The 72089-nt window shown below is 42.7% G+C and overlaps 1 protein-coding gene and 1 long non-coding RNA gene across 8 annotated transcripts; both read right to left on the bottom strand.

Annotated features, from left to right (window-relative positions):
- Positions 1-33771: 33771 nt before the first annotated feature.
- LOC115184123 (carcinoembryonic antigen-related cell adhesion molecule 1) lies at positions 33772-57701 on the bottom strand. 7 transcript variants are annotated; one of them, XM_029745114.1, is made up of 11 exons: positions 57271-57701; positions 57001-57029; positions 56316-56609; positions 44917-44983; positions 40891-41157; positions 40583-40744; positions 35722-36042; positions 35288-35563; positions 34842-35090; positions 34364-34483; positions 33772-34089 (listed from the first exon to the last, which is right to left on the bottom strand). In XM_029745114.1, exons 6-10 carry the CDS (start codon positions 40632-40634, stop codon positions 34407-34409), a joined length of 975 nt encoding a protein of 324 aa, XP_029600974.1. In that variant the 5' UTR covers positions 40635-40744; positions 40891-41157; positions 44917-44983; positions 56316-56609; positions 57001-57029; positions 57271-57701; the 3' UTR covers positions 33772-34089; positions 34364-34406. The 7 variants fall into 7 exon arrangements, with proteins under 7 accessions (XP_029600974.1, XP_029600982.1, XP_029600987.1 ...); XM_029745122.1 differs by having other exon boundaries at positions 56316-56425; XM_029745127.1 differs by having other exon boundaries at positions 56381-56425.
- Positions 57702-57936: 235 nt separating this feature from the next.
- Positions 57937-62819, bottom strand: LOC115184165 (uncharacterized). Its single transcript, XR_003874210.1, has 4 exons — positions 62475-62819; positions 61528-61851; positions 58203-58472; positions 57937-58016 (listed from the first exon to the last, which is right to left on the bottom strand). It is a non-coding gene; the product is annotated as an uncharacterized LOC115184165 (long non-coding RNA).
- Positions 62820-72089: the final 9270 nt, after the last annotated feature.

Genomic DNA, 72089 nt, shown 5'->3' with positions numbered 1-72089 from the left:
ATGTGCAGAAGACGAAAATGCAAGTAGAGATACTGGGGTGCAAAGGAGCAAGATAAATAAATAAATACAGTATGGGGATGAGGTAGTTGGATGGGCTGTTTACAGATGGGCTATGTACAGGTGCAGTGATCTGTGAGCTGCTCTGACTGCTGGTGCTTAAAGCTAGTGAGGGAGATATGAGTCTCTAGCTTCAGTGATTTTTGCAGTTCGTTCCAGTCATTGGCAGCAGAGAACTGGAAGAAAAGGCGGCCAAAGTAGGAATTGGCTTTGGGGGTGACCAGTGAGATATCCCTGCTGGAGCGCGTGCTACGAGTGGGTGCTGCTATGGTGACCAGTGAGCTGAGATAAGGCGGGGCTTTACCTAGCAGAGACTTGTAGATGACCTGGAGCCAGTGGGTTTGGCGACGAGAGTGAAGCAAGGGCCAGCCAACGAGAGCGTACAGGTCAATGTGGTGGGTAGTATATGGGGCTTTGGTGACAAAACAGATGGCACTGTGATACACAGCATCCAATTTGTTGAGTAGAGTGTTGGAGGCTATTTTATAAATGACATTGCCGAAGTCGAGGATCGGTAGGATGGTCAGTTTTACGAGGGTATGTTTGGCAGCATGAGTGAAGGATGCTTTGCTGCGAAATAGGAAGCCGATTCTAGAATTAATTTTGGATTGGAGATGCTTAATGTGAGTCTGGAAGGAGAGTTTACAGTCTAACCAGACACCTAGGTATTTGTAGTTATCCACATATTCTAAGTCAGAGCCGTCCAGAGTAGTGATGCTGGACGGGTGGGCAGGTGCGGGCAGTGATCGGTTGAAGAGCATGCATTTAGTTTTACATTGATGGAAGCCACAATCTATCTGCAATATTAAAGCTGATCTTCCAGACTCACCCAGTACAGTGAGGATGGTTGTTCTCTAAAATGAGCCACTGGGGAAGGCTGTCAGGATACAGATGTATTTCATCTCCACATCTTTTATAGTAATGGAGGAAGCTCCTGTAGAAGCTCCAGCGAACTCCAACCTCTCTTTTAGGGGTGACCCAGGATTGTTTTGCCCTAAGTTAGGGCTAGACAGCTATAGAAAACTTTTTAGTATCAGATTGCCCTGGAGCAACTCACAATGCAGTGTGACATCATTACCCAGGTACCCCGTCACTTGTGGTTCAACACTGACCTGAGCTTCCAACACTACTGGAAATAGAGACCGAATAGAGATGGAGAGAGAGGGATTATGAATCGTTTATTTCTTTTTACACAGAATCATACAGTAGAACTGTTATTGTTTTTTAGCTTCTGTTTTCCCCTCTAGTCTGGGTTGTGTTCATTTGAGCCCAAAATATCTAAATGTTTTGCAACTGAGAACTAAAACTAGTATTTATTTTTGGACAAGTTCAGATAGTAACTCCCTGTTTTCTTCATGTCTACTGAACACAAATCCAGGTTAACAGGACCTTCTCTATTTTCCCTCCAGGTTAACAGGACCTTCTCTATTTTCCCTCCATGTTAACAGGACCTTCTCTATTTTCCCTCCATGTTAACAGGACCTTCTCTATTTTCCCTCCAGGTTAACAGGACCTTCTCTATTTTCCCTCCAGGTTAACAGGACCTTCTCTATTTTCCCTCCAGGTTAATTAACAGGACCTTCTCTATAAGTGAATAAAGTTATAAATAAAAGTTGTCTTACCTGAAGAGAGGCCAATATATGCCAGCAGAAATATGGCAGACAGTCGGCATGTTTCCATAGCACTCCTACACAAAATATTAAAATGTGATCTGTGTGATCTATGGCCTACACACGGTCAAAACACTCTCAACTTGTTGTAAAAATAATTACATTAAATTTAAGCATTCGATCAACCAGGAACTGAGCATGGATGTTGGAAGTGTCTCTTTGGGCTACTTGTCTAATGTGGCTTAACAAGTGAAAATATAGGAAGCATATTTCGTTCTTCCTCCCATGAGTGTAGTAGACTGTGTGAAACTGTTTCTGGTTATCTGGACCTTTGTTTTAGACTATGGTCAGTATGACTGCTGCTGATTTGTCAACAGGTGGCAAGTCAAGAGTATTCTTTGATTGCCTGAAGATTATGATCACTTGCCCATGTTTAAAACACCTGCGAGTGTGTGCACATGTGTGCGTGCGTGCAGGTGTGTAGGAAGGGTTATATTTGCATTGCTTCTCACTTAGAGATGATAATCAGTGTTACAAGCAATGCTAGCACAAACCTAGTAACAGACCTCACTGAAAACGTTACTGATTACACAAAACGTTCTAAAAACAAAATATGGCCTGCTTACACATACAGCCTTGATTTCCCACACAATCTCTTGTTTTTTAGTGCATTTTGCGGGATGGATTACAAGACAGGAACATTACAAATAATGGGCAAGAATGATAAATGCATAATAAATAACATTTGTTTGATAGGATAACTCACATTACCCTTGGGAGTTACTGACACCCAGCACAGTGAGGATGGTTGTTTCTGCCACTGACGGAGCCTGCCCATTTAAAGGTGTATTTCCTAGCATCAGTCATCTTCACATCTTCTATAGTGATGGAGGGTTCGCCTCTGGAAGTATTATACCACTCCACGCTCCCTTTTAGTGGCAACTAAGGAATGTAAGACTCAAAGTCTAAGGAAGCTATGTATAGGATACTTTACGAAGTTGATGTCTTGTCCACTGTTATTCGAAGCTGTTTGTTTGAAGAGCAATTCAGATGTCCTTCATAGAGGTAGATAGACACTTGGACCAAAACCTGTTTTAACAAGTCAGCGTTATTGAGGACTTTCACCATTTTGAAGTAGTCAGCTGGATGGGACTTTCTATGGGTTGAGGAAGGATCACAGCATTCCATCCAGGTCAGCAGGAGGGATCAACCAACGAATGATACTCCTGGGCAAACATTACGTAACTACAGGTGGCAGTTAATCCTTAAGAGTCGATTGACGCAACCGTGGATTCCATATACATGTATGAAACAAGTGATAGAACCATTCTTTGTTCGATAAATAACCGTTTTTTTCTAAGAATGTGTATTAAATCGTTTCTGGTTATCAGGACGTTTTTTTAGACTATGGTCAATATGGCTGCTGCTGACTTGTCAACATAACTCGTTATTGATAATACAGTATGCCTATACCGTAGCTGGTCATGAAAAAAGCCTTTAGTGGACCACTCAGAACCTGGGGTATCAGACAGCCTTATTTAGTCACAGTTGTATTATTTTACACCAAAGTGTCATAAATGTTCTTATTATAGGTTGACTCACATAAATCGTTTCAGACTGATTTTCATTGGCAGATTCCTTCAACCACAAAGATAAGTGAACGTGATTCACTGAACAACCTCAGCCCATCTAGAACATACTGTACCACTCTGTCCTTCCTCCACGGTCTTCCTCCATCTAGAACATACTGTACCACTCTGTCCTGCCTCCACTGTCTTCCTCCATCCAGAACATACTGTACCACTCTGTCCTGCCTCCACTGTCTTCCTCCATCCAGAACGTACTGTACCACTCTGTCCTGCCTCCACTGTCTTCCTCCATCTAGAACATACTGTACCACTCTGTCCTGCCTCCACTGTCTTCCTCCATCTAGAACACACTGTACCACTCTGTCCTGCCTCCACTGTCTTCCTCCATCCAGAACATACTGTACCACTCTGTCCTGCCTCCACTGTCTTCCTCCATCCAGAACATACTGTACCACTCTGTCCTGCCTCCACTGTCTTCCTCCATCCAGAACATACTGTACCACTCTGTCCTGCCTCCACTGAGCCTTCCTCCATCCAGAACATACTGTACCCCTCTGACCTGCCTCCACTGTCTTCCTCTATCCAGAACATACTGTACCACTCTGTCCTGCCTCCACTGTCTTCCTCCATCCAGAACATACTGCACCCCTCTGTCCTGCCTCCACTGTCTTCCTCCATCCAGAACATACTGTACCACTCTGTCCTGCCTCCACTGAGCCTTCATCCATCCAGAACATATTCTACCACTCTGTCCTGCCTCCACTGAGCCTTCCTCCATCCAGAACATACTGTACCCCTCTGTCCTGCCTCCACTGAGCCTTCCTCCATCCAGAACATACTGTACCCCTCTGTCCTGCCTCCACTGTCTTCCTCCATCCAGAACATACTGTACCACTCTGTCCTGCCTCCACTGAGCCTTCCTCCATTCAGAACATACTGTACATCTCTGTCCTGCCTCCACTGAGTCTTCCTCCATCCAGAACATACTGTACATCTCTGTCCTGCCTCCACTGTCTTCCTCCATCCAGAACATACTGTACCACTCTGTCCTGCCTCCACTGAGCCTTCCTCCATCCAGAACATACTGTACCCCTCTGTTCTTCCTCCACTGTCTTCCTCCATCCAGAACATACTGTACCCCTCTGTCCTGCCTCCACTCTGTCGTGCCTCCACTGTCTTCCTCCTTCCTGAACATACTGCACCCATCTCTCCAGCCTCCACTGAGTCTTCCTCCATCCAGAACATACTGTACCCCACTGTCCTACCTCCACTGTCTTCCTCTCTCCAAGACATACTGTACCACTCTGTCCTGCCTCCAATGTCTTCCTCCATCCAGAACATACTGTACATCTCTGTCCTGCCTCCACTGAGTCTTCCTCCATCCAGAACATACTGTACCCCTCTGTCCTTCCTCCACTGAGTCTTCCTCCATCCAGAACATACTGTACATCTCTGTCCTGCCTCCACTGTCTTCCTCCATCCAGAACATACTGTACCACTCTGTCCTGCCTCCACTGAGCCTTCCTCCATCCAGAACATACTGTACCACTCTGTCCTTCCTCCACTGAGCCTTCCTCCATCCAGAACATACTGTACCCCTCTGTCCGGCCTCCACTGTCTTCCTCCATCCAGAACATACTGTACCCCTCTGTCCGGCCTCCACTGTCTTCCTCCATCCAGAACATACTGTACCACTCTGTCCTTCCTCCACTGAGCCTTCCTCCATCCAGAACATACTGTACCCCTCTGTCCTTCCTCCACTGAGCCTTCCTCCATCCAGAACATACTGTACCCCTCTGTCCGGCCTCCACTGTCTTCCTCCATCCCGAACATACTGTACCACTCTGTCCTGCCTCCACTGTTTTCCTCCATCCAGAACATACTGTACCACTCTGTCCTGCCTCCACTGTCTTCCTCCATCCAGAACATATTCTACCACTCTGTCCTGCCCCCACTGTCTTCCTCCATCCAGAACATACTCATATAGGAAGGAGGAAGACAGTGGAGGCACGACAGAGTGGAGGCAGGACAGAGGGGTACAGTATGTTCTGGATGGAGGAAGACAGTGGAGGAAGAACAGAGGGGTACAGTATGTTCTGGATAGAGGAAGGCTCAGTGGAGGAAGGACAGAGTGGTACAGTATGTTCTGTCTTCCTCCATCCAGAACATACTGTACCACTCTGTCCTTCCTCCACTGAGTCTTCCTCCATCCAGAACATACTGTACCCCACTGTCCTACCTCCACTGTCTTCCTCTCTCCAAGACATACTGTACCACTCTGTCCTGCCTCCAATGTCTTCCTCCATCCAGAACATACTGTACATCTCTGTCCTGCCTCCACTGAGTCTTCCTCCATCCAGAACATACTGTACCCCTCTGTCCTTCCTCCACTGAGTCTTCCTCCATCCAGAACATACTGTACATCTCTGTCCTGCCTCCACTGTCTTCCTCCATCCAGAACATACTGTACCACTCTGTCCTGCCTCCACTGAGCCTTCCTCCATCCAGAACATACTGTACCACTCTGTCCTGCCTCCACTGAGCCTTCCTCCATCCAGAACATATTCTACCACTCTGTCCTGCCTCCACTGTCTTCCTCCATCCAGAACATACTGTACCCTTTTGTCCTGCCTCCACTGAGCCTTCCTCCATCCAGAACATACTGTACCACTCTGTCCTGCCTCCATTAAGTCTTCCTCTATCAAGAACACATTCTAACACTCTGTCCTGCCTCCACTGAGCTTTCCTCCATCTAGAACATATTCTACCACGCTGTCCTGCCTCCACTGAGCTTTCCTCCATCCAGAACGCACTGTACCCCTCTGTCCTGCCTCCACTGAGCCTTCCGCCATCCAGAACATACTCTACCACTCTGTCCTGCCTCCACTGAGCCTTCTTCCATCCAGAACATATTCTACCACTCTGTCCTTCCCCCACTGTCTTCCTCCATCCAGAACATACTCATATACTCTGTCCTGCCTCCACTGAGCCTTCCTCCATCCAGAACATACTGTACCACTCTGTCCTGCCTCCACTGAGCCTTCCTCCATCCAGAACATACTGTACCACTCTGTCCTGCCTCCACTGTCTTCCTCCATCCAGAACATACTGTACACCTCTGTCCTGTCTCCACTGTCTTCCTCCATCCAGAACATACTGTACCACTCTGTCCTGCCTCCACTGTCTTCCTCCATCCAGAACATACTGTACCACTCTGTCGTGCCTCCACTGTCTTCCTCCATCCAGAACATACTGTACAACTCTGTCCTGCCTCCACTGTCTTCCTCACTCCAGAACATACTGTACCACTCTGTCCTGCCTCCACTGTTTTCCTCCATCCAGAACATACTGTACCACTCTGTCCTGCCTCCACTGTCTTCCTCCATCCAGAACATACTGTACCACTTCGTCGTGCCTCCACTGTCTTCCTCCATTCAGAACATACTGTACCACTCTGTCCTTCCTCCACTGAGCCTTCCTCCATCCAGAACATAGTGTACCCCTCTGTCCGGCCTCCACTGTCTTCCTCCATCCAGAACATACTGTACCACTCTGTCCTTCCTCCACTGAGCCTTCCTCCATCCAGAACATACTGTACCCCTCTGTTCTTCCTCCACTGTCTTCCTCCATCCAGAACATACTGTACCCCTCTGTCCTTCCTCCACTGAGCCTTCCTCCATCCAGAACATACTGTACCCCTCTGTCCGGCTTCCACTGTCTTCCTCCATCCAGAACATACTGTACCACTCTGTCCTGCCTCCACTGTTTTCCTCCATCCAGAACATACTGTGCCACTCTGTCCTGCCTCCACTGTCTTCCTCCATCCAGAACAGACTCTAACACTCTGTCGTGCCTCCACTGTCTTCCTCCTTCCTGAACATACTGCACCCATCTCTCCAGCCTCCACTGAGTCTTCCTCCATCCAGAACATACTGTACCCCACTGTCCTGCCTCCACTGTCTTCCTCTCTCCAAGACATACTGTACCACTCTGTCCTGCCTCCACTGCCTTCCTCCATCCAGAACATACTGTACATCTCTGTCCTGCCTCCACTGAGTCTTCCTCCATCCAGAACATACTGTACCACTCTGTCCTGCCTCCATTGAGCCTTCCTCCATCCAGAACATATTCTACCACTCTGTCCTGCCTCCACTGAGTCTCCTCCTTCCAGAACATACTGTACCCCTCTGTCCTGCCTCCACTGTCTTCCTCCATCCAGAACATACTGTACCACTCTGTCCTGCCTCCACTGTCTTCCTCCATCCAGAACATACTGTACCACTCTGTCCTGCCTCCACTGAGCCTTCCTCCATCCAGAACATACTGTACCCCTCTGACCTGCCTCCACTGTCTTCCTCCATCCAGAGCATACTGTAGCACTCTCTCCTGCCTCCACTGAGCCTTCCTCCATCCAGAACATATTCTACCACTCTGTCCTGCCTCCACTGAGTCTTCCTCCATCTAGAACATACTGTACCCCTTTTTCCTTCCTCCACTGAGTCTTCCTCCATCCAGGACATACTGTAACACTCTGTCCTGCCTCCACTGTCTTCCTCCATCCAGAGCATACTGTAGCACTCTCTCCTGCCTCCACTGAGCCTTCCTCCATCCAGAACATATTCTACCACTCTGTCCTGCCTCCACTGAGTCTTCCTCCTTCCAGAACATATTGTACCACTCTGCCCTGCCTCCACTGTCTTCCTCCATCCAGAACATACTGTACCCGTCTGTCCTGCCTCCACTGTCTTCCTCCTTCCAGAACATACTGTACCACTCTGTCCTGCCTCCACTGAGTCTTCCTCCATCCAGAACATACTGTACCACTCTGTCCTGCCTCCACTGTCTTCCTCCATCCAGAACATACTGTACATCTCTGTCCTGCGTCCACTGTCTTCCTCCATCCAGAACATACTGTACCACTCTGTCCTGACTCCACTGTCTTCCTTCATCCAGAACATACTGTACCACTCTGTCCTGCCTCCACTGAGTCTTCCTCCATCCAGAACATACTGTACCACTCTGTCCTTCCTCCACTGAGCCTTCCTCCATCCAGAACATGCTGTACCACTCTGTCCTGCCTCCACTGAGTCTTCCTCCATCCAGAACATACTGTACCACTCTGTCCTGCCTCCACTGAGCCTTCCTCCATCCAGAACATACTGTACCACTCTGTCCTGCCTCCACTGAGTCTTCCTCCATCCAGAACATACTGTACCACTCTGTCCTGCCTCCATTAAGTCTTCCTCCATCCAGAACATACTGTACATCTCTGTCTTCCTCCATCCAGAACATACTGTACATCTCTGTCCTGCCTCCACTGTCTTCCTCCATCCAGAACATACTGTACCACTCTGTCCTGCCTCCACTGTCTTCCTCCATCTAGAACATACTGTACCACTCTGTCCTGTCTCCACTGTCTTCCTCCATCTAGAACATACTGTACCACTCTGTCCTGCTTCCACTGTCTTCCTCCATCCAGAACATACTGTACCACTCTGTCCTGCCTCCACTGTCTTCCTCCATCTAGAACATACTGTACCACTCTGTCCTGCCTCCACTGTTTTCCTCCATCCAGAACATACTGTACCACTCTGTCCTGCCTCCACTGTCTTCCTCCATCCAGAACATACTGTACCCCTCTGTCCTGCCTCCACTGAGCCTTCCTCTATCCACAACATATTCTACCACTCTGTCCTGCCTCCACTGAGCCTTCCTCTATCCACAACATATTCTACCACTCTGTCCTGCCTCCACTGAGTCTTCCTCACTGTTGACTGTTAGTGAGTATGAGGGTCAATAATTCTGATGGGGATGGAGTTCATGTTCTTTAAGTGAACACAGGCACAGTAACCTCAGTGCCAATAAGATTATATCACTTACTCTGCATTTATATAATTATCCACAGAATTAAAATAACATATTACATGTTATATATTCACCTATTTAACATTATTTATATGTATCTCTATGCTTATCACTTGTTGGTTATATTGTTCTTATCATAGCTATTGCTGTAGACAGGTATCCAACAGTCCAACAGAGTTGTTTCCCCCCCACTTCCCAACACAAAACACTGACTTGGTGTACAAGGAGAACACTGTAAGAACGGTTCATGTTCGGAATTCTGTCGCTGTACATTTAAAAAGTGTTAAACAAATTGTTATATTAACTACAATCCGTCCTAGCTCGTTCATTAATGTCTTTATCGAAATTACGGATTGCTTCTTATCCGCTTGTCGTCCCCTTATGCCATAGTTTGTACATCTCAATTGTCAGTAGAAGCCACATTTGTTTAAGCCAGTCAGCCATGTCAGCTATGTATTTTTCAAAGGCAGTAAATGAGGCTGAATGAACTGTTTCGCTGCCAGACAAAGCTCCGCTGATAGCCAGGTGTAGCAGTGGTAAGATGTTGGGACTGCTGTTGGGACAGCTTTATGTTGGCCCCAACAGTTTCTGGTCACCGTTTGTCCACTGTTATAGTGCAATTCATGTATTGTTTTGTGTTGTGTAGTGGCTTTGCTGACATGCATACCACTTTTTTTGTGTTTTGCCCCACCAAGATTTATATGCTAAAATCGCCACTGCTGAATAGCACTTGTTTTAGCAAACAGATGACATGGAATCTATACAGTCCTTACTGCTATATTCTGTATCTGTACATTTGTGCCCTGGTGTATTCATTGGGTATGTGTGAATTCATTACCTCTGCATCGGTCCATTACATAACCACTACCATTCCCACTTTTCATCCCCATGTGCATACCCATGTTTATCTTCCTCAGTGTGTTTAAATAAAATGCCTGTGTGTGTTAACTCTTGGGCTGCTTCATTCCCCTCTAACTGGCGGCAGAGTCAAACCAGTAAAATACGTCGAGCCGGGTCACTCTCTTTCATGGTCCTTTGTCTCATCGGATTTGTGACTTTGCTGACATCACTATGGTATGGAGGCCCACAGAGACCACACAGGGTGCTTTCCACACTACCTACCGGTGGTCCAGTGGAATATGGCTCCAGGGTATCAAGTGGACTACTACCATATGGATTATACCCCCTCTCAGGAGCCTATGGGAACCCCACGCCTGCTGACGGTGCAGCATGGACCTTATGTCTCCTGTATGCCACCTGTGGGATACTACTCAGCACCAGGTGGGGCTGCATCCTCAACAACCCAGCATGTGGATTATTCTTCTACGTTGGAGTACCAGGGAGTTGCAGCGCCTTGGACATCGCTGCATAAGTCATATGGAGTACAGGAAGTACTGTATTACCTGTATTGAGCAGAATATACAGCCCAGGAGGCTGCTGAGGGTAGAACAGCTTATAAGAAATGGAATGGCATCAAACACATGGAAACCATGTACAGTATTTGATACCATTCCACTGATTCTGCTCCAGTCATTAACACGAGCCCATTCTTCCCAATTAAGGTGCCACCAACATCCTGTGATATACAGAGTCTTATTGGCATTATGCAACAGAAGACCCGATCCCAGGCTTCCTCCTGTCAGGGGAGCCCTCTCCAACAGGTTGCAGTGGAGAACATGGGACAGCAAGAAGTTGTCTCTTCGGGCCCGGCACCGTTGCCTGGTGTGACTGTGACCCTCAGGTGAGACTATCAGTGGTGGAAAAAGTACCCAACTGTCATACTTGAGTAAAAGTAAAGATACCTTAATAGAAAATGACTCAAGTAAAAGTTAAAGTCACCCAGTAAATACTACTTGAGTAAAAGTCAAAGTATTTGGTTTTAAATATACTTAAGCATCTAAAGTAAATGTATTATTTCTTACACTGTTACCCGGGAAATCTTAAGTCTTATTACATACAGCCAGGAGGAACTATTGGATATAAGAGCAACGTCAACTTACCAACATTATGACCAGGAATATGACTTTCCCGAAGCGGATCCTCTGTTTGGTCCACCACCCAGGACAATGGATCGGATCCCAGCCGGCGACCCAAAACAACGGCGCCGCAGAAAGAGCAGACGGAGCGGTCTTCTGGTTAGGCTCCGTAGACGGGCACATCGCCCACCACTCCCGAGTATACTACTCGCCAATGTCCAGTCTGTTGACAACAAGGTAGATGAAATCCAAGCAAGGGTTGCCTTCCAGAGAGACGTCAGAGATTGCAACACTCTCTGCTTCATGGAAACATGGCTCACTCGGGATACGTTATCAGAGTCGGTACAGCCACCTGGTTTCTTTACGCATCGCGCCGAAAGAAAGAAACATCTCTCTGGTAAGAAGAAGGGCGGGGGTGTATGCCTTATGATTAACGAGTCGTGGTGTGATCATAACAACATACAGGAACTCAAGTCCTTTTGTTCACCTGACCTAGAATTCCTTACAATCAAATGCCGACCGCATTATCTACCTAGAGAATTCTCTTCGATTATAATCACAGTCGTGTATATCCCCCCCAAGCAGACACCTCAATGGCCCTGAAACAACTTTATTGGACTCTATGTAAACTGGAATCCACATATCCTAAGGCTGCATGTATTGTAGCTGGGGATTTTAACAAGGCTAATCCGAAAACAAGGCTCCCTAAATTTTATCAGCATATCAAATGCACGACCCGGGCTGGCAAAATCCTGGATCATTGTTACTCTAACTTCCGCAACGCATACAAAGCCCTCCCTCGCCCTCCTTTCGGCAAATCTGGCCACGACTCCATTTTGTTGCTCCCAGCCTATAGACAGAAACTAAAACAGGAAACGCCCGTGCTCAGGTCTGTTCAACGCTGATCCGACCAATCTGATTCCACGCTTCAAGATTGCTTCGATCACGTGGACTGGGATATGTTCCGGATAGCATCGAACAACAACATTGATGAATACGCTGATTCGCTAAGCAAGTTTATTAGCAAGTGAATCGGTGATGTTGTACCCACAGCGACTATTAAAACCTTCCCCAACCAGAAACCGTGGATTGATGGCAGCATTCGCGCAAATCTGAAAGCGTGAACTACTGCTTTTAATCAGGGCAAGGCGACCGGAAACATGACCGAATACAAACAGTGTAGCTATTCCCTCCGCAAGGCAATCAAACAAGCTAAGCGTCAGTATAGAGACAAAGTAGAGTCGCAATTCAACGGCTCAGACATGAGAGGTATGTGGCTAAGGTAACTGAGCTAAATGACTATCGCCCCGTAGTACTCACTTCCGTCATCATGAAGTGCTTTGAGAGACGAGTCAAGGATCATATCACCTCCACCCTACCGCCCTGTGCAACTGGGTCCTGGACTTTCTGACGGGACGCCCCCAGGTGGTGAGGGTAGGAAACAATATCTCCACCTCGCTGATCCTCAACACTGGGGCCCCACAAGTGTGCGTTCTCAGCCCTCTCCTGTACTCCCTGTTCACCCATGACTGCGTGGCCATGCACGCCTCCAACTCAATCATCAAGTTTGCAGACGACATTACAGTTGTAGGCTTGATTACCAACAATGACGAGACGGCCTACAGGGAGGAGTTGAGGTCCCTCGGAGTGTGGTGTCAGGAAAATAACCTCACAACCAACGTCAACAAAACAAAGGAGATGATCGTGGACTTCAGGAAACAGCATATCCCAGTCCACATCGACGGGACAGTAGTGGAGAAGGTGGAAAGTTTTAAGTTCCTCGGCGTACACATCACGGACAAACTCAAATGGTCCACCCACACAGACGGTGTGGTGAAGAAGGTGCAACAGCGCCTCTTCAACCTCAGGAGGCTGAAGAAATGTGGCTTGTCAAACTTTTCACAAACTTTTACAGATGCACAATCAAGAGCATCCTGTCAGGCTTTGTCACAGCCTGGTACGGCAACTGCTCCACCCACAACCGTAAGGCTCTCCAGAGGGTAATGAGGTCTGCACAATGCATCAAACAGGGCAAACTACCTGCCCTCCATGACACATACACCACCCAATGTCACAGGAAGGCCAAAAAGATCATTAAGGACAACAACCACCTGAGCCACTGCCTGTTCACCCCGCTATCATCCAGAAGGCAATGTTAGTACAGGTGCGTCAAAGCTGGGACTGAGAGACTGAAAAACAGCTTCTCAAGGCCATCAGACTGTTAAACAGCCATCACTAACATTGAGTGGCTGCTGCCAACATACTGACTCAAATCTCTAGCCACTTAATAATTAAAAATTGGATGTAATAAATGTATCACTAGTCACTTTAGACAACGCCACTTTATATAATGTTTACATACCCTACATTACTCATCTCATATGTATATACTGTACTACCATCTACTGCATCTTGCCTATGCCGTACGGCCATTGCTCATCCATATATTTATATGTACATATTCTTATTCATTCCTTTACACTTGTGTGTATAAGGTAGTTGTTGTGAAATTGTTAGATTACTTGTTAGATATTACTGCATGGTCGGAATGGGAAGCATAACAATTTGGCTACACTCGCATTAACATCTGCTAAACATGTGTATGTGACCAATAACATTTGATTTGATTTGATTTAATTGCTAAAATATACTTAAGGCCAGACAAAATTGATTCACTGTTTAACGGATTATCCTCCCAGAAAAGTGAGGCAAGCGAGCAAAAAAAAGAATATATATACTTATATATATATATATATATATATACTGCTAAAAAAAATAAAGGGAACACTTAAACAACACATCCTAGGTCTGAATGAAAGAAATAATCTTATTAAATACTTTTTTCTTTACATAGTTGAATGTGCTGACAACAAAATCACACAAAAATAATCAATGGAAAAACAATTTATCAACCCATGGAGGACTGGATTTGGAGTCACACTCAAAATTAAAGTGGAAAACCACACTACAGGCTGATCCAACTTTGATGTAATGTCCTTAAAACAAGTCAAAATGAGGCTCAGTAGTGTGTGTGGCCTCCACGTGCCTGTATGACCTCCCTACAACACCTGGGCATGCTCCTGATGAGGTGGCGGATGGTCTCCTGAGGGATCTCCTCCCAGACCTGGACTAAAGCATCCGCCAACTCCTGGACAGTCTGTGGTGCAATGTGGTGTTGGTGGATGGAGCGAGACATAATGTCCCAGATGTGCTCAATTGGATTCAGGTCTGGGGAACGGGCAGGCCAGTCCATAGCATCAATGCCTTTCTTTTGCAGGAACTGCTGACACACTCCAGCCACATGAGGTCTAGCATTGTCTTGCATTAGGAGGAACCCAGGGCCAACCGCACCAGCATATGGTCTCACAAGGGGTCTGAGGATCTCATCTCGGTACCTAATGGCAGTCAGGCTACCTCTGGCGAGCACATGGAGGGCTGTGCGGCCCCCCAAAGAAATGCCACCCCACACCATGACTGACCCGCCACCAAACCGGTCATGCTGGAGGATGTTGCAGGCAGCAGAACGTTCTCCACGGCGTCTCCAGACTCTGTCACGTCTGTCACGTGCTCAGTGTGAACCTGCTTTCATCTGTGAAGAGCATAGGGCGCCAGTGGCGAATTTGCCAATCTTGGTGTTCTCTGGCAAATGCCAAACGTCTTGCATGGTGTTGGGCTGTAAGCACAACCCCCACCTGTGGACGTCGGGCCCTCATACCACCCTCATGGAGTCTGTTTCTGACCGTTTGAGCAGACACATGCACATTTTTGGCCTGCTGGAGGTCATTTTGCAGGGCTCTGGCAGTGCTTCTCCTGCTCCTCCTTGCACAAAGGCGGAGGTAGCGGTCCTGCTGCTGGGTTGTTGCCCTCCTACGGCCTCCTCCACGTCTCCTGATGTACTGGCCTGTCTCCTGGTAGCGCCTCCATGCTCTGGACACTACGCTGACAGACACAGCAAACCTTCTTGCCACAGCTCGCATTGATGTACCATCCTGGATGAGCTGCACTACCTGAGCCACTTGTGTGGGTTGTAGACTCCGTCTCATGCTACCACTAGAGTGAAAGCACCGCCAGCATTCAAAAGTCACCAAAACATCAGCCAGGAAGCCTAGGAACTGAGAAGTGGTCTGTGGTCCCCACCTGCAGAACCACTCCTTTATTGGGGGTGTCTTGCTAATTGCCTATAATTTCCACCTGTTGTCTATTCCATTTGCACAACAGCATGTGAAATTTATTGTCAATCAGTGTTGCTTCCTAAGTGGACAGTTTGATTTCACAGAAGTGTGATTGACTTGGAGTTACATTGTGTTGTTTAAGTGTTCCCTTTATTTTTTTGAGCAGTGTATATATATATATACATATACATTAAGTGGATAAGGAATAACAATACCTTACCACATTCCCGAGGCTATACGGCTGATTTTCAGATTATTATTTTTAATACACAAATTAACATCAATGAACATTATTCACATAGGATGTATAATATAATGTAATATTCTATCATATTTAAAAATTCTTAAAGGTTATGTACGAATTTATTATAAGTTCATGAATCTACTTAATTGTATTGTCTAACAAATTCAAGAATGATTGACAATAAATAATTATAATCAAATAAAAATGTTGATGCATAATAATGAATGCGTTAACAAAATGTTCATACAAATATGATTAGGCCTCTCATAGAGTAGGCCTTGTAGAAAGAGAGTCAATCAAGTTAGGTCTGCCAAATTAATGTAGCATTGGAAAAAATACATAAATCCAGGCATAGATTATAACCTGTCATCATCAAATAAAAAATGTTGTTTATAACATGTACAATTAGAAGCATCAATCTATATAGAGCAAGCGTGACTAAATTCGAGCCAAGTAACTTTGCTCACCGCATCCTCCTTCGATTGTCTCGTCTGGTTGCCAAGAAAAGCCCCCACCAACTGATCTGCGCGAAGTGTGTGCGTGTCACTGGCGATGTACTTTGCTGGCCAAGCTAGCTGTTCTTGGCGGCGCATCATTTCAAACGCATTCCGTCGTGGTGTTATCAGTTGGCCTACTACTACTGGTAGTACCGGTAAAATGTAAGTTATGTATCTCAAATCACCATACAGCACACACTCTTCGATTTCATCAATCATTTTGACTTCAATTTGGTTGTCCAAAATACTATCAGCTTGCATTGCGTCTTTGCTGATGAATGTCCTGATCTCTGGCCAGTCAATTGGTTAAATTACATTGTTGTTTCGTCTATTATTCGGTTCTAATAGATGTGAAAATTATGTAATAACCATGCATTTATTAACCCACTGTTTGTTATAATGAGGGACGTCCCACATTAAACCCGGACACATAAATAGCAGGAATTTGCGCTGGCTTCAGCCATGACGGCATGAGAGAGAAATAAAACATCTGCACGTTGCCTGCAGGTGCGAGCGTGTGTGTTTCACTGTCCAATCCGAGGGTTGAACATGATCTGAGGTGGGCTCTTGGGCTCTTGGGCATCAACTTGGGAAAGCCTCAAGGGAGAATGAACAGTGCATTATAAATAAAGTGAGGAATATATTGGCCAAAACATAACACGTATGACATATTTATTTTTCGTTGTGTGGAGAAAAGTGAGGCGGGGCATCCGTTAAACAGTAATTCAAATAAGTATCAAAAGTAAAAGTACATAATTTCACATTCCTTATATTAAGAAAACCAGACTGCACGATTTTGTTGTTATTTAAATTTACGGGTAGCCAGGGGCATACTCCAATACTCAAACATAATTTACAAACAAAGAATTTGTGTTTAGTGAGTATGCCAGGTCAGAGGCAGTAGGAATGACTAGGGGTGTTCTCTTGATAAGTGTGTGAATTGGACCATTTTCCTGTATTCGAAATGTAACAAGTACTTTTGGGTGTCAAGAAAAATGTATGGAGTAAAAAGTACATCATTTTGGAGAAAAAGTAGTCAAAAATATAGATACCCCCCAAAACTACTTAAGTAGTACTTTAAAGTATTTGTACTTAAAACCTTTACACCACTGGTCATTGCCTATCCAGACCCGGGACCGCTGCGACTGAGACAGGCGGGGACAAGTCATGTCCTCGGCCCCTGCTGGTCCTCAGGAGTTGCCTGCTACGGAGACTGAGCCCACACCAGATGTCATACCCGATCTCCCCTCCACTACTGTGGTGTATGGGGGAACCCTCTACCCGGCTCGGGTGGCCTATGCGATTCCAGCAGCATTGCCACACGCTAGTGAGCCTATGTTGCTGACTGGACCCTATTCCTAACCTCCACCAGATCATCACCAGCCAAAGTTACCCGGCGACCCATCACCAGCGGCAGAGGCCCTGTCTGCCTCTGATTCTCTTCCTGTCTTTGCACTAGGGGACCCTCTGGCAGCACCGAACCCACCTGCTGCTACCTTCAATGACCGGTCCAGCCCTGACCTGGGCCCATCAGGGGACCCAGCCACACCAGCCGTGGGTTCTCTTCGGTTTCCTGCACTGGGTGACTTGCCTGCCTCAGTTGGGGAACCGCCGCCGCCATGCATGCTCTCCTCTGCTGAGGCAGAGCCCACCTCTGTGGGGAAACCACCACTGCACCTGATCTCTGCTGCTGGGGCCTGGCCTGCCTCAGTTGGGGAGCCACTGGGCCTGCTCTCCTCCCCGGCCCTGGACACAAGGGTCCTCCTGGCCCGCCTGGGGGCCCAACTCCGTGGGGGACCCTTATCCCCTTGGCACCTAACAGTTGCAGTGGGCTGGCCCTACTCTGACGTGCCATCCATATGGACACCCTCAGCACTCTGTCCCCTGGCTGCTCCTTCCCTGCCTATGATGGGGTGGCCACACGAGTTGGCCGGACCTGCAGTTACGAACTCACCAAGTGCAATGAGGGTGTTGGTTCCCTCAAATGAACTGACGGGGTGGGCTGTCAGGATACAGGTGTAGTTGACAGCATCACTCATCTCCATATATTTTATTGTGAAGGAGGGATCCTCTGTGGAAGCACCAGAGAACTCCACTCTCCCTTTTAGGCGCAAATCATCATGTGTTGCCCAAAGGTAGGGCTAAAGTGAGCTATGCCAACCTCTTTTCTATCTGAATGCTCTTACCGCCACATAACCTGAGTGAGATTGTCCTGGAGCAACTGACTAAGTAGTGTGACATCATTAGCCAAGTACGCCATCATCTGTTGGTCAACACTGATCTGAGCTGTCAAAACTACTGGAGATGCAGAGACGGGGGAGAGATAGAGAAACAGATAATCAGAGAGACAGACAGAAAGAGAGACAGAGAGAGAAACATAAACTAGGAATAATTAGATTCTCTTTGCATCCTTACAGATTGTTTGACCAAATAGCAGCTTAATTACTGGGGAAGAGACCTCATGTTTGACTCATGTTAAGTAAGGTAGGTCTGAAGGTGTGTATTAGTGTAAAATTATAGAAAGAAAGCCAACACTATATGCTCCCAACATTTATTGGGTTAATATAAGCAATGTTTTTGCACGTAGTACCTTATACGTTGAAATGTAAAATGTAGTTTAGTGTAAAATTATACCAGTATTAGTTAAGCAATTGTACTTCAACATATTACAGTTGTAGATGGGTTAAAAATACTACAAAATATGTTGATGTGATAATTGATTTAAGCGTTACCGATCAGTGCTGCCGATATCAAAGAGAACTTTTGCTGCCCCCATCTCTCTTCCTACTCAAAAAACTAGCTATATGAATGAAAAACAACACAGAGATGGTATGTTCCTGTTTCGTTTGTCTAATTTAAACACAAGACATTTCACATTGGGATTCATTTCTTTATTGTTCAATTAATCCTGTGAGACAAAATAAGAAATATTTTCCAAGACCCTATAGTGATCAGAAACCTATGATAAATACAAAGTTGTTGATGTTCTCGTTTGTGATTGCATCTACTCCAACCCCACTCATTTAACACTCACAGTGCATGAATTGTGTATAATATTATTCTAAATAAAGTGTGAGGGTCAAGTTTATATGTATTACACCCAATTCCAGAGTCATTAACAAAATCCATACATGGAGCAGGGTTCAGTTCATGAGACGAATAAAACAACTAATTCCATTATTTTATTGGAATTTCAGTTAATCTTCTGCATCCTATATAGTGCACTAGTTTTGGCCAGAACCACATAGGTAGTGGATTAGGAGTCAGCAAGCATAGCAGGATCACTCAGACTTCCTCCTTTCAGTGGAAACAAAACAGCTGTTGCATCTGCTACATGTGTAATGTGGTTCAGTGTAGGAAGTTTCTATGAAAACTCCCCTGATGGCATTTAATGTAACACAGGTCATTATGGTCTGAGGGATGGCAGTTTGACCAGAGAAAGTCGATTCAAACGAGTAGGACTTCAACTGGTGTGTGTAATTTAAGGGGATACAATTTGTCCTTGTGTCTCAGTGTGCTGTTACCTATATTACATTGAGCAATGAGACATAGCTAGATGGCTGAGGTGTACAAAGACCAGTGGTGGAGTACAATAGTGTCTAGTTTTCTTGGCTGGTCATCCAGTGGTTTGTTGTGTCCATGTTTACTTGATTAAGGTGTAGAACTTGATGGGTGAAGTCCAGAGCCAACTGAAGATATGTAGTTGAGATCAGCTGAGTCAGGGAGAGAGAGAGAGAGATTGAGCCCGAGTGTCACGTCCTGACCAGTAAAAGGGGTTATTTGTTATTGTAGTTTGGTCAGGGCGTGGCAGGGGGTGTTTTTCTGTGTGTTTTGGGGTTTTGGGCATTCTATGTCCTTTTTTCTATGTGTTTGTATTTCTTTGTTTTGGCCTGGTATGGCTCTCAATCAGGGACAGCTGTACATCGTTGTCGCTGATTGGGAGCTATACTTAGGTAGCCTGTTTTCCTTTGAGTTTTGTGGGTGGTTAATTTCTGTTTAGTGGTTTGTAGACCTGACAGAACTGTTTGGCTGTCGTATTCGCTTTGTATATTGTGTTCTCAGAATATATATTAAATGATGAGCACTCACCACGCTGCGCCTTGGTCCTCTTCTTCCAAAGACAGCCGTTACACCGAGGCAACTAAAAAACAAGTATAATCAAAGGTAATATAAGGATGCAATAAAAAGTACATTTACCACTTTATACTTTTATTGTCTATGTTGGAGCCCTGGATTTCCCGGGTTTGTAAAGACAGAACGAGACACATTGAGTACGTTTGTGTAAATCGTCTATACCTACTACTGTAGGTAGGTTATTCAGGGATGATGTGGTACATCAAAGGTTGTGTATCGGAGAGTGCTCCTTTTCATTACAGCTATAACAAAATGCTTCAATGCAGTAAGGTGCCAGCAAGGTGCCAGAGGTGCAGTACTACTTACAGTGTCAGTGTTGGTTTGTCTGGTAGGAAGTTTTCCCTGAGAGAGAACAGTAAAGGACTCAGTCACTGAAGTATACTAACAGACCCACAGTCTGTCACAATGCTGCTATCGCTGTAACTTACTCATACAGGACATGGTGGGAACCATAGGTATACAATATCAGAATTGTTTTATTTAACTTTGTGGTGGAAACTCATTCTTGGAGGTGGTGTTGGAGCTCCAGTTTTCTTATTTCCTACGTACTCATACTTGTGTACACCTGCAGAAGCTGTGTGGGCATGTGGTGGGTGGAGAGAGAGAAACAAAATAGCAGCTGATGAAGTTAATAACGAGAGATTGTTGTCAGCTTGCAAATGTTTGCTAAACTCTATATGCAAACCTCTCTCTGACCTTTGGTTCCTGGTGCATGTCTGGTGGCTATAGTATGGCTGGTGCCTGGTTGTGGTTGCTTGCGATCATGGGTTCTTTCCTGGATTTGGGTGGTCAGTTCGTGCCCCTCACGTCCTTTGTCAGGGCTGGACATGGACATATCTTCTGTCTGGGACGATCTGCTCAGTGCGTCTGTATCTGATGGACATCACAGATGATAAAGGACAACTGTGGTCATCAGCTGCAGCACAGAAAGGCTCTCCACTCTCATCTCAGTGCATGTATGAATGATATTTCCATACAGTAATTGATAAACGTGTACTAGACTACAATTATCATGGTTTCTTTTACCTTTCTCTTCGTTGGTCTCTTTCTTGTTCCTGAACAACATACAGAAAACATTTACATTTACTGCCAAAATGGTCTGCAGAATATTATAAGTATTGTTATTTCCCCACAATTGATGGAAGAAATGTTTTCTATTGAAATCAATGGTTTCCAGTTTTTGTTACACCAGAAGAAAAATGACTTATTGGCATAACCAACCACGTTGGTTTCATATACTCCGAAATAGAGACCAAGAGCCACAGCAACCACTACTAACATCACAGCGACTGCTATACCTGCTGCTCCCTCTGGCCTCAGGGGTGGAGGGGTTTTATCTGCAGTGCACCAACACCGGAACACATTCAATAAACAAAACACAACCTATAGAGCAGATGCTGATGTGATGTTGATCGTTTTTGGCATTCGTTAGCTTTGATGGTCTACATCTAATGGTGAATGTATCAGAGACCAGTACCTTTAACTGACAGACTATGGCCCATAGAGACATATTTTCCGGTGAGATCATTCCTAGCATCACATCTGTAGTCCCCGCTGTTGTTGTAGCTGACACTCCTTATGATCTGGTAATCTGGTATTGGGTCTTCTGCTTAAGTAAGCCCATGAACAGAAGACCCTCAGACTGTAGTAGTAAACACAACGTGTACAGAGGTAGGATCTTAATTTGAGCCAGTATGCTACAGCAGAAGAATAATTCATTATTTATTGTTTTATAATTCAATCAAATTTCAATCAATCAATCAAATGTATTTATAAAACCCTTCTTACATCAGCTGATGTCACAAAGTGCTGTACAGAAACCCAGCCTAAAACCCCAAACAGCAAGCAATGCAGTTATAGAAGCACGGTGACTAGGAAAAACTCCCTATAAAGGCCAGAACCTAGGAAGAAACCTAGAGAGGAACAAGGTTATGAGGGGTGACCAGTCTTCTTCTGGCTGTGCCGTGTGGATATTATAACAGAACATGGCCAAGATGTTCAAATGTTCATAGATGACCAGCAGGGTCAAATAATAATAATCACAGTAGTTGTGGAGGGTGCAACAGGTCAGCACCTCAGGAGTAAATGTCAGTTGGCTTTTCATAGCCGATCATTCAGAATATCTCTACCGAATGGACATCTTCGTAGGAGTTGCTACATTTTTTGTAAAGAAAAAATTGGAAATGACAAACTTCTGAAACCTTTTAAAACCTCAATACACTACACTTTTTACATTTCCTGCAAAGCAGGAAAGTTATCCTTGTCACGATCGTCGTAAGAACTGGACCAAGGCGCACCGTACCACATCTTTATTATAAAGTGAAACTTCAGCAAAAACAAAACAATAAACGAACAAACAAAACATGACGTTCTGGAGTGTTCACAGGCAACTACACAAAAGCAAGATCCCACAAAACACAGTGGGGTAATGGCTGCCTAATTATGATCCCCAATCAGAGACAACGATAAACAGCTGCCTCTGATTGGGAACCATACCAGGCCAACATAGAAATAAAACAACCTAGATTACCCACCCTAGTCACACCCCGATCTAACCAAAATAGAGAATAAAAAGGCTCTCTATGGTCAGGGCGTGACAATCCTGCAACACAGTAATCAAATTACGATCCTACAGCTGTATAATGAGGGCCAAGAATTCTTCCTGACCACATGACCTGACCAGGAAAAAAGTGGGCTCTAAGAACTGGGCATTATGAGTGTGTCACGTCCTGACCACTTAACCTGTTGGGGATAGGGGGCAGTATTTACACGGCCGGATAAAAAACGTACCCGATTTAATTTGGTTACTACTCCTGCCTAGTAACTAGAATATACATATAATTATTGGCTTTGGATAGAAAACACCCTAACGTTTCTAAAACTGTTTGAATGGTGTCTGTGAGTATAACAGAACTCATATGGCAGGCAAAAACCTGAGAAGATTCTGATCAGGAAGTGGTCTGTCTGACAAGTTGTTGTCCATCTTGGCTCTTTTTATTGAAGACTGAGGATCTTTGCTGTAACGTGACACTTCCTACGGCTCCCGTAGGCTCTCAGAACCCGGGAAAAAGCTGAATGACGTAATTCAAGGCCCAGGCTGAAACACACTAGCGCGTTTGGCAAGTGCTCTATCAGAGGGCCTTTAGACTGAGGCTCGTGCATGAGGGGATAGCATGCTTTTACTTTCTCTCTCGTTGAATGTAAACAGGCTTTGCCGGTCAGAATATTATCGCTTTTTTACGAGAAAAGTGGCATAAAAATTGATTTTAAACAGCGGTTGACATGCTTCGAAGTACGGTAATGGAATATTTAGAATTTTTTTGTCACGAAATGCGCCATGCTCGTAACCCTTATTTACCCTTCGGATAGTGTCTTGAACGCACGAACAAAACGCCGCTGTTTGAACATAACGATGGATTATTTGGGACTAAACCAACATTTGTTATTGAAGTAGAAGTCCTGGGAGTGCATTCTGACGAAAACAGCAAAGGTAATAACATTTTTCTTATAGTAAATCTGACTTTGGTGAATGCTAAACTTGCTGGGTGTCTAAATAGCTAGCCCTGTGATGCCGGGCTATCTACTTAGAATATTGCAAAATGTGCTTTCACCGAAAAGCTATTTTAAAATCGGACATATCGAGTGCATAGAGGAGTTCTGTATCTATAATTCTTAAAATAATTGTTATGTTTTTTGTGAATGTTTATCGTGAGTAATTTAGTAAATTCACCGGAAGTGTTTGGTGGGAATGCTAGTTCTGAACGTCACATGCTAGTCACCTGCTAATGTAAAAAGCTGGTTTTTGATATATATATGAACTTGATTGAACAGACATGCATGTATTGTATAACATAATGTCCTAAGATTGTCATCTGATGAAGATCATCAAAGGTTAGTGCTGCATTTAGCTGTGGTTTGGGTTTATGTGACATTATATGCTAGCTTGAAAAATGGGTGTCTGATTATTTCTGGCTGGGTACTCTGCTGACATAATCTAATGTTTTGCTTTCGTTGTAAAGCCTTTTTGAAATCAGACAGTGTGGTTAGATTAACGAGAGGCTTGTCTTTAAAATGCTGTAAAATAGTCATATGTTTGAGAAATTGAAGTAATAGCATTTCTAAGGTATTTGAATAATGCGCCATGGGATTCAACGGGCTGTTGAGTAGGTGGGACGCTTTGGTGCCACCTGCCCTAGAGAGGTTAAGGGTTATTTGTTGTTGGAGTTTGGTCAGGATGGGGCAGAGGGTATTTGTTTTATATGGCTTGGGGTGGTGGTGTAGGTAGTAGGTCGTTTTATTTATGTATTCTGGGGGTTTTGGGCACTGCTCTGTGTTTATGTATTTCTATGTTTAGTTGGTTAGTTGTGGGTATAGGTTCTAGGTTCGTTTTCTATGTATAGTTAATTGGGATGGGACTCCCAATTGAAGGCAGGTGTGTTGAGTTGCCTTTGATTGGGAGTCCTATATAATAGGGTGTGTTTGTCTTTGTTTGTGGGTAGTTGTTTTTGCACTGCGTTTTGTATAGCCTGCAAAACTGTTGCTGTCGTGAGTATCATTTATTGTTTTTCCCTGTGGATGCTTTACTTTTGTTTATTAAAAAACTGTGAGTATCCACATACCCGCTGCAGTTTGGTCAATTCAACACGGCACCTTTTGTGACAGAACTACCCACCACAAAAAGACCAAGCAGCGGAGAAGAGGACAGAGGGAAGTCAAGGAGGACTATTGGAAGCAGCGCGCTCGGGAGGAGATGGATTCCTGGTCGCTGGAAGTATTGGAGGAAAGGATTGACTGGACATGGGAGCAGTTGCGGGTCCACTGTGACAACCTGCGTGGGAGGCAGGTAGAACCCGAGAGGCAGCCCCAATAATTTATTTTGGGGGGGCACAAGGGCTATTTGGCGGGGCGAGATTGGAGCCCCAGGCCAGCTCCCGTACCCTTGTAGGGCAGACTGGACAGGTCCCGTGGTTTGGGGTTGGGGCTGTGGTGAGGCCTGGGATTTTCAGGCCGGTAGGCACAGTACCAGCGCCCCGCATGTGCCAGGGCGAAGTAGGCATCGAGCCGGAAGGGGTGATGCCAACCCTGCGCTCAAGACCGCCAGTGCGCCTCTACGGTCCGGTGTTTCCCGCTATACGCACTAGCATGGAGGTGCATGTCTCCAGGCTGGCATGTCCTGTACCAGCCCCACGCATCAGGCGTCTAGTGTGTCAGCCCAGCCTCGCCAGTCAAGAGTCACCAGAGCTGCCCGCCAGTCAAGAGTTGCCAGAGCTGTCCGCCAGTCAGGAGTCGCCAGAGCTGCCCACCAGTCAAGAGTCACCAGAGCTGCCCGCCAGTCAAGAGTCGCCAGAGCTACCCGCCAGTCAGGAGTCGCCAGAGCCGCCCGCCAGTCAGGAGTCGCCAGAGCCGCCCGCCAGTCAGGAGTCGCCAGAGCCGCCCGCCAGTCAGGAGTCGCCAGAGCCGCCCGCCAGTCAGGAGTCGCCAGAGCCGCCCGCCAGTCAGGAGTCGCCAGAGCCGCCCGCCAGTCAGGAGTCGCCAGAGCCGCCCGCCAGTCAGGAGCCGCCAGAGCCGCCCGCCAGTCAGGAGCCGCCAGAGCCGCCCGCCAGTCAGGAGCCGCCAGAGCCGCCCGCCAGCCCGGAGCCGCCAGAGCCGCCCGCCAGTCAGGAGCCGCCAGAGCCGCCCGCCAGTCAGGAGCCGCCAGAGCCGCCCGCCAGTCAGGAGCCGCCAGAGCCGCCCGCCAGTCAGGAGCCGCCAGAGCCGCCCGCCAGTCAGGAGCCGCCAGAGCCGCCCGCCAGTCAGGAGCCGCCAGAGCGGCCCGACTGCCCGGAGATGCCAGAGTGGCCCGACTGCCCGGAGCTGCCAGAGCGGCCCGACTGCCCGGATCTGCCAGGGTACCTCGCCAGTCCTCCGGCCTAGCCCGAGTGGCCCGCCTGTCCTCCGGCCCAGGCCGAGTGGCCCGCCTGTCCTCCGGCCCAGGTCGAGTGGCCCGCCTGTCCTCCGGCCCAGGCCGAGTGGCCCGCCTGTCCTCCGGCCCAGGCCGAGTGGCCCGCCTGTCCTCCGGCCCAGCCCGAGTGGCCCGCCTGTCCTCCGGCCCAGGCCCAGCCCGAGTGGCCCGCCTCTCCTCCAGCCCAGCCCGAGTGGCCCGCCTGTCCTCCGGCCCAGCCCGAGTGGCCCGCCTGTCCTCCGGCCCAGCCCGAGAGGCCCGCCTGCCATGGTCAGCCCGAGTGGCCCGCATGTCCTCCGGCCCAGCCAGAGTGGTCCGTCTGCCAGTTTGATGCTATACAATAGGCTGAGGTGACAAGGAACTTCCGGTGACAAGGTGACAAGGAAGTTCCCCATTTACCATAAGCCACATTGCAGTGACCTTTGTATCGGTTCAGGTAATGGCCCTCATTAAAATGCAAATCAATTTATAACATTTTTGACATGCGTTTTTCTGGATTCTTTTGTTGTTATTCTGTCTCTCACTGTTCAAATAAACCTACCATTAAAATTATAGACTGAACATTTCTTTGTCAGTGGGCAAACATACAAAATCAGCAGGGGATCAAATACTGTTTTCCCTCACTGTATGCATCTGTTGGTCACAGAAACCTTTAAAAAGAAAAGTAGGGGAATGGATCAGAAAACCAGTCAGTATCTGGTGTGACCACCATTTTCCTCATGCAGCGTGATGTAACGTCTGCTTCCAACTCACACTCTCAAACACGTAGATCCCCTGAACGCAGCTCACTCTCCAGCCCACTTTCCAGCTCACACTCTCAAACACATAGATCCCCTTAACGCAGCTCACTCTCCAGATCCCAATCACCTGAATTCTGATTAGCTATTCACACACCTGTATGTCATTATCACACACTATTTAGTTCAGTTCTTTGCACCCTGTCATTGTGAGGTATTGTTTGTTTTGTGACATACTTTTAGTCGAAGTGCTGGTTTCCTGTAATGGAATCCTCCCGTGTATGATAGTTTTTGCCTATTCCCTGCCTGTACTTTAGCAGATCGGATTTCCTGTTATCAACCTATTGCCTGATCATCCGGACGATGTTGCTAGCCTTTTCCCTGCCTGTACTGTTGTCTTTTTGGACCCCCTGTGTATGACCTCCTGCTTGCCCCTGGACCCAGCTACCTGCCTCTCCTGTGGTCCTTTACAAATAAACACCCTGCTTTTGAAACCAACTCTGTCTCCCATTGCGTTCATTACACGTGACACATCTCCTTTGCATAGACTTGATCAGGCTGTTTATTGTGGCCTGTGGAATGTTGTCCCACTCGTCTTCAATGGCTGTGTGAATTTGCTGGACATTGGCAGGAACTGGAACACGCTGTCATACACGTCGATCCAGAGCATCCCAAACATGCTCAATGGGTGACATGTCTGGTGAGTATGCAGGTCATAGAAGAATTGTGACATTTTCATCTTCCAGAAATTGTGTACAGATCCTTGCGACATGGGGCTGTTCATGCTGAAACATGAGTTGATGGCGGTGGATGAATGACACGACAATGGGCTTGTCAAGGTATCTCTATGCATTCAAATTACGATCGATAAAATCAATTGTGTTTGTTGCCCGTATCTTATGCCTGCCCATACCATAATCCCACTGCCACCATGGGGTACTCTGTTCACAACGTTGACATCAGAAAACCGCTCGTCCACACGACACCATACACACTGCCTGCCATCTGCCAGGAACAGTTGAAGCCGGGATTCATCTGTGAAGAGCACACTTCGCCAGTGGCCATCGACGGTGAGCATTTGCCCACTGAAGCCGGTTACAACGCCAAACTGCAGTCTTGTCACGGTACCCTGGTGAGGACAACGTGCACGCAGATGAGCTTCCCTGAGACAGTTTGGTCCTGGGCTGGCATGGTTGTACGTGGTCTGCGGTTGTGAGACCTCTTGGACGTACTGCCAAATTCTCCAAAATTCTCTAAAGTGGCTTATGGTAGAGAAATGAACATTAGATTCTCTGGCAACAACTCTGGTGGATGTTACTGCAGTCAGCATGCCAATTGCACGCTCCCTCAACTTGAGACATGTATGGCCAGGAGTACGAGTACAGGACATCATAAGGCTGCTTCCGACTGCTCTACAACAGATGCTGGGAGCTGACACTGTCGTAGTCCATGTGGGGTCAAACGTCATCAGGATGGCTAGCTCGGAACATCTGAAAATTGATTTTTAAAGAACTGATTTTAGTATTGACTCAAAAAAACGTCCAATAATTTCTGGTCCGGTACCATCATGTGATAGCTTCAGGCTCCTGGCATTACACATCTGGCTAAAAGATTACTGTAGCTCTGCTGGAGTCACTTTTATAGATAAAGTTGACACCTTCTGGAAACAGAAGATACTCTACAGGAGTCCATCCAAATCATCTTGGCTCCTGGACTTTGTCCTTGCATTTCAAGGCTGCGTTGAAACAATGACTTATCAATGACCCAAAACCAGCTCATTTAATCCCTACCATTATAACAATGAGTCGTCATAATGCTGCATCAAATGTACATTATCCTAGGGGTGTTGGCAGACACAATCTAAGTAACTTAACGTATGTCCCCCTAATTTCCCTGAATACCTTTGTTAATTATATAGCTATTGAATGCAGTAGTCATGAGCCTATGAACCAGAGTTACACTGTTAGCACTGAGGCGGTGTGCCCTAGAAGGAAGACCACTTTGTGTAGCTCACCCTGCACTATCAAGTCTACTTCTGATAAGCTTCCAAGTAAAGCATTAAAAACAATCAAGCAACCCAGAAAAATAGCCATATTAACATATGCAGCCTGTGAAACAAGATCCATGAAGTCAATAACTTGCTTGGTACAGATGACATTCATATTCTGACTATGTCTGAAACTCACTTAGATATTACCTTTGATGATACAGTGGTAGCAATACACGGTTATAACATTTACCGAAAATACAGAAATGCCAACGGGGGTGGTGTTGCGGTCTATATAAAGAACCACATTCCTGTAAAGCTTAGAGAAGATCTAATGTTAAATACTGTTGAAGTAATATGGCTACAGGTTCATCTGCCTCACCTAAAGCCCATTCTGTTGGGAAGCTGCTGTAGACCACCAAGTGCTAACAGTCAGTCTCTGGATAATATGTGCGAAATGCTTGATAATGTATGTAATATCAACAGAGAAGTATATTTTCTGGGTGATTTTAAATATTGACTGGTTCTCATCAAGCTGACCACTCAAGAAAAAAATTCAAACTGTAACCAGTGCCTGCAACCTGGTTCAGGTTGTCAGTCAACCTACCAGGGTAGTTACAAACAACACAGGAAGGAAATTATCAACATGTATTGATCTTTACTAATGCTGCAGAAATGTGCTTTAAAGCAGTATCCAAATCCATAGGATGTAGTGATCACAAGATAATAGCCATATCTAGGAAAACCAAAGTTCCAAAGGCTGGGCCTAATATAGTGTATAAGAGGTCATACAATAAGTTTTGTAGTGATTCATATGTTGATAATGTAAAGAATATTTGCTGGTCAGTGGTGTGTAATGAGGAGCAACCAGACGCTGCACTTGACACATTTATGAAATTGCTTATTCCAGTTACTAATAAGCACACACCCATTAAGAAAATGACTGTAAAAACTGTTAAATCCCCTTGGCTTGATGAGGAATTGAAAAATTGTATGGTTGAGAGGGATGAGGCAAAAGGTATGGCAAATAAATCTGTCAGCCCAACTGGTTGGTAAACGTACTGCAAATTTGGAAATCATGTGGCTAAGCTAAATAAAAATTCAACTATACTATGAAACAAAGAAATTATATAAAGAATGATAGTTTAAAGCTTTGGAGCACCTTAAATTAAATTGAGGAAAAAAGCCAACTCGGCTCCTTCATTCATTGAATCAGATGGCTCATTTATCACAAAACCCACTGATATTGCCAACTACTTTAATTACTTTTTCATTGGCAAAATAAGTTAACTTAGGGATGACATGTCAGCAACAAACGCTGACACACACATCCAAGTATATCTGACCAAATTTTGAAAGACAATAATTGTACTTTTGAATTCTGTAAAGTCAGTGTGGAAGAGGTGAAAAAGTGATTGTCTATCAACAATGGGCCACCAAGGTCTGACAATCTAGATGGAAAATTGGAGGATAATAGCGGATGGTACTGCCACTCCTATTTGCCACGTCTTCAATATTTGCCTACTAGAAAGTGTGTGCCCCCCGTCCTGGAGGGGGCGCTAAAGTTATTACACTTCCCAAGAATAATAAAGCCCCCTTTACTGGCTCAAATAGCCGACCAACCACCCTGTTACCAACCCTTAGTTAACTTCTGAAAAAAATAGTGTTTGACAGTAAACAAATTGACAACAGACTTTCAACAAGCATTTAGGGAAGGACACTCAAAAAGCACAGCACTTATGCAAATGACTGATGATTGGCTGAGAGAAATTGATGATACAATGATTGTGGGGGGCTGTCTTGTTAGACTTCAGTGCAGATTTTGACATTATCGATCATAGTCTGCTGCTGGAAAAATGTATGTGTTATGGCTTTACACCCCCTGCTATAATGTGGATAAAGATTTACTTGTTTAACACAACACAGAGGGTGTTCTTTAATGGAAGCTTCAAACATAATCCAGGTAGAAGCAGGAATTCCCCAGGGTTGCTGTTTAGGCCCATTGCTTTTTTCAATGTTTACTAACAACATGACACTGGCTTTGAGTAAGGCCAGTGTGTCTATGTATGCGGATGACTCAACACTATACACGTCAGCAACAACAGCGACTGAAATAACTGCAACACTTAACAAAGAGCTGCAGTTGGTTTCGGAATGGTAGCAAGGAATAAGTTAGTCCTAAATATTTCCAAAACTAAAAGCATTGAATTTGGGACAAGTCATTCACTAAACCCTAAACCTCAACTACATCTTGTAATGAATAACATGGAAATTGAGCAAATTGAGGTGACTAAACTGCTTGGAGTAACCCTGGATTGGAAACTGTCATGGTCAAAACATATTAATACAACAGTAACTAAGATGGGGAGAAGTCTGTGCATAATAAAGCTCTACTCTGCCTTCTGGTTGCATAACTGCCTGGTACGGCAATTGCTCGGCTTCTGACCGCAAGGCACTACAGAGGGTAGTGTGTACGGCCCAGTGCAACACTGGGACTAAGCTGCCTGCCATCCAGGACCTCTATACCAGGCGGTGTCAGAGGAAGGCCCTAAAAATTGTCAAAGACCCCAGCCACCCCAGACTGTTCTCTCTACTACCACATGGCAAGCGGTATTGGAGTGCCAAGTCTAGGACAAAAAGGCTTCTCAACAGTTTTTACCCCCAAGCCACAAGACTCCTGAACAGGTAATCAAATGGCTACCCAGACTATTTACATTGTGTGCCCCCCCAACCCCTCTTTTTACGCTGCTGCTACTCTCTGTTTATCAAATATGCATAGTCACTTTAACTATACATTCATGTACATACTACCTCAATTGGGCCGACCAACCAGTGCTCCCACACATTGGCTAACCGGGCTATCTGCATTGTGTCCCGCCACCCACCACCCGCCAACCCCTCTTTTACGCTACTGCTACTCTCTGTTCATCATATAACCATATCTACATGTACATACTACCTCAATCAGCCTGACTAACCGGTGTTTGTATGTAGCCTCACTACTTTTATGGCCTCGCTACTGTATATAGCCTGTCTTTTTACTGTTGTTTTATTTCTTTACTTACCTATTGTTCACCTAATACCTTTCTTGCACTATTGGTTAGAGCATGTAAGTAAGCATTTCACTGTAAGGTCTACACCTGTTGTATTCGGCACACGTGACAAATAAACTTTGATTTGATTTGATTAACAACACTATCAACAAGGCAGGTCCTACAGACCCTGGTTTTGTTGCACCTGGACTACTGTTCAGTCGTGTGGTCAGGTGCCACAAAGAGGGACTTGGGATAATTGCAGTTGGCTCAGAACAGGGCAGCACGGCTGGCCCTTTAAAAGTACATGGCGAGCTATCATTAATTACATGCATGCCAATCTCTCATGGCTCAAAGTGGAAGAGAGATTGACTTCATCATTACTTGTTTTTGTAAGAGATGTTGACATGCTGAAGGTACTGAGCTGTCTGTTTAAAATACTAGCACACAGCTCAGACACCCATGCATACCCCACAAGACATGCCACCAGAGGTCTCTTTACAGTCCCCAAGTCCAGAACAGACTATGGGAGGCACACAGTACTACATAGGGCCATGACTACATGGAACTCTATTCCACATCAGGTAACTGACGCAAGCAGTAGAATCAGATTTAAAAAGCAGGTAAAAATACACCTTATGGAACAGCTGGGACTGTGAAGTAACAGAAACATAGGCACAGACACATGCATACACACACATGATAACATACGCACTATAAACATGCACACATGGGTTTTTGTATTGTAGATATGTGATAGTAGAGTAGTGGCCTGAGGGAACACAATGTGTCGTGAAAAGTGTTATGAAATGCAATGTCATGTAATATTTTAAATGGTTTATAACTGCTTTAATTTTGTCGGACCCCAGTAGCAGCAGCAGCTAATGGTGATCCATCATAACTACAATTACAAATGGCATTGTTTTGTGTGAAAAAACTGCACATTAGAGTGGCCTTTTATTGTCCCCAGCACAAGCTGCATCCGTGCACCCGGAGCGCCAAGTCTAGGACCAAAAGGCTCCATAACAGGTTCTACCCCCAAGCCATAAGACTGCTGAACAATTAATCAAATGGCCACCTGGACTATTTACATTGACCCCCCCCTGCTGCTACTCACTGTTTATTATCTATGCATATGCATACCTATGCATACCTACTTGTACAAATTACCTCGACTAACCTGTATCCCCACACATTGACTCGGTACCGGTACCCCCTGTATATAGCCTCGTTATTGTTATTTAATTGTGTTACTGTCACGACTTCTGCCGAAGTTGGTCCCTCTCCTTGTTCGGGCGGCGTTCGGCGGTCGACGTCACCGACCTTCTAGCCATCGCCGATCCACTTTTCATTTTCCATTGGTTTTGTCTTGTCTTCCATCACACCTGGTTCCAATTCCATCAATTACATGTTGTGTATTTAACCCTCTGTTCCCCCCATGTCCTGGTCCGTAATTGTTTGTTGTAGTGCTTGTGCACGGTATGCTGGTATTTACCGGGTTTTGTTTGACCCATTTATTGTATTGTTCTGTTGACGGTGGTTTATGTTTATTAAACACAACCGTTGTAAATCAGTTTCGCTCTCCTGCGCCTGACTTCTCTGCCGCCAGTACGCATCGCATTATAGTTACTTTTCATTTTCTATTTTAGTTTATTTAGTAAATATTTTCTTAACTCTTTCTTTAACTGCTTTGTTGATTAAGGGCTTGTAAGTAATAATTTCAAGGTAAGTGTTACGTGTTGTATTTGGCGCATGTGACAAATAAAGTTTGATTTGATTTGTAATGGTCGTGCTGTTTAATCAGCTTCTTGATATGCCACACCTTTTCTTGGCAAACGAGAAATGCTCACTAACAGGGATGTAAACAAATATGTGCAAAAATGTAGAGAAATAAACTTTTTGTGTATATGGAACATTGCTGGGATGTTTTATTTCAGTTCATGAAACATGGGTCCAACACTTAACATGTTGCATTTATGTTTTTGCTCTGTGTACAGGAATCTTTCATGACATGTACCATGGATTGCTTTGATTCATATATATATATATATATATATATATATATATATATATATATAATCATAAAATTTGATATAAAGCCCAGGTAATATTGCAGTTTGACAGGCTAAAGTACATCTCTACATATTAAAACTAACGACAGGTTTGATTCTATACAACATCCTCTTGCCCAGAAGATTCCAAATCAAGATTGTCCTTCATCAGCAAAGAGGCTCCGGGGTTGACAAATCTACAGAAATATTTACAACAAAACATGTTTCACACAGAGTAACCAACACAAAATCATGGCCATTATTATACCAACAACAACAAATATGCTATTATTATAGAATTGTTTTTCCTTATCAATAAATTCATGAAATATTATTACATAATAATATCATAACATTCTCTATTCTTTGCATAAATGTAAGACTTATCATAATAAAAAATTATATTTAAACATTAAAACATTTAAACATACTCATCATGTTTATGACAGCATACATCACATTCATCCTCACCCTTCACCAGCCCCTTCTTGTCCCTCTCTCTCCTTTCAGACATCTACAGTTGCAGCAGTCCCACCCCCAGGACACTGGTCACCATCAAAGCAAACGACCACATGGGGGCAGCAGAGGAGGCTGTAGAGGGGAACAAGTCATATCACCTGCTCTGGTATGAAGCTACATCAGGTCAGTGCAGTGATCTCAGGGATAAACCTTATCCAGCAATTCCAATGAAATTCCAGAGGAGTGTAAGGCACGAATAAACCCTTTGTATTTACACAAATTAGAGTGACTGAAATATCAGGTTTGCAACTTATTATCCAGGCTCAGAATATGGATACAAAGTAAAAGGTACAATGCCAAGTCACAAAGTTCTAGCTGTCTTACTTTACACAATACACTTATTTTGTTAACATATATGTGTTATGTACTTAATCTTGGATACACTTCATTTTTTCATGATTTCTAACTGCAACATCGAGCTGTAACTAACCTCTCAGCTTGTGGACCACAGAGTCTTTCAGTCCGGTGATGTTATTGGTGGCAGTGCAGGTGTAGTTCCCAATGTGTAGCGCCTCCATCCTCTCTATGATGTACAGGGTGTTGTTAACACCCGTCTCTGTCCTGTTGAACATCCAGGTGAACGTAGCAGGAGGGATAGAGTCAGCCGAACAGCTCAGACTTACCCTGTATCCTGTTGATGCTGCTAATGGTCCATCTATTGATATGTTCTGAGGTCCAACTGCAACATGGTCAAATAAAATAATGATCAATGCTAAATAAACTAAATACTTATTCCGTGGGTCTATACACTATTGAAAAGCAAAGGCAAGACATTGTTTTGTTTTTTTCAACGGCAACATCCAGTGAGTTGGTAATTGACATAAGGATGCCAAGCACAATCACTCCTGGAATTAGGATCTAGTAAATAGTACTCACAGTTGACAGTCAGGTTGTGGGATGCTGTCCGGTTGCTGACAGGGTTGCTGACTAAACAGTCATATTCTCCGTTGTCAATACGCTGAACAGGACTGAGATGGACTGTCCTGTTGTCTACAGAGAAGGTGATATTGTTGCTGGGACACAGAGGGAGGCCATCTTTGATCCATTGTATGGAGCTGATGTTGCCAGCAGCCTCACAGGTCAGGGTGGTGGAGCTTATGCCAGCTATCAGGGTGGCTGGGGGGCTAGTGATGGTGGCAGCAGATAGCAACACTGTAAAGAGGTTAACAGTATGGAGAGAGTGAGACAGGTACAGTACATTTGAACAATCTGTCTTAATGTATACAATTTTCATATTCATAGCTGAAAAAAATGCCTTGGTGAGTCTAAGATACGATGATGCGACTGCCAAGAATAGAACTGTGGCCCACCATAGACATCCAGAGTGGTAGCTCCTTGTAGCTCCAGAGCCCCGTCTGGTATGATGCTGACTCTGTACTCCCCTTGGTCCCTCAGGCCCAGGTTCCACAGCTCTAGAGAGCCAGTGGTTCTGTCCAGACTGATCCGGTCTTTGTGGTCAGCATTAGTTATGTTGACCGTAGTGGAGGTGATGATATTGACCCTGTTGAAGGTCCAGCTCACTGAGACAAAAGGTTTGGCTGGTGGACTGAGGGTTGTGGTGAACTTCACTCTCCCTCCTATGGCTCCAGTCAATGGTCCTGGCGGTAACACACTCTGACCTACACACAGACCTGGACGAGACAGAGGGAGGAGGAAGGAAATGTAGTAATGTACACATAAGACGTAACAATACATGAAAAGAAAAACAATACATTGAAATATATATATATATTAAATGTAAATAGACTTATGTAAAAACCTTGCTTGTGAAATACACAAAAACATTTTATTTTTCTTAGTCCAGTATAGCTATAGCTAGTTAAATAGCTTCAGCAGGTAACCTATTTGAATAACACCCTTCAAAACCCATTATGTTTTGCATGTTAATTGTAGCAATAGGCATACCTGATGTTAGAAACACAATGGCTGCTGTGAAAAGTGTATAGTCCATGGTGAAGGATGGCTCTGTCTAATGGAAGTACTTGTAGTGTTGACCAGACCATGTCCCTACTCCTTTTATATTCCTACACCCCTCTGATTGTCCCCTCTGAAGACAAGGCCCAGCCCCCCACTCAGTGATACAGAACAGAAACTAGCTTTATGATATAGCTGTGTACACACATTACAATGCCCTCTGGGAATTTCCATTCTAAGAGGTTATTGGAGGTCACGTTGATGAGTGGAAAATAACAAACAATAGCTTTGTAGAGACTTCCTCTTTAGGTCTTTATCTGTACCATCTACCATTGAGACAATAGCCTATCCCATTGATGATTCATTCTGCTTCCTATTGGCCATGGTGTATCAGAGTGATCAATGGAGGCTTCAACAATTAAATTAACTCAATAAAGCCTAACACGGAACTGGATGAAATGAACCATTCTGTTTCTTATTGCATCTACTAAATATTGATATAATGATCAAAGAGTAGAGGTGTTGAATATCAAGAAGATACTTCATAGAATCCTAAAATGCATTATTTGGTATATAATGGAAATAGTATACTTTATTTAGATACAGGTTAATGGTCCAATACAGTCCTTTTTATCTCAATATCAAATAATTTCTGGCAAACAATTAGGTACCTTACTCTAATGGTTTCAACTAAAATGGTCGAAAAGAAACAAAATTATTCCTTCTTAGCAGAGAGTACTTTCTCAAGTAAGAATTTTGCCAGGACTGTCTGGGAGTGGTCTGAGAGCAGAGGGGAAAACTGAAAACTTGCAGTTATTGGCAGAGAGATATGGAACTCTCTTTCTTATTGGTCTATTAACTAATTTACCACCTAGTGATGTCACCAGGCAGGACAAAACTCGATCCCACCAAAACAGATTGATATTTCAGGCGATCTTTTCAAACAGCTCTTACACTAAAAGTGCATTATCATCATTTTCACAATTTCACAGTATTATACCAACCTCATAGTGTGGCAATATACACTGAGTGTACAAAATATTTGGAACATCTTCCTAATAATGAGTTGCACCCCCTTTTGCCCTCAGAACAGCCTCAATTCGTCAGGGCGTGGACTCCACAGGTTTTCGAAAGTGTTCCACAGGGATGCTTGCCCATGTTGACTTCAATGCTTCCCACAGTTGTGTCAAGTTGGCTGGATGTCCTTTGGGTGGTGGACCATTCTTGAAACATACAGAAAACTGTTGAGCGTGAACAACCCAGCAGCATTGCAGTTCTTAACACACTCAAACTGGTGCGCCTGCCACCTACTAACATACCCAGTTCAAAGGCACTTAAGTCTTTTGTCTTGCCCATTCACCCTCTGAATGACACACATACACAATCCATGTCTCAGTTGTCTCAAGGCTTAAAAATCCTTCCCTTCATTTACCCTGATTGAAGTGGATTTAGCAAGTGACATCACTAAGGTGTCATAGCTTTCACCTGGATTCACCTGGTCAGTCTATGTCATGTTTTGGACACTTTGTGTATATAAAACACATACAAATCACATTTTTGACTGCACCGGGCCTTTAAACACATTTCAGTCAAGATTTACCTAAATCAGTGAATAATACAACAGAAGTGGTCTGTTTACCAGGTTTACAAGATTTTGTTGGGAGTTGTGTTTGAGCAGGGTCAGTCAGGTGATGCATTCCAACGCAAGGAGGATCAAAGACACTAGACTAGTGGTAATGCACAGGGTCAGAGGTCAGGTGACACAATACGGAGCGAATGAAAACCTTCATCAAACAACCAAGAAAAACTCCACTTATTTATTTAGGAGGCACTTGTCTCTCTCTATTGGACAACCATGAAAACCAGTTAGGTTTGGGCAAAATGTGTCAGTATGTCCGAAAACCAGGAAACAATGTTGATGGTAGGATCCTTGAGAGAGTATTGAAACTGATTTAGAATTTTTTACACAATAAACAAAACTTAGATACTGTATGACAAAGTTAACCTTAAATGCTTAACTCCTGTCTTGTGGTCACTCAAAAGGAACATGCAAGATTGTACATACTGTAAGTATCCTTCATAACACGTGTGATTGTACATACAGTGCATTCGGAAAGTATTCAGACCAATTTACTTTTTCCACATTTTGTTACATTACAGCCTTATTCTAAAATTGATAAAATATTTTTTTTGCCCTCATCGATCTACACACAATACCCCATAATGACAAAGCAAAGTTTTTAGAAATGTTTGCAAATTGACTAAAAATAAAAAAACAGGCTAGGTCACTCAAGCACATTCAGAAACTTGTCTCGATGCCACTCCTGCGTTGACTTGGCTGTGTGCTTAGGGTCATTGTCCTGATGGAAGGTGAACCTTCACCCCAGTCTGAGGTTGTGAGCGCTCTGGAGCAGTTTTTCATTAAGGATCTCTATGTACTTTGCTCCTTTCATCTTTCCCTCAATCCTGACTAGTCTCCCAATCCCTGACGCTGAAAAACATCCCTACAGCATGATGCTGCCACCACCATGCTTCACCGTAGGGATGGTGCCAGGTTTAATCCAGATGTGACGCTTGGCATTCAGGACAAAGAGTTCAATCTTGGTTTCATCAGACCAGACAATCTTGTTTCTCATGGTCTGAGAGTCCTTTAGGTGCCTTTTGGCAAACTCCAAGTAGGCTGTCATGTTCCTTTTACTGAGGAGTGGTTTCCGTCCGACCACTCTACCATAAAGGCCTGATTGGTGAAGTGCTGCAGAGATGGTTGTCCTTCTGGAAGGTTCCCCCATCTCCACAGAGTAACTCTGGAGCTCTGTCAGAGTGACCATCGGGTTCTTGGTCACATCTCTGATGAAGGCCCTTCTCTCCCGATTGCTCAGTTTGGCCAGGCGGCAAGCTCTAGGAAGAGTCTTGGCGGTTCCAAACTTCCTCCATTTTAAGAGTGATGGAGGCCACTCTCTTCTTGGGGACCTTCAATATTGCAGACATTTTTTGGTACCCTTCCTCAGATCTATCTGTGCCTCAACACAATCCTGTCTCGGAGTTCTACAGACAATTACTTTTACCTCATTGCTTGGTTTTGCTCTGACGTGCATTGTCAACTGTGGGAGCTTATATAGACAGGTATGTTCCTTTCCAAATCATGTCCAATCAATTGAATTTACGACTAGATGACCAATGGAAACAGGATGCACCTGAGCTCAATTTCGAGTCTCATACAAAGGGTCTGAATGCTTTTGCAAAATAAGGTATTTCAGTTTTTATATTTTTAATGCCTTTACCAAAATTTCTAAAAACCTGTTTTCACTTTGTCATGATGGGGTATTGTGTGTAGACTGAGGAGGACATTTTTTATTTAATCCATTTTAGAATAAGGCTGTAATGTAACAAAATGTGGAAAAAGTCAAGCGGTCTGAATAATTTCCGAATGCAATGTAGGTACAAAACATGTGTGCTTGTATAGAAATGCACAATTACACATTGTCTAAATTGTCCAGGTAATCTGTGTCAGCTGGTTCTCTAATTCCTGACATGGGTTTATGTGGGGGCTTGGCGCCACCCTGATGTCACTATACATACTCTACGGTGTGTATCTGTACTGAAACTGGCCACACCAAGTCAACACACATAGCTTTATAGACAGGAAGCATGGGGTCAGAGAACTCTATGTCTAATGGGACTGACCAAGAAAATCTTTCTTTTAGTGCCCATTCCTTAAACACACACACACACACACACACACACACACACACACACACACACACACACACACACACACACACACACACACACACACACACACACACACACACACACACACACACACACACAACTTCAGACAGTGAGTTCAATGTGGCTGAATCCTTTGTATGGAAGTATGTTTGTGTAAAGGCAGTACTGGTGGCAGGTGGCAGGTAGCCTAGTGGTTACAAGCATTGGGCCAGTAACTGAAAGGTTGCTGGTTTGAATCCCCAAGCAGAGATGACAGAAAGACTACACATACTAACCAGGAAATGTTGAAGTGTTGCCAGATTGTTCATTCATGATCACTCGTACTATTTATTCTGTGCTTGTTTGATTTGAATACAAAAGGAGTGAAATAATTGTATGGACATCATAACATGTTTATAGAAGACTACTTACGGTGTACAGTCAGGCTGTATTCAACCTCAGCAGAGCCGACTGGGTTGGTGAGTTTACATAGGTATTTTCCAGCGTCACCTTTATTCACAGGATTGATAGATGTTGTCTTCTTACCCTCAGAGATGGTTATGTTGACACCAGCAGACAGATGCTGACCATCCTTCATCCAGTCTCTGGTGATGTTGAAGCCAGAAGCGTCACAGGTTAAGGTGACAAAACTACCCTCTATGATTGGAGGGTTTGGGGAACTAATGAAGGTAGCACCAGATATTGATTCTGTGAAAGGAGTTCAAAGAAACCTTACGGTACATGGACCAGAGACCCAACATCCCAGTTCAGCTGTGACCCCTTAAGATCTGTGAAACCTTAAGAACCACTCTCTCTCTTCCCATGACTGTCTCCATTTCCTCTCTACCACTTACCCAGCACAGTGATGTCAGAGGGCTCAGATGTCTGGTACCTCAGGGTTCTGGTATTATGGGCCTAGCAGCTGTAGCTACCACTCTGACTGGCCTGGATGTTCTCCAGCCTGAGTTCTGGTCCCATATTGGACAGCAGTGTTCTATTCATAGCCCACTGAAACTGGGCAGGAAGACTGGACTCAGCTGAGCAGGACAGAGTGAGGTCTGACCCTGATCCATACAGTACCTCTAGAGGGGTCACTTTCATTGCTGTGTTTTCTGGACCATCTGCAACATATTTGGAAACCATTGTAAGCCCAGTAAAACAGTGTCCAATCAATGTCATGCTCAAGACCAAGAGTCAAAAGTCAACCAGCTAGAGTGGTCAACAAGTGTAAGTCATAGAGCCAGTAGAATATACTTGAGGATTATCTGCAAAGCCAAAAATAAGAAGTCATTGGATAAAACACACAGATGCATACCGTTTTTTAATGAAAATGGACTCACAGCTGATGGTGAGGGTTAGAGGCTGGCTGGTTCCATTACTGATGGGGTTGAACACATTACTGCTAAACGACCCCCCGCGTCACGTTGACTATGGTGAGAGTGCTTTTCCCATCACCAAACTGAACTCAATCATTGGCTGTGACTTCAGAGCTGCCATTCAGCCAGCGGTAAGAGAAGGGGGAGGAGCCTGAGGAGGAGCAGGATAGTGTAATGACATTGGCTTGATGGGGGATGTTTATGTCCCCCATAAATACCTCCCCCCTCGTTTCTCTCTATCTACTCTATAGAGTTGACTCTTGAAAAAGCCCTTTGTTAACATAGAGATTCTGGAGACATCAAAAGGTGGGAAACGGAACCATATTTTGGTAATCCAACCAGTTGAAAATATGCGTTGGTACTTATTAATGAATATGATGTCAGTTCAGTAGGCGTCTGAGACATGATTACTGATGATAGGACGACATAAACTGTATCTTGGATAATCTACACATTCTAGTTATCAGATTCACATGGAATTGTTGTGCAATTTAAATGTTTAAATATGAAACTATTTGTGAAAAGATTAAATGTAATTTTTAGCTTCTTAATGAGAGAATGGTTTGTCAGAAGAACACCACTCTGCTCACTCAGAGGACCCGCCCAAGTGAACAGACATGGGTTGTAAACTATGAAGCACGGCCCTCTCTCCCAATCCTATATAAGCCCCTTGACGAAAATGTAACTTTCTGTTCCAAGGACGTGAGGACTTACCATCCCCACATTGAAAGGACAAAGATCACCTACAGAACTAAGAACCTAACGAAATTGTCATCGAATTTCAATGTGAAGGTGATGACCTACACGCCGGAAGGATGAATTTCGACTATACCAGTCAGAATATAGCATGAGCTTAATTAAGGTATGGCAACTTGGTATGAACTTTGAACTCTTATTCACTAAAGAAGTGCTACCCCCTCCACCCGCTAAACGTGGGCTAGGAGAGGACGGACAGAGTATCCATTCTACCACGCTCCAGTTCACCACTAGACAGTCTTCAGAGGACGAGAGATCCATGCTGGACAACCCGGCCTACCATCTACGACCAACCGATCAATGCGCAGCTCAGAGTAAATATTTATTGCATTTTCCTTTTCCAAATGGGCGGTTATTTAGAATGCATAACATTCTGTATTTACGATAGAGTAGCTGCCTACGGCCCGATAGAGACATAGCTTCTTCCTTTGTTCCCCAGTCTTCCCGCTCTTTCATTCAAACCCAACCCCCTTTCCTTTGTGTAACAAGCTGTCATGTCGGCTCCGTCCACCAGGGCCGTTTTCTTTATGACATAATTTGTAATCAATGTATGATCCATTCTGTGTCGATGTAATTCTGTGTGAATATTTAGTAAATAAATAATTAAACCAAATTTTGTATTGCTGATTCAACTTGTTAGCCAGGGTTCGTGAAGATAACCAAGAATGTACAACTTTCAGATGAGACTGAATAAAGTGACAATTAAATATTGACTGCTATTGATGTAAAATATTACCAGGTCTTTAAGAGTTTATTCGGAAGATAACAGCTCTATAAACATTATTTAGTGGTGCCCTGACATTCTAGTTAATTACATTAACCTGATTAGCTTAATCAGGTAATATTAATTACAGATAAATTATTTTATAGAATAGCATGTCATATCACTTAATCCGGCATAGCCAAAGACACGACAACAGACTGACAGAGCTGTTGAATTCCACTAAGTCTGTGTTGTTGGGAGTTATCACCACATTAGTTACTGGCTCTGTGGGTTAAAAACAGAATAACTACTTTCTATTTTGTTTAGATGACAATTTCTGAAGAATGTACCACTTCTGAACACCTTGTTTCATCATACACTACTAACAAAAATTCACGAGATCATTAGAAACAAATGAAGTGGAGAAATGGCACAGTGCCCAGACAACTGACTGCATTTGTGGAACAGCTATCTATTTGTATTTGCTAATTGTCTTACTTTTTAACTCTGCATTGATGGGAAAGGGCTCGTAAGTAAGCATTTGACGGTAAAGTCTACACCTGTTGTATTAGGAGCATGTGACAAATAAACATTTATTTGATTTGAAAATATACCATCTACTCTATAGATGTTTCTGAGTTCATCACAGAGGGAAAAGTTAACTTTATGGCAAAACCATTTACTAAATCTCGATCAGAAGTGCTGCAACAACAGTACTCACCATACACCTCCAGCCTTGTTTCCACACTCAGCGGTGATCCTTCTTTAAGAAAAAGGGATACTTTGTATTTTGCACCGTCCCACTGGGCCAGGTCCCTGAGCTCCAGGGATCCAGTGGTTCTGTCCAGAGTGACCCTGTCTTCATATCCAGTGAGTGATGGTAGCGATGATTATATGGAGACCATTCACACTCCAGAATATTGTGACATGTTGACTCCTAGATCAACCGTTGTGGTGAATGTCACATTTCCTCCTACTGCCGCAACTAGGGGGCCGTCTGGTAACACACCTAATCCATAACATGACCCTGGAGAGGCAACAACAGAACCGATTTGGGTATCTCTTCATAATGTATGTTACATGTACATGACAGGAGTGATTCTGTCATTGTATCCTAAATCAATTGTGTTAGAGGCAGGTTATTACATTGGTACCATTATTTTTCAAGGCTACTGATGTAAATGGATGAGTTATGTGTTTTACATTCTTTCCTACAGCTCAGTGTACAGGTTCAGAGGGAAACACATGTTGACCTGCTGGCCCTGAATGATGGCAATTATGAATATTAATCATTGTATCTATCACATTTCAGGTAAGACCCAGATGCAGACAACGTTGAAGTAACAACAGTTTATTAATCCAACAGGGGCAGGCAAAAGACAGGTCAAGGGCAGGCAGGGGTCAGTAATCCAGGTAGGTGGGGCAAAGGTACAGGATGGCAGACAGGCTCAGGGCAGGCAGAGGTCAGTAATCCAGATAGGTGGGGCAAAGGTACAGGATGGCAGACAGGCTCAGGGCAGGCAGAGGTCAGTAATCCAGATAGGTGGGGAACAGGTACAGGACGGCAGGCAGGCTCTGGGTCAGGGCTGGCAGAAAATGTAAAAACCCGGAAAACTAGAAAACAGGAACAATCGAGTTACAGAAACAGAGGGAAAACCGCTGGTAGGCTTGAAAAAACAAAACAAACTGGCAACAGACAAACAGAGAACACAGGTATAAATACACAGGGGATAATGGGGAACATGGGTGACAACTGGGAGGGGGGGTGGAGACAATCACAAAGACAGGTGAAACAGACCAGGGTGTGACAATATCAATATCTTAGAGTGTCCTTTTTACAATTTGACTCAAACAGCAGTCCATAAAGTAAGTCAATTAAAAGATTACATTACCCAGAAGCAAATTGTAAGATCACACTTATCAATAGTTGAAACAGAAAATTCCTCGAAGACTTAGATTATTGCCCTCCTTATGAAGACAAATCAATGTCCCTCTTTGACTTCCTTGTCTCTGTAATTTGCTGAGAACACCAGGTAAAAGCTCACCTGAGAGTACTGCCATGGTGAAAACGAATACTGCAGCTGCTTTCATGCCTCCTCATGTGTCAAGTGTCTGAAAAAAAGAGTGAATCTGCCCATAGTTTACCATGGCGGGGCCAAAGGTCCTGTGTCTTGGAGTGTTGTTCAGTACAGGGACTCATATAGAGTTGGGTTATTTGATGACCATAACCTATGCCATAATCACTTTATGATCACTTAGAACCAACACCCAGCTTTGTAGGAATTTATAATACTGAAGGTCAGTAGGTAATACCGCGTATCCAGGATTACAGGATTAACCATATCAGAAAAAGCTGGATATCAGAAAAATAAACATGAATAGTTTAGGAGCCTCATGCATCTACATTGTCAGAATTGCAGGTATTCATGACTATAAAGTGTTGATAATATATTCATTTTCATGGTAATTCTGAATCGTATAACTAAAGTACACTGAACAAAAATATAAATGCAAAATGAAACAATTTTAAAGATTTTACTGAGTTACAATTCATATAAAGAAATTAGTCAATCAAAATAAATGCATTAGGTACTAATCTATGTATTTCACATGACTGGGAATACAGATATGTGTCTGTTGGTCACAGATACAATAAAAACAAAGGTAGGTGCGTGAATTTCAAAAAACTGTCAGTATCTGGTGTGACCACAGTTTGCCTCATGCAGCGTGACCCATCTCCTTCGAGTTGATCAGGCTGTTGATTGTGGCCTGTGGAATGTTGTCCCACTCCTCTTCAATGGCTGGGCAACGTTTCTGGATATTGGCTGGAACTGGAAAACGCTGTCGTACACATTGATCCAGAGCATCCCAAACATGCTCAATGGGTGACATGTCTGGTGATTATGCAGGCCATGGAATGACTGGGGCATTTTCAGCTTCCAGGAATTGTGTACAGATCCTTGCGACATGGGGCTGTGCATTATCATGGTGAAACATGAGGTGATGGCAGTGGATGAATGGCATGACAATGGGCCTCCAGGATTTCGTCACGGTATCTCTGTGCATTCAAACTGCCATCGATAAAATGTAATTGTGTTCAATGTCCGTAGCTTATGCCAGCCCATACCATAACCCCACTCCCAACATGGGGCACTCTGTTCACAACGTTGACATCAGCAAACCGCTTGCCCACACAACGCCATACAACCGGGATTCATCCGTGAAGAGCACACTTCTCCAGCGTGCCAGTGGCCATCGAAGGTGAGCATTTGCCCACTGAAGTCAGTTACGACACCTAACTGCAGTCAGGTCAAGACCCTGGTGAGGATGACGAGCACACAGATGATCTTCCCTGAGACGGTTTCTGGCAGTTTGTGCAGAAATTCTTCTGTTGTGCAAACCTACAGTTTCATCAGCTGTCTGAGTGGCTGGTCTCAGATGATCCCGCAGGGGAAGAAGATGGATGTGGAGGTCCTGAGCTGGCTTGGTTACGTGTGGTCTGCTGAAATGGTAGAGAAATTAACATTACATTTTCTGGCAGCAGCTCTGGTGGACATTTATGCAGTCAGCTTGCCAATTGCACGCTCCCTCCAAACTTGTGGCATTGTGTTGTGTGACAAAACTGCACATTTCAGAGTGTCCTTTTAGCGTCCCCAGCACAAGGTGCACCTGTGTAATTATCATGCTGTTTAATCAGCTTCTTAATATGCCACACCTGTCAGGTGGATGGGTTATCTTGGCAAAGAGAAATGCTCACCAACAGGGAAGTAAACATATTTGTGCACAAAATTTGAGATACATATTTTTTTGTGTATGGACATTTTCTGGGATCTTGTATTTAAGCTCATGAAACATGGGACCAACACTTTACATGTTGCTTTTATATTTTTGTTCAGTACATACAGTTGAAGTTAGAAGTTTACATACACCTTTGCCAAATACATTTAAACTCAGTTTTTACAATTACTGACATTTAATCCTAGTAAAAATTCCCTGTCTTAGGTCAGTTAGGATCACCACTTTATTTTAAGAATGTGAAATTTCAGAATAATAGTAGAGAGAATGGTTTATTTCAGCTTTTATTTCTTTCATCACATTCCCAGTGGGTCAGAAGTTTACATACACTCAATTAGTATTTGGTAACATTGCCTTTAAATTGTTTAATTTGGGTCAAACGTTTCAGGTAGCCTTCCACAAGCTTCCCACAATAATTTTGGTGAATTTTGAACCATTACTCCTGACAGAGCTGGTGTAACTGAGTCAGGTTTGTAGGCCTCCTTGCTCGTACATTCTTTTTCAGTTCTGCCCACAAATTTTCTATGGGATTGAGGTCAGGGCTTTGTGTTGGCCACTCCAATACCTTGACTTTGTTGTCCTTAAGCCATTTTGCCACAACTTTGGAAATATGCTTGGGGTCATTGTCCATTTGGAAGACCCTCTTGCGACCAAGCTTTAACTTCCTGACTTATGTCTTGAGATATCCACATAATTTTCCTACCTCATGATGCCATCTATTTTGTTAAGTGCACCAGTCCCTCCTGCAGCAAAGCAACCCTACAACATGATGCTGCCAACCTGTGCTTCACAGTTGGGATGGTCTTCTTCGGCTTGCAAGCCTCCCCCTTTTTCCTCCAAACATAACGATGGTCATTATGGCCAAAGAGTTCTATTTTTGCTTCATCAGACCAGAGGACACTTCTCCAAAAAGTATGATCTTTGTCCCCATGTGCAATTGCAAACCGTAGTCTGGCTTTTTTATGGCGGTTTCGGAGCAGTGGCTTCTTCCTTGCTGAGCGAACTTTCAGGTTATGTCGATATAGGACTCGTTTTACTGTGGATATAAATACCTGTTTCCTCCAGCATCTTCACAAGGTCCATTGCTGTTGTTCTGGGATTGATTTGCACTTTTCACACCAAAGTACGTTCATCTCTAGGAGACAGAACGCGTCTCTTCTGAGCGGTATGACGGCTGCGTGGTCCCATAGTGTTTATACTTGCGTACTATTGTTCGTACAGATGAACGTGGTACCTTCAGGCGTTTGGAAATTGCTCCAAAGAATGAACTAGACTTGTGGAGGTCTACAATTTCTTTTTTGAGGTCTTGGCTGATTTATTTTGATTTTCCCATGATGTCAAGCAAAGAGGCACTGAATTTGAAGGTAGACCTTGAAATACATCCACAGGTAGACCTCCAATTGACTCAAATGATGTCAATTAGCCTATCAGAAGCTTCTAAAGCCATGACATCATTTTCTGGAATTTTCCAAGCTGTTTAAAGGCACAGTCAACTTAGTGTATGTAAACTTCTGACCCACTGGAATTATGATACAGTGACTTATGTGAAATTATCTGTAAACAATTGATGGAAAAATTACTTGTGTCATGTAGAAAGTAGATGTCCTAACCGACTTGCCAAAACTATAGTTTGTTAACAAGAAATTTGTGGAGTGGTTGAAAAACAAGTTTTAATGACTCCAACGTAAGTGTATATGAACCTCCGACTTCAATTGTATCTTATAAACTGATAATTACTGGTCTGACACAAAGAACAACAGAGTAGTTGGAAAATAGCAGGCAATATTTATTAGTCATTGTCACGTCCTGACCAGTAAAAGGGGTTATTTGTCATTATAGTTGGTCAGGGCGTGGCAGGGGGGTGTTTTTTTTTGTGTGTTTGGGTATTTTGGGTTTAGGTTCTAGTTTTCCTATTTCTATGTTTAAATCTAGTGAGTTTTGGCAATGACCTCCAATTAGAGGCAGCTGGTTGTTGTTGTCTCTAATTGGAGGCCATATTTAGTTGTGTTTGTTTTCACTTGTGTTTGTGGGTGGTTGTTTCTAGTATAGTCTGTGCACCTAACTGGACTGTTTTCGTATTTTTTTTGTTTAAGTGGTTTTTCTTTAATAAAATAAGATGAGCACTTTACCCGCTGCGTTTTGGTCCCCCTTCAACGACGCTTATGACAGAACCACCCACCACAACAGGACCAAGCAGCGGAGGAAGGAGCAGCAGGAGAGCTATTTGGAGTCATGGACATGGGAGGAGATCCTCGATGGCAAGGGTCCATGGAGCCAGGCTGGGGAGTACCAGCGCCCGAAGGAGGAGCTGGAGGAAGCGAAGAGGGAACGACGGAGGTATGAGGCATTATATCCTCCATTTCAGGAGGTGAGGAGGCAGCCCCAAAAAACATTTTGGGGGGGCATACGGGCAGTTGGGCTAAGTCAGGGGGAGCCCTGACCTAACTTCCCGGGCGTACAGGAGAGAGTCGTGGAGAAAAAAGGAGCCAGTGAAGGAATCAAGCGAGGAGCTTGACGCGAGATTCCGGAGAGAGGTACTGGCGGAAAGGGCACGAAGGAGCACCTGTGCTTACTATGGGGAGCGACGGATCAAGCAAGCACCATGTTATGCGGAGATATGCACGGTGTCGCCAGTGCGCAGCTACAGCCCGGTGCGCTTGGTGAAAGCTCCTCACAGGTGTCATGCTAGAGCCAGCATCGAGCCAGGACCGGTGATGCAAGTAGCAAGCATCAGATCGCCGGTGAGGGTCCATGGCCCAGTGTATCCTGTTCCTGCTCATCGTACTCTTCCTCCAGTGCGTCAGCCCAGTCCAGTACGTCCTGTTTCTGCTCTCCGCACTAGCCTTGAGGTGCATGTTACTAGTCTGGTGCCTCCAAAGCCAGCCCCACGCATCAGGCCTCCAGTGCGCCTGCCCAGCCCAGTACGTCCTGTTCCTGCTCCCCGCAGTTGCCTTGAGGTGCGTGTTACTAGTCTCGCGCCTCCTATGCCAGCCCCACGCATCAGGTCTCCAGTGCGCATTCCCCGTCCAGAGCTTCCGGCGACAGTTCCCCGTCCAGAGCTTCCGGCGACAGTTCCCCGTCCAGAGCTTCCGGCGACAGTTCCCCCATCTGGAACCTACAGAGACGGCCTACAGTCCGGAACCTACAGAGACGGCCCACAGTCCGGAACCTACAGAGACGGCCCACAGTCCGGAACCTACAGAGACGGCCCAGGTGTCCGGAACCTACAGAGACGGCCCACAGTCCGGAACCTACAGAGACGGCCTACAGTCTGGAGCCTCCAGCGATGCTCCTCAGCCAGGAGCCTCCAGCGACGCTCCTCAGCCAGGAGCCTCCAGCGACGCCTCTCAACCCAGAGCCTTCAGCGGTGGTCTGCAACCCAGAGCCTTCAGCGGTGGTCTGCAGCCTAGAGTTTGCTGAACGGGAGCTACGGCCAGAGCAAGACCCACCTCCGTGGGGGGAGGATTGGGAAGGGGGGGTGTAGCACAGGAACCGTCGTTGACGGTGGCCACCCTCCCTTCCCTCCCTTTAAGTTTGGGGTTGTTTTGTGGAGTTTTTGTTTAATGCCATATTTAGTTGTGTTTGTTTTCACTTGTGTTTGTGGGTGGTTGTTTCTAGTATAGTCTGTGTACCTTACTGGACTGTTTTCGTCATTTTTGTTGTTTAACCTCTCTCGGGCAGGTGGGACGCTATCGTCCCACCCACGGTTCACACTATTCAACAGCCAGTGAAAAATCAGAGCGCCAAATTCAAAACCACAAAATATCATAATTCAAAGTTCTCAAACATAGGACTATTTTACACCATTTTATAGATACACTTCTCCTGAATCGAACCACGTTGTCCGATTTCAAAAAGGCTTTACAGCGAAAGCAAAACATTAAATTATGTTGGGAGAGTACATAGACACAAATAACCACACAGCCATTTTCCAAGCAACACAGCTAAATGAAGCACTAACCTTTGACAATCTTCATCAAATGACACTGCTAGGACATCATGTTACACAATACATGCATTTGTTGTTCGATCAAGTTCATATTTATATCCATAAACCCCATTTTACATCGGCGCATGACGTTCAGAAAATATTTTGCCTCCAATACTGTCGGTGAATCAGCACAACAATTTACAAAAATACTCGTCATAAACGTTGATAAAATATTAAACTGTCATTCAAAGAATTATAGATGAACATCTCCTCTATGCTAATGCTGTGACAGATTTCAAAAAAGCTTCAAGAGAAAAGCACACTTTGCAATAATCTGAGTACTGCGCTCAGAAAAATACACTAGGCAATACAGATACCCGCCATTTTGGAGTCATCTAAAATATTAAATAACATTAGAAATATTCACTTACCTTTGATGATCTTCATCAGAAGGCACTTCCAGGAATCCCAGGTCCACAATAAATGTTGCTTTGTTCGATAAAGTCCATAATTTATGTCCAAATAGCTCCTTCTTGTTAGCACGTTCAGTTAGCTACTCCAAGTGTAGGAAGCATGCGTAAAATGTCACGACGAAAAGTAAAAAAAAGTTATATTTACATTCGTTCAAACATGTCAAACGTTGTAAAGCATCAATCTTTAGGGCCTTTATAACGTGAAACTTAAGTAATATTCCAACCGGATGATTCCAGTGTCTTGAAAAACGTTTTGGAACTCAGCTAACTCTCACGTAAATGTGCGCTAATGAACTGATGTCCTTCCCTGGGTCAACAACTTCCCCACCTTCTTGTTCGCTCTCTGTTCATTCTAGAAGCCTCAAACAACTTTCTAAAGACTGTTGACATCTAGTGGAAGCCTTAGGAAGTGCAAAATGAACCCTAACTCACTGTGTTCGATTAGCAATGACTTGAAAGGACTACAAGCACCAGAATTCTCACTTCCTGGTTAGATTTTTCTCAGGTTTTTGCCTGCCATATGAGTTCTGTTATACTGACAGACATCATTCAAACAGTTTTAGAAACTTCAGAGTGTTTTCTATACCAAATATGCATATTCTAGTTCCTGGGCCCGAGTAGTAGGCCGTTTAACCTCTCTAGGGTAGGTGGCACCAAATCGTCCCACCTACGTAACAGCCAGTGGAATCCTGTGGCGCGTTATTGAAATACCTTAGAAATGCTATTACTTCAATTTCTCAAACATATGACTATTTTACAGCATTTTAAAGACAAGACTCTCGTTAATCTAACCACACTGTCCGATTTCAAAAAGGCTTTACAACGAAAACAAAACGTTAGATTATGTCAGCAGAGTACCCAGCCAGAAATAATCAGACACCCATTTTTCAAGCTAGCATATGTCACAAAAACCCAGAAGACAGCTAAATGCAGTACTAACCTTTGATGATCTTCATCAGATGACACACCTAGGACATTATGTTATACAATACATGCATGTTTTGTTCAATCAAGTTCATATTTATATAAAAAAACAGCTTTTTACATTAGCATGTGACGTTCAGAACTAGCATACCCCCCGCAAACTTCCGGCGAATTTACTAACAATTTACTAAATTACTCACGATAAACGTTCACAAAAAGCATAACAATTATTTTAAGAATTATAGATACAGAACTCCTCTATGCACTCGATATGTCCGATTTTAAAATAGCTTTTTGGTGAAAGCACATTTTGCAATATTCCAAGTAGATAGCCCGGCATCACAGGGCTAGCTATTTAGACACCCAGCAAGTTTAGCCTTCACCAAACTCCGATTTACTATTAGAAAATGTTGATTACCTTTGGTGTTCTTCGTCAGAATGCACTCCCAGGACTTCTACTTCAATAACAAATGTTGGTTTGGTTCAAAATAATCCATCGTTATATCCAAACAGCGGCGTTTTGTTCGTGCTTTCAAGACACTATCCGAAGTGTAAATAAGGGTCACACGCACGACGCATTTCGTGACAAAAAAATTCTAAATATTCCATTACCGTACTTCGAAGCATGTCAACCGCTGTTTAAAATCAATTTTTATGCCATTTTTCTCGTAAAAAAGCGATAATATTCCGACCGGGAATCTGCGTTTAGGTAAAAAGAAGAAAGAAAATAAAGCTCGGGGTCGACTCGGGCACGCGCCTAAGCCCATTGTCCTCTGATCGGCCACTTGTCAAAAGCGATAATGTGTTTCAGCCTGGGGCTGCCTCGATATCGTTCAGCTTTTTCCCGGGCTCTGAGAGCCTATGGGAGCCGTAGGAAGTGTCACGTTACAGCAAAGATCCTCAGTCTTCAATAAACAGAGGCAAGAAGAACAACAAGTTGTCAGACAGGCCACTTCCTGCATGGAATCTTCTCAGGTTTTTGCCTGCCATATGAGTTCTGTTATACTCACAGACACCATTCAAACAGTTTTAGAAACTTTAGGGTGTTTTCTATCCAAAGCCAATAATTATATGCATATTCTAGTTACTGGGTAGGAGTAGTAACCAGATTAAATCGGGTACGTTTTTTATCCGGCCGTGTAAATACTGCCCCTTAGCCCTAACAGGTTAATTTGGGTATGTTTTTCATCCGGCCGTGAAAATACTGCCCCCTACCCTAGAGAAGTTACGTGGTTTTTCTTTCATAAAATAAGAAGATGAGCACTTTACCCGCTGCGTTTTGGTCCCCCTTCAATGACGCTTATGACAGTCATTATGTTTTTACATCATTTAAATAATTTGGGTATCCAGCTTCTGTGCCTTTTTGACACCACAATTGACAATACAGTACACACACAATTATTGTAGTTATTATTTACAGTACAGTCCCCACCCCTACCACCAGAGGACACCTTTATCATGATTGTTATTTTATTTATTTTTGCCTTTATTTAATTACAGTTTTTCTCAATTGCTAAAACACTAAAACCCATTGGCTGAACAAAGTTCTCAGTTGCCTGGACTCATTTAGCTAATTAAGCAGTCTTTTGTTAATACCTTAAACCATTTCACATGGTAAAACACAATTTGCAGATCTCACTTAGACTTTTCAGACTTTTCAAACACATTCTCATTCTCAAAACACATTCTGCACTCTATTTCACATGTCATCCATACTGGTAAACACAAGTGGCAACAATCAAATACAAATAGAGAACACATGTCATTGACTGAACACAACCACTCAAAATTGATTTAACCTGTTTCAAATGATGCGACACAACCAATATAAGCCAATTCAGAGAGCAAACAGGTTGTTGAAGGTGGGAAGGAGAAAGTCTGAGAATGGATAGAAGAAACAATGTGAGAGGACGAGGACGAGTGCGTATGCGAGGTGGGCGACGAGGAGGAAGAGGAGGAGGAGGAGGGCAAGAAACAGGAAGAGGAGGACGAAGAGGAAGAGGAAGAGGAAGACAAAGAGTAGAAATATCTGATGAAATTCGGGCAACAGTTATAGACCATGTTCTTGTCCATGGACTGACAATGAGGGAAGCAGGACTTAGAGTGCAACCCAATTTCAGCCGATTTTCTGTGTCCACCATAGTAAGGACACTCAGAGAAGAGAACAGGGACAGTATACTACTGTAGTTTTGTAATTGCAAATTTACTGTACTACACTTTATGCAGCTGTTTCAATAGACATTTGTAAAGTTAATAACTGTATGTATTGTACTGCATGAATATGTTTTGTAACTGCACAACTACTTTTTGTAGAATTGCAAGGCTGCTACATGCAGGTGGAAGGACAGCTATATTCACTCGGGAGCAAGAGGCCGTTATAGTTGGCATGGTCCTTCAAGATAATGCAATACGACTCAGAGAAATCCAGGAACGAGTGATAAAAGACAACACACACTTCCAGGGGATCGACAGTGTGAGCATTTCCACAATTGACCGTGTCCTCCATCGTAACAGGATGCGAATGAAACAAGTATACAGAGTACCTTTTGAGCACCACTCACCAAGGGTGAAAGAACTGTGAGCTCAGTATGTGCAAGTAAGTGTACATTCAGAAACATTTACTGTAATCCAGATTGTCTACAGTACTAACACATAGTATGTGAATGACATTACTCTTCAGTACATACAATGTATGTGAATCAGAAGTGCATACAGTAGGCCTAATTGTACTCTACAGTATAGCACTGTCTCTGTACGACTTACAAAATCCTACATACAGTATATTGTATTTCTACACAGACAATATTTGACTTGGAATCCTTGGACAGACCCCATGAGTTCATATTTGTCGATGAAACAGGCTTCAATCTAACAAAGAGGAGAAGGAGAGGCCGAAACATGATTGGACAGCGGGCCATTGTTGAAGTCCCTGGTCAACGAGGTGGCAATGTCACAATCTGTGCTGCTATCAGCAACCATGGTGTTCTACATCACCATGTTACACTCGGGCCATATATCACCCAGCACATTCTAAGATTTATTGCCAATCTAAGAGATATTTTATTTGAGCAGCAGGTTCAAGAGCAGCAGGGTCAAGAGCTAAATGAGAATCCCATTCCCACCTATGTGATAGTGTGGGACAATGTCAGTTTCCACCGAGCTGCTCAGGTAAGGGAATGGTTTAACATCAATGGGCAGTTTATGAACTTGTACCTCCCTCCATACTCGCCTTTCCTGAATCCGATTGAGGAGTTTTTCTCCTCTTGGAGATGGAAAGTGTATGATAGACAACCCTACACCAGAGAAAATCTGCTGCAAGCCATGGATTTAGCCTGTGGTGATATAGGTGAGGAATCGTGTCAGGGCTGGATACGGCACACAACAGGCTTCTTCCCCCGTTGCCTCAGGAGGGACAATATTGCTTGTGATGTCGACGAAGTGCTCTGGCCTGACCCAGCCCAAAGACAAGAAGAAGCACATTGATCACATGTTTACTCCTTTGATTTTTGTCCCTTTTAGTATTGTATACTGTAGTACAGTGCATTGTAGGCTGTATACTGTACAATGGACAAATTGTATGGCCCTGAACATTGTGCTTTCCATTTATTAACAGTACTGACTGCTTAATAGATTTTGACTGGTTGCAGGTTCATATCAACAAAGAACAAGAATTACAGTATCACAGAGACAAAGGACAAGTTTGTGAGAGGCAGGGTACAGTACTGTAAAAATAGGGGTACAAGGAGGAGGAAGAACAAAAAACAAAATTGCAAAGAGCAAAGCAGAGTAGTAATTTCTGATCAATTTTGAGCTACTATGATAGAACATGTTTTCGTTCATCAAAAGACAATGAAGGAAAAATATGAATCTTTTTTTCAATTAAAAATGTACTTCTCCCTGAGAATTGTATGTTTTGAACAATGTGTTTTCTATTTTTCGGTGTATTGTTTACTGACTGCTTGAGAGTGTATATCATTTTGATCACTTTGTTTATGATTTGAGAGCAGTGTTTGATTTTGAACACAGGTAAAACTGTTTTGAGGCGAATGTTTAATTTTGCAAGAAGAGTCAGAGGTTATGTAAATAGTGCTTGAAGATGAGGTTTTGTGTTTAATGTTTTCAGGAAATGAAGCAAGGTTTCAGAAATTGTGTTTTAGCAATTGAGAAAAACTGTAACTGCCATGAATGATGCTCTAATTTATATAATTACAGTACATTAATGCGTTATCTACTTTCGATAACAAGGTTTTCTTTTCAATTTTACTAAATTACACAATAAAGCAGAAAAACATAGCATAAATGTATTTATTATGTACATTACATTTCAGATCCACACTGGGTGTGTGTTATCATGCAGGTTTTCTATGTGTTGATTGTGGAACTCACTGGAGAATGGTGGTTGAATGGAGATCTCTTCCTGACCTCTTACTGCTAGAAGGAAAGTAAGGGAGAAAAGAAAGGAACATTAACTTCCATGATCAGCTATAATAGGGCATTAATACCATTTAACATATAACACAGAAATCTATTGTTTTTACAGCATTACAGTCACATGGTGCTATGTGGTCTAGAACAAACTTATCATTATCTTAGTGTTGTAGGTATTCTTGAAGTCCTGCATTTCATAATTTGGGATAAAAGCACAAGTAAACAACAGTTGCCATGACAAAATATATAACCTCAAAGTCTTAAACAAACTATTACATATGTTAATGAATAACATGAAAGGGACCGAGACTGAATAGTTGTCATTAAGTCAAAAGTAAACTTCTATAATATAATAGGCAAATAGTCTGCATATATTATTTTTCACACTGTACATCCTGTTAAGCAAAGTAATCTTCTTTATTACAGTAAGACTGTAGTAGAATACAGACGTGCACAGACACATCCCAGGGGTGGCCATGTTTTACTTACTGTCAGGGGCAGAGGTGGAGATTGATTTTGTTGTGTGTTGTTTGAAAAACATAATTAATTATGAGATTGGAGATAAAGCGTATACTTACCTCCTCGATGGATTGAGTCAGCATTGCTTCTATATGAAACAAGAAATAAACATTAAAATGTATAAGAACATAATATTACACTGCTTTTAAGTTTCCAGTGAAGTTATAAGATCCTCATTTTACAATGTTTTTAAAAGTTTAGGGTGCTTTTGAAATATACCCAGGCCCTTTTCTGACCAGTTTAGATCAATGTGAAAACAGAGCCTATATTGTCTACTGCCTGCAGTGATAGAAAATACACTTGTTTGAATGAAAAGTTTCTTAACTCACCCATTTTCTTGATGAAATAGACTGCAACACTAACCACCACTTCCACAACCAGCAACACTATAATCACAATCCCAGTGATGGCAACAGCAGACAGCCCATCTGGAGTTAGAGAGCCCTCCGCTGCAGAGACCAGAGAGAGAACCATACAGAGATGAGAGAAAGGCTACAAACAGTGAATAAGCAGTACTGCACATTACAGTGCATCTAGGTGACAATTACAATACAACAAACACAACTAAAGGCACTATTTTAAAACAAGTTGGGATGCAAAACTTCATACGTATAACTTTTCTTCTACTAGCACTGACTTTTCTGATAATTACTTTATTGAGGAAAAATGTATTTACTATGACTGAGATATTTGGTTGTCCCACTTATCTATCTTAATGCACTAACTGTAAGTATCTCTGGATAAGAGCATCTGCTAAATGACTAGATGTAACTTTTATCTACTTCCTATGTTCATATTGTCCTTAAAACTTCTAACTTGACCTTTTACAGACAGTTTATGGACCACAGATGTTTTGTTCCCAGTGACATAATTTGTTGCTGTACAGGTGTAATCTCCACTGTCAGAGTATTCACTCTTCTCTTTAGTGAACTCAGGTGAATGTCCAGGTATCTCTGTCTCATTGTGCATCCAGGTGTAACTAGCAGGGGGGTGGAGTCAGCAGAGCAGGCCAATGTAAACTTCTGTCCTACTTCTATTTCAGTTGGACCCTTGATTTCCATACCATCAGGTCCATCTGTAACACAGAGATCACCAGTTAGTCATAGCTACAAGTTTATTAGTTTGTAATCAGTGTGACGGTAGAGTCATAATGGTTGGTGTAAAGTGTGTGTTCATTCATTGTTATATTCTTTTTACGTGCATCTGTTGTTGGTACATTTATCTGGTACATTTATCCCCAGGCTTATAGGGAAGTACTTACAGATTACATTCCCAGTGTCACTGGCATTTTCAGAGCTGACAGGGTTGCTGACTCTACACAGGTATTCTCCACTGTCTGTTCTCTTCTTTATGAACAGCACTCTCTTATCCTCAGATAAGATGATATTGTCACCAGAAGACACAGGATGACCATTCTTCATCCAGTCTCTGGTGATGTTGAAGCCAGCTGCATCACAGGTTAACGTGACAGAGCCCCCCTCGATGATTGGTGGGTTTGGGGTAATTGTGATAGTAGCACCAAATACTGCTTCTGTGAAATTAGTACAAGATGAGATAATACTAATTATTGTGGTTTGGGAAAAAGAATAGGGGAAACATGTTAGTTTTATTTTCATCTTGCACAGTGGTAGAAGAAGTAGAAAATGACTCAAGTAAAAGTGAAAGTCACAGTAAAATACTACTTCAGTAAAAGTCTAAAAGTATTCGGTATTAAATATACTTAAGTATCAAAAAGTAGATGTAATTGCTAAAATATACTTAAGTATCAAAAGTAAAAGTACATAATTTCACATTCCTTATATTAAGCAAACCAGACGGCACGATTTTGTTGTTATTTTAATTAGCGGATATCCAGAGACATACTCCAATACTCAAACATTATTTTCAAACAAAACAAAGTATTTGTGTTTAGTGAGTCTGCCAGGTCAGAGGCAGTAGGGATTACTAGGGATGTTCTCTTGATAAGTGCGTGAGTTGGACCATTTTCCTATCCTGCTAAGCATTGGAAATGTAACGCATACCTTTGGGTGCCAGGGAAAATGTATGGAGTAAAAAGTATTTATTATTATTATATTATTTTATTTAGGAATGTAGTGAAGTAAAAGTTCTCAAAAATATAAATAGTAAAGTAAAGTACAGATACCCCCAAAAAACTGTGTAAGTAGTACTTAAAGTATTTGTACTTAAAAAATGTACACCACTGGTGTCACATTACCATGGACAGGCGCGGAGCTTGAGTATCAGCACAGATGGGGTAGTGCGCTCTCGAGGGGACTGTCATGCCAAATAATGTCTCCCGGCCAAATAATGTCCCCCTCTACGTCACAATGGGATTCCATAAAGTATTAGCGTCTATTGCTATATCAACGGTGCGATGACCTAATGATAAAAAAATGGAGATCGTTACATTCTAAATGACGTTCTTTTCATCATCGCTATGCAAACGAGGCTGATTTCCGTGACAGTTTCACTGTTTAAACAAGTTTGGTTTAGCTAATAAAATGAAACAATTTATTAGAACTACTTGTGCAAATCCTTTTGTTAACATTACAACATGAAATCCATGTCTTAAACATTGCTACGTTTCGGGAATTGCAAAGAAAACGTGTGATCTGCTTGACATTAAAATGACACCTTACAGATCACGAAGTCAGCTAATTCCACTCCATTCATGTGCAAATCCTTTTGATTCATACACTGGCTTGTCTTTTTACTCACATAGCTCATTAGTGCACCCTTGTGGTTGAATGTATATGTATCTATTGTAGGTCCTAGGCTACAACAATGAATAATGTGGAACAAATAAATACCATCAAAGGATACCTTACAACTTACAATATTGAACACCTTGTGAAACAGCTGTGAAAACCAACCTGAAGTTCTAGCAACAGCCCTAGAAACAGAAGCTAGAACTCATCGAATCCCATCAATAACGTAGAGGGGGACACTATTTGGCCAGGGGACACTATTTGACATGACAAGTCCTTAGCAAATCTTTTAAAATTAATAGATGATATGTCCCATCATAAAAGCAAATTAGGCTGTTAGTAGGTTATTTTGTCATCTAACTTATTTATAAGATGCGCTACTGCACACCGCATACAGAGCTTAGTTTGAGCAAAGCGAGAGATCACAGCTCGTTGATCATGTGTTCTTAAAATCCCAGTCATTGTGCAACATTTCTACATACAATCGCGTGTGAAAACAGAGTTTTACTTCATAGCCTATTATGACGCATGTTTAACCTTGCTTCGAAGTGGCCTGTAGCCAAAATCCGACCATAGAAACGTTTAGGGAATCATTTTAGAAATATTCCTCATATGTCATTGAAACCAGCATTTCTCTCTTGTTCTATCCATTTTTATATCAACTTTCTTTCATTGTCCAGAAGCCAAAGGCACAATCCTACCCTATTAGGTTTTAGATAGCCACTTTTTTTATAAGTCTAGTCATATTAGCAACCCATCCTGCATCTTTAGATTTCCACTCATTCTACGTTTCTAACAGAGATTTTTTACCCCTGTCACATGAAACCGCTGGCATCAGTTGCCCTTTAGAAAGGTGTTTTTCTGCTAATTGCATTTTGGAAAATGTTTGAAAATGATGTAGCCTAATACATTGCCTGCTTTATTACAGTAGCTGCATGTTCAATAATGGCCTATAGTCTCTTGGTTGTGAAACGATTGAAAAAATGTAATATGAACATTGAAAAGGCTTGGCTAAACAATCTGTTTTCATTTAATACTATTGTCGAATAATTTTCAGGAAAATCATTTTCATGTTGTATTGGTGCTGTATGAAGTAGACTATTAGTAGTTTTAAACTAACAAACTTACTAAATAAAGGAATAATCAGTTTGAAGACCCTGGTCCCTCCCAGGCACCTGCCAGTCCCAGGCCCTCAAGGGAGTACAGCGACAGACAGCTGTACATTGCTTTATAAAATAAGCAACACCAGCTCAGACCAATTCCAGAATTTAATGAAATTGTATTATATATTGTATTATATATACATTTTGCCATGTTTTACAATGTCAATAAAAATAATTCTTTGGTTTGTGGTACATCATTGTTGAAAAGGTTATTTTTTCTTTTCTTTTTTTCTTTTATCTCCAGGATCAGGGTGCCCCTAGGTGTGTGGTCCCTGGGGTGATCACCAGGGTTGGGGTTAATTCAATTTCAATTCCAGTAAATTCTGGAAGTACACTTAATTTCCAATTCCAATTATCTTCCATGGTTTTCAATGAGTAAAAATTTGAATTGGAGTTTGGCTAACTGTTTGAATTGACTGGAATTTAAATGGAATTGACCCCCACGCTGGTGGTCGCACCCATGGTCCTCACACTAGCTCTGCTTCTGACCATGGATCATGTATGTAGTAGAGTGTCAAGAGATATCCATGAAATCAATTATAACTGCACCATCAAAAAACTAGAGTAACTGCATTTCAACAAGCACATTCTGTTGTTTGTTTTGTATTGTTTTTATGTATGGAAGTACATTCAATTCACATTAGTTGATAACTCAATACAATATCTATGCACATTTAACATTAAATGACATCTTTTGGAACTCAGGGGTACTCACCATAGACATTCAGTGAAGTATTTGACAAATACATTAAATCAGACTCTCTTAGGATCACTCTGTATTCTCCACTGTCAGCAATGGTCAGTTTCCTGAGCTCCAGAGATCCAGTTCTATTGTCCAGACTGATCCTGCCAACATATCCCACTCAGGTCACAGAACCTTCAGAACTGAGAAAGTCAACAATGATGACAGGGGGATCACCAAAAGTCCAGGCGATTGCATTAAGCGTTGTTGGATTGATGTTGGTTTTGAAAAACACATTTCCTCCCAATGTACCATTCACAGGTCCAGGTGGAAGCACTTCTAGACCAGCACAATAAACTGAGGAAACAATACCAGGGCTTGATTATCATGTCTCCAAAACAAACACAAAATACTGTAACCAAAGACAGTTTTTATGAGTTCTTATACACTCTTATAACATAATTATTATAATTATTAATAATTATTATTATTTTATCAAGACAATTTTAGAAGCCACTGTGGAAGTCATTGTGACTAGTAGAATAACTATCTTTTGTGCAAGCAAATATTAAGCAGCATTTGTCACCAGCTGAAAGGCATAGTTCACCCAAATTACAAAATGACATTGGTTTCTTTACCATGTAAGCCATCTATTGACAAGGTCTGACACCAATCCGTTAAACATTTAATTAAATGTGTATGGCCTTAGAGACGGACATGAACATCATTGAAACTACGTCTATGAATATTGACAAAGAACCTGCTATTGATTGAAGAACCATTCCTACTGTCATGGGAACAGAGAAGAATGTATTACATTAACACAGCAATCACAGTCCTAAAATGTCATAAGGATCAAAAAAGGGTTTAGAAATGATGACATGTTTCACCCCTTGGGTTTAAAATTGGCCCTTGTTGGTGCTTTTAGGGTTAACCTATATGTGGCTGTATTTTATTGAGTGCAGCAGATAAAGTCTCACCTGAGAGTATTGCCATGGTAAGAAATACAACTGCAGATGCCACCATCTTTTCTGATGTATCAAATGTCTGTGATTCAGACTACTTCTGTATCTAGAAATAATTATTACATAAGAGACAGGGCTTCAATAAAAGTGGTCTACAGTAACATCAAAACCTGATATGAGGAAGGAATATTGAGATAAAATGTTTTGATGAGTTATATTGCTGCATGAAGGAACAAATGACCAAACTCCACTGTTGGAACACCTCCACTAAGCCTAACAAGGAAGCTGTGTGGGGTTTTACATTTACTGAGCCTATTGCCTCTATTGTTTTGCAGGCTTTGACTATTAAAGATAGTTGACTTTGGTCTTGAGGTATTTTCTGATAATAGATGATATATTCTATATAATAAAAGTTAGTGCTTTATACTCCTTCTCAAACACTGACATCACTGTAGAATCACTTAGAAGCAACACCCAGCTTTGTAGAAATGAATTAACTGAATGTTATCAGTCATATCAACATCACACTTGACACGAACAACAACAAAGTTGATGGAGAAATAGACGGAAATGTTATTATTAATTCTGTTTTTACATCATGAAAAGCAATAAAGTAATCCAGCTTCTTTGCCTTTTTGACTCTACACTTCACAATACAGTGTTCTATAAATACTTGTATTGACGGTTTACATTACATGTTTAACATTACAGCCTCCACATGCTTTGATCAGTTACAGTATCATTATCTACTTTCATTAACAAGGTTTTAGTTTTCAATATGAGTAAAGCACCCAATAAAGCAGACAAATAAACCTATGATTGATTATGCACATTATATTACAGATCCACACTGGGTGTTATCATGCAGGTTTTCTATGTGTTGATGATGGATTTAACTTGATTGCTGGACCAAACAAAATCAAACAGCTATTCTATTTATAGATGTTTGACCATACTGGTTCTAGATATGTGCCAAAATGATGAGCAATATTACAGATGTGTGTAAACGATCCATTTAATGCACTTTGCAATGAAAAATAAAAAATAGAACTAAAGTCAAGGTTGGGCATCTGTCATCTCTAGTGTGTGGATTTTTCACTAGTGTGTGATTTTTGGATACTTAAGTTTTGACATGTTTTTGCTTGCACTCTGTAACTTGCCACAGACAGTCATATAAGGGTATTTTCCTAGTTTATAAGGGTAAATACCCTAGTTTGAACCAAACTCATAAGAGACACACCCTCACCTTATGCCCTTGGGGAATCCCTGTAACCATCTTGAAGTGTTTTATTTATTTAACTAGGCAAGTCAGTTAAGAACAAATTCTTATTTTCAATGACAGCCTAGGAACAGTGCCCCTGCCTGTTCAGGGGCAGAATGACAGATTTGTACCTTGTCAGCTCAGGGATTTGAACTTGCAACCTTTCAGCTACTAGTCCAACACTCTAACCACTAGGCTACCCTGCCGCCCCAGGGTGATCCAAATGATTAGCCAAGCAAGGGAAGTTTGCAACATAAGCCCCTCAGTTTGCGAGTGTACAATTATGTTCATTCCGGGGCCTGAAACTCCCCATAATTCAATTTGCAACGATTGTACATCCGCTGAAAAAAGTCAGCCAAAACTTAAAAACAACATCAATGGAGAAGTCAACATACAAGTGTAAGTAAAAACTAATGCAAATAATTTAGAAATTGTGCTACTAATGCACATGACGGCACAAACATGTCTCGTAAAAAGTAAATATGTTTTTGTTTGGTTATCTTTTGGAAATTGTAGAAATAAAACATTTTCCTTCATCAGAAGATCCAGCTAGGCAGGCTAACGCTAGTTAGCTAATTAATTTGCTAGCTATAATACAGTAGGCGTATATTAATAATGATATAGTTAATATAAGTAGACATGCAATCATAATTGACTGTAGGGCACGTAAAGCACCCACAAGCTACCGGTGGCTGAAAACACAATCATCGCGGGATGAAGGAGTGATGAATTTCCGGCAAGGGCAATCCATTTAAAAATCATTCCTTCCTCCCTCGCCCCTTGCCCTGCAAGTGTATATTCGTCAGACGTCATGATACGTCAACAGAAGTGTCCACTTAATTTGAGGGATAGGGTGTGTCTTTTAATTGTTTGGACTGCAGCCTAGTAATGGTTCATGCTTGGTGATGTCAGGGGGGCGGCCCCTTTCCTTTGGGCATGATATGAGAAAGTAAGTGCTTATTTATTACGTTGTTGTAGATAAGTAAATACTATATTCACATGCTGCCTTCACTTTGCCCTATGTTATATCGCTTTGTAAATTCATGTCCTCAGTTTGATAATGCCCATTCATTATTTACATTTACATTTAAGTCATTTAGCAGACGTTCTTATCCAGAGCGACTTACAAATTGGTGCATTCACCTTATGATATCCAGTGGAACAACCACTTTACAATAGTGCATCTAAATCTTTTAGGGGGGGGGGGGGGTTAGAAGGATTACTTTATCCTATCCCAGGTATTCCTTAAAGAGGTGGGTTTTCAGGTGTGTTTAGTGTTTAGTCCAGGCAGCCTCCTTAGTTTGTAGTTATAGGTTCAGCCCATTCCCTGTTTTTATGTTTTGTTCCTAATGTTATGGACTTGCCATGGACCAACAACACCACAACTCTTGTCAAGAGGACACAACAGCGTTTGTACTTCCTACGGCGGCTGAAGAAATTCATCATACCACCCCCGGGTCCTCTACAAATACTACCGCTGCACCATCGAGAGCGTCCTGACCAGTTGCATCATGGCCTGGTACAGGAATTGCTCCATCCTAGACCGCAAGGCCCTCCAGCGGGTGGTGAAGACGGCCCAGTACATCACTGGGACTGTGGTCCCACCCATCCAGGAAATCTACTTGAAATGGTGCCTGAGGAAGGCACGCATCATCAAGGAACCCATACACCCCAACCACGAGCTGTTCTCTCCCTTACCGTCGGGCAGACTGTATCCGAGCATGAGGTCTGATACCGACAGGCTCAGAAAGTTTCTATCTACAAGCCATCAGACTGCTGAACAGTTGAACTGAACTGACCATCTGCTCTGATTCTCTGCACCTTAGCACACAGACATAGTACACACATATACATGCATGCTACACATGTATCACAACTGCTGCTACCAGACTTATTATACTGCTCAATTTATACACTGCCCCCCTTCCTTAATACTCATGTAAATATTGGACTATAAATTGTGCCTTCCTGCATTATACAGATTTTTTCTTACTGTTGAGAACAAACCTGCAAATAAGCATTTCATTGGAAGATGGATGCTATGTGTATCCCGTACATAAGACTAGTAAAGAACTTGAACACATCCAATGACTAATAAAGATCCAATCCTATCTCCAAGGCCTTGCATGAAACATCCTAAAGCACATGTTTCCTATACAACCTAGAGGCCTTCCAAGCCCAACTCCTAACCTCCATATTCACTTTCATCCACCTCTCCCCCCTCCCACCCCCCATGTGCCTCTATTGTTCAACTGTGTGTGATAAATACCCCTATAACTGATTGACACACCATGGTGGCAGCAACAGTCCTGAACCTAACTTACAGTCTGTCCTAGGCTAGTCCTTTTCTTGGTCGCACGAAATAGAGGGCAGATTTTTAATCTCATCTGATGTATCAAATGTCTGTCTTCAGACTGAAGGTCTGTCAACACAAATAAGTATAAAAGACAAGGCTACAATAAGAGTGGCGGAGATACAGATAATCTATTATTGAGAAGAGAATTGTATTGGATTCACTGTTTGTGTACCATGTCTCCTAGAGGTCTGAACCAAGAGTTTGATATCAGACCATTTCTTACATGAATATGTTACTTCACTTTGATTTGTCTTGCCTTCCAAGTTACCCACTTGGTCATTTTGTAAATATATATTATTTTCTGGAACCATTACATATACCCATCTCATTGTTATTTAATTATTAAAGATATCCAAATGTTTTTTGCACCCACCATGCGTCATGTTGGCAATGGTCATGTGAGGTGAAATGTGTATATCTTGACCCAGTGGGTTTGACCTGACGAAGATCCATTTCGGATCGAAACTTTGTCAATAAAGCGGTAAATTGGGCGCTTTAACAGTGTGCAGGCCTTCTTGTTCTATACTCATCGTCATAGTGGCACACTCCCCCTCCCTGGTATTAGGGTGTACTGTATTCATAGCGGCCCTAGTGGCCCAATACTTACCAGACCTTACCAGACCTTATCCTTTACCAATGTAGTTGTTTTCTAGATTTCTCTTGGTTCTACATATATGGTGTTGGATAAGTTTTACTTTTCTTTATTTTCTTTTGCCATTTTTCAGCTTTATTGCTCTCTCTTTGAGAGTATGGGCTCCTTATAGTAACACCACATTTCCTGTGTGTTGTTCTAGTAGAAGTACATCTATAACATGTTCTGTTCTGTATTTCTATCTGATATTATGACATCTAGTGGCCCTTTTGGGTACTTTACATTACAACAGGCGTTGTCATTTACTTCTGGCTCTCTGTTTGACCTTATCTGTCCCACTATTGTTTGTGGAGATATGCTCTGATGAAGGTCGACTGACCGAAAACTCAGCTATAATTAAAATAAATGTGCATCTGACTTAAGTGTGTGGAGACTTTTTCCTATATCTCCAGTATTTTGCTGTCAAAAACATTGATTTTTGAAAGAATCAACTATTTTGTACGTTCAATGTATGGAGAACATCTAAACTTACTTTTAGTAATATTTAGTTCTACTTTCTGGTTTAACTTGGAGAGATTACCTCATACCTCACTTTACCATAAAATGCATGGTCATCAATTGCAGTAATCTGACCCCATAAACCACACATTTCTTTAAAACAAAATGTGTTGTTGTTATTTGGATGTCTAGAGGGAACATCAAAGTTACTCCTGAAGTACTTTGAAGGTAAACAATCTCTATAACTTGTATATCAATATATGAATGTGGCCCTATATCTCAGTTTAGCAACCCCTTAAGCCCAATGATGTGTTTTTGCAAACCCTCCAAACACCTAATGCTCCAATTAGTGAGTCTGGCAGCAGACCGGATCCATAACAAAACTCTGAGGAGAAAGGGTTAGGGTAAGGAAAAAACTTTTGAATGCAACAACATGTATGCTACATAGAAATAGTATGCCAGTTTGATGGTATCACTATCATTGAAGGTTGAATTGAATTTTACACTCTCATTCAGCCTTACTCATAGTGGGGTCCAAAAGTATTGACACCCTTGATAAAGATGAGCAATAATGACTGTATAAAATTAACTCTAATACTGAGCTGTATTGGGTATGCTAAACAAATTGGGAAAATATATTATTTTGTACTAATACAATTGCTCAGAGAGAGGTAAGTGTCAAAATTATTGACACCCCTAAAGATTCTTATCATTAAAGTAGTCAATAGTTTAGTATTTAGTCCCATATTCGTAGACAACATCAAGCTTGTGACTCGACAAACGTGTTGGATGCATTTGCAGTTTGTTTTGGTTGTGTTTCGGATTATATTATGCCCAATAGAAATGAATGGTAAATAATGTATTGTGTCATTTTGGATTCACTTACATTGTAAATAAGAATATAATATGTTTCTAAACCATTCTACATTAATGTGGATGCTACCATGATTACGGATAATCCTGCATTAATAGTGAATAATGATGAGTGAGAAAGTTAGAGGGACCAAGTACTGCACTTTTGACTACTTTATTCTTAAGAATCTTTAGGGGTGTCAATAATTTTGATCCCTACCATTGAGATTTTTTTTCTGTCTTGTTGAACAAAATCTCTTTCTCTGAGCAATACTTTTAGTATAAAATAATATATACGGAATTAAAATATAAACGCAACATATACAGTGTTGGTCCCATTTTTCATGAGCTGAAATAAAAGATGACAGAAATATTCCATATGCACGAAAAGCTTATTTCTCTGAAGTTTTGTGCACAAATTTGTTTACAAGATAAAAAAGAAATGGAATGAAGCTAAGCACAGGAAAAATCCTAGAAGAAAACCTGGTTCAGTCACCTTTGCACCAGACACTGGGAGATGAATTCACCTTTCAGCCGGCTAATAACCAAAAAACAAGGCCAAATGTACACTGGAGTTGTTTACCAAGACGACAGTAAATGTTCCTGAGTGGCCTAGTTACAGTCTTCACTTAAATCTGCTTGAAAATCTATGGCAAGACCTGGAAATGGTTTTCTAGCACTGTATTCTGAATTGAAGACCGCCTTTGCCTCCTTACAGATTTCCCCCCCAATTTGTATGCCATATTAGTTTAATTAATGAATAGTATCTGTTGACTGTGACATGTTATACCTACGGTACATTAATATAACATACATTCAGTGAGCTCCAAAAGTATTGGGATAGTGACACATTTTTGTTTTGTTTTGGCTCTGTATTCCAGAACATTGAAATTATACAATGACTATGAGTTAAAGTGCAGACGGTCAGCTTCAATTTTATGGTATTTTCAACCAAATTGGGTTAACAGTTACAGCCCTTTTTGTCCATAGTCCCTCCATTTTAGGGGACCAAAAGTATTGGGACAAATGCGCTTAGATGTGTATTAAAGTAGTCAAAAGTGTAATATGATAATTTCATGCTTGTGACTACAAACTTGGATGCATTTGCTGTTTGTTTTGGTTGTGTTTGAGATGATTTTGTGCCAAATAGAAATTCATTGTAAATAATAATTGAATATGTTTCTAAGCACTTCTACATTAATGTAGATGCTACCATGATTATGGAACATCCTGAATGAATTGTGAATAATGATGAGTGAGAAAGTTAGAGGCATAAATATCACCCCCCCCCCCCAAAAAAAATGCTAACCTCCCCTGTTATTAAAATGGTGAGAGGTTAGCACAAAAAGTGCTGTAATTTCGAAACAGTTCACCCGATATGGATGAAAATACCCTAAATTTAAAGTGGATGGTCATAGTCAACCTCATAATCACTGTATCATTTCAAATCCAAAAAGATGGAATACAGAGCCAAAACCACAAAAAAATGTGTCACTGTCCCATTACATACAGTATAATGTATACAAAATATACATTATTGACAAAGACTTACAGGAATGTCACTAATATCAGGCATCATATAACGGTGAAGGGATATCAACGCCTTTGAAATGGTACATTTGTAAATATTGTAAGAAAGCTAGCCCTAACCCCAAAGGGATCCAAAGCTGAACAACAATTTAAGTCCATTACACTTTTCTCTGCATTCTTCTCCTTGTTTAGACCAATTATTCATCTTAAAATGGGAAATCTGCAGTTGAAGTCAGAAGTTTACATACACCTTAGCCAAATACATTTAAACTCAGTTTTTACAATTCCTGAAATTTAATCCTAGTAAAAAGTCCCTGTCTTAGGTCAGTTAGGATCACCACTTTATTTTAAGAATGTGAAATGTCATAATAATAGTAGAGCAAATGGTTTATTTCAGCTTTTTTTTTCTTTCATCACATTCCCAGTGGGTCAGAAGTTTACATACACTCAATTAGTATTTGGTAGCATTGCCTTTAAATTGTTTATCTCGGGTCAAACGTTTCAGGTAGCCTTCCACAAGCTTCCCACAATAAGTTGGGTGAATTTTGGCCCATTCCTCCTGACAGAGCTGGTGTAACTGAGTCAGGTTTGTAGGCCTCCTTGCTCGCACACGCTTTTTCAGTTCTGCCCACAAATTTTCTATAGGATTGAGGTCAGGGCTTTGTGATGGCCACTCCAGTACCTTGACTTTGTTGTCCTTAAGTCATTTTGCCACAACTTTGGAAGTATGCTTGGGGTCATTGTCCATTTGGAAGACCCATTTGCAACCAAGCTTTAACTTCCTGACTGATGTCTTGACATGTTGCTTCAATATATCCACATAATTGTCCTTCCTCATGATGCCATCTATTTTGTGAAGTGCACCAGTCCTTCCTGCAGCAAAGCACCCCCACAACCTGATGCTGCCACCCGCGTGCTTCACGGTTGGGATGGTGTTCTTCGCCTTGCAAGCATCCCCCTTTTTCCTCCAAACATAACAATGATCATTATGGCCAAACAGTTCTATTTTTGTTTCATCAGACCAGAGGACATTTCTCCAAAAAGTACGATCTTTGTCCTCATGTGCAGTTGCAAACCGTGGTCTGGCTTTTTTATGGCGGTTTTGTAACAGTGGCTTCTTCCTTGCAGAACGGCCTTTCAGGTTATGTCGATACAGGACTCGTTTTACTGTGGATATAGATACTTTTGTACCTCTCTCCTCCAGCATCTTCACAAGGTCCTTTGCTGTGTGTTCTGGGATTGATTTACACTTTTTGCACCAAAGTATGTTCATCACTAGGTGTAACGGGCGTCGTATAGAGGAGACCAAGGCGTGGCGTGTTGAGTGCTCATGATTATACTTTAACTTTTTAAGGTATAGGGGGCAGTATTTTCATTTTCGGATGAAAAGCGTGCCCAGAGTAAACTGCCTAATACTCGGGCCCAGAGACAAATATTTGGATATCATTAGTAGATTTGGATAGAAAACACTCTGAAGTTTCTAAAACTGTTTGAATGATGTCTGTGAGTATAACAGAACTCATATGGCAGGCAAAAACCTGAGAAAAATCCAACCAGGAAGTGGGAAATCTGAGAATTGTAGTTCTTCTTTTGAATCTCTATCAAAACTACAGTGTCTGTGGGGTCACGTTGCACTTCCTACGGCTTCCATTGGCTGTCAACAGCCTTTAGAAACGTTTTTCATCCTTCACCTGTTACTGGGCAGAAAATAGGAGCTCAGTCAATGAGTGGACTGCCTGAGGACAAAGGACTTGGTGATGTGCGAGCCTGCCAGCACACCCCTCCTTCTTTTTCTTCTTGAATGAATACGCTATTGTCCAGTTGACATGTTTCTACGAACGGTAATGGAACTATTTGACTTTTCGTCTCTGGTACTGCGCTCGCGCGTTATGCCTTTGGATAGTGATCTGAACGCACAAACAAAACGGAGGTATTTGGACATAAATATGGAGTATTTCGAACAAAAAGAACATTTCTTGCGGAAGTAGGAGTCCTGGTAGTGCATTCTGACTAAGATCAGCAAAGGTAAGAGAATATTTATAATACTAATTCTGAGTTTAGTTGTCCCCAGAACGTGGCGGGTACAGTGGGAGAAAAAAGTATTTGATCCCCTGCTGATTTTGTACGTTTGCCCACTTACAAAGAAATTATCAGTCTATAATTTTTATAGTAGGTTTATTTGAACAGTGAGAGACAGAATAACAACAAAACAATCCAGAAAAGCACATGTCAGAAATGTTATAAAATGATTTGCATTTTAATGAGGGAAATAAGTATTTGACCCCTCTGCAAAACATGACTTAGTACTTGGTGGCAAAACCCGTTTTGGCAATCACAGAGGTCAGACGTTTCTTGTAGTTGGCCACCAGGTTTGCACACATCTCAGGAGGGATTTTGTCCCACTCCTCTTTGCAGATCTTCTCCAAGTCATTAAGGTTTCGAGGCTGACGTTTGGCAACTCAAACCTTCAGCTCCCTCCACAGATTTTCTTAATGTGCTTCTTCTTGAGCCACTCCTTTGTTGCCTTGGCCGTGTGTTTTG

Source organism: Salmo trutta, chromosome 3 (genome assembly GCF_901001165.1).
Source record: "Salmo trutta chromosome 3, fSalTru1.1, whole genome shotgun sequence".
Classification (NCBI taxonomy): Eukaryota; Metazoa; Chordata; class Actinopteri; order Salmoniformes; family Salmonidae; genus Salmo; species Salmo trutta.
Note: the sequence above shows the minus strand (reverse complement) of the source record. Positions and strands in the feature narration are given on the sequence as shown.

Coding starts and splice junctions, on each gene's coding strand:
- LOC115184123 (XM_029745114.1), bottom strand. CDS start 40,634: ATGAAGGATGGTCAGCATCTGTCTGCTGGTGTCAACATAACCATCTCT. Junction 35,091..35,287: donor CCACAACCTGACTGTCAACT/GTGAGTACTATT, acceptor ACCATGTTGCAG/TTGGACCTCAGAACATATCA. Junction 34,484..34,841: donor TGTGGTCCACAAGCTGAGAG/GTTAGTTACAGC, acceptor TCCCCTCTACAG/CCTCCTCTGCTGCCCCCATG.